The 71,361-nt window shown below is 46.4% G+C and overlaps 2 protein-coding genes, 1 long non-coding RNA gene and 1 pseudogene across 12 annotated transcripts in view; 3 read left to right on the forward strand and 1 right to left on the reverse strand.

Moving 5' to 3' along the window:
- The window catches only part of RBAK (RB associated KRAB zinc finger), a 24,667-nt gene extending 22,279 nt beyond the window's left edge, over positions 1-2,388 (forward strand). For both annotated transcript variants that reach the window (XM_073886307.1, XM_073886306.1), the window contains exon 5: positions 1-2,388. This exon is cut by the window's left edge and continues 3,159 nt beyond it. The gene's annotated coding sequence lies outside the window, so the exon portion shown is untranslated.
- A 2,196-nt stretch (positions 2,389-4,584) lies between these two features.
- LOC141371369 (uncharacterized) lies at positions 4,585-5,986 on the forward strand. The gene is made up of 3 exons (XR_012376275.1): positions 4,585-4,844; positions 5,017-5,150; positions 5,643-5,986. It is a non-coding gene; the product is annotated as an uncharacterized lncRNA (long non-coding RNA).
- Positions 5,987-29,370: 23,384 nt separating this feature from the next.
- Positions 29,371-31,577, forward strand: LOC112816867 (olfactory receptor 10AC1-like; annotated as a pseudogene).
- A 4,363-nt stretch (positions 31,578-35,940) lies between these two features.
- LOC112816956 (uncharacterized) lies at positions 35,941-50,442 on the reverse strand. Of its 9 annotated transcripts, none has more exons than XM_073886314.1 (7): positions 50,333-50,442; positions 49,551-49,779; positions 47,377-47,433; positions 46,293-46,335; positions 39,310-39,436; positions 38,922-39,017; positions 35,941-37,354 (listed from the first exon to the last, which is right to left on the reverse strand). In XM_073886314.1, the coding sequence occupies exons 3-7, from the start codon at positions 47,430-47,432 to the stop codon at positions 36,279-36,281; spliced, it is 1,398 nt and encodes a 465-aa protein (XP_073742415.1). In that variant the 5' UTR covers position 47,433; positions 49,551-49,779; positions 50,333-50,442; the 3' UTR covers positions 35,941-36,278. The 9 variants fall into 9 exon arrangements, with proteins under 9 accessions (XP_073742415.1, XP_073742416.1, XP_025719559.2 ...); XM_073886315.1 differs by having other exon boundaries at positions 35,941-37,351; positions 47,377-47,551; XM_025863774.2 differs by having other exon boundaries at positions 47,377-47,551.
- Positions 50,443-71,361: the final 20,919 nt, after the last annotated feature.

The raw sequence follows: 71,361 nt of genomic DNA on the forward strand, positions 1-71,361 counted from the left end.
TTAATCACTGGACTACATTATGGAAACAGTCTAGGATGCAGAAAAGTCACGTGGTAAAGTCAGCATCCATTAATGTTCTTCATAAGCTATGGATTTGAAAGGAACTTCCCTACTTGGATGAAAAGTATCTAAAACTGCAACCACCAGCCTACCTAATACTGAAATACTGAAAGTTTTCTCCAGGATGCAAAAAAAAAAAAAAAGCCTATATGCTGTCACTAATTGTATTCAGTATTCTGCAAGAGGATGTAGCCAGGAGAATAACGGAAGAAAAATAAAGAACATAAAGATCAGAAAGAAGTAAAACTTTTCTTTGCAGTTGCATGGTTTTGTACATTGAAAGTTCTGAGGAATGCACAGATAATTGAAATTAATGACTAAGTTTAGCAAGGTCCCTGCATACAAGCTCATTGTGCAAGAATAGTTTTTTAATATACCCAGCAGTGAACATTAAAAAATGAAAAACTTAAAAGCAATACCACTTAAAATAGCATCAAAAATCCTCATGTACCTGGAGGGAAAATTACCTAATACCATATTTTCAAGAACTGTATCTAGAAAAAAAAAGCTACAAAACTTGAGAGGGCCATATATAGTTCATGGATTCCAGGACAGTTTTAAAAAGATCTCAATTTCCCCCAAATAAATTCATATAGTCAATGCAGTCTTAAAGGTCCTAGTAAGTTCTTTAATTAAGCTAACTCTAAAATTCAAATAAAAATTCAGAAGACCAATAATAGTCAAGGCTATCTTCCAGAATAGAGTGAAAGAATTTATATTACCAGGTATCAAGGAAGACCTGTCATAAAGCCACAGAAGTTATTATAATTGTGTGGTATTGGTGCAGAGATAAACAAATTGACCATTGGGACAGAGTAAAGATTCCAGAAACACCCATATATAATACAGTCACTTGGTTTTTGATGAAGATGATAATGCAGTGTAATGGGGAAGAGGCTATTCTTTCTAATGTCAGTAATTTTAATAGAGAAGTGGGTTGAGATGGATTACAGATCTAAATATGAGATGTAAAATAAAGCTTTAAGAAAAATTTAGCCGAATGTATGTAACCTTATAGTAAGAAAATTTTTCTTAAGACCCCCCAAATCACTAAACTATAAAATAAAGCCAGTTAATTTAGATATATTAACTTTTTGAAACTTACGTTTATCAAAAGGATCCCATTAAGAAAGCAAATAGGCAAGAAACGGGGAGAAAATACAACTTACGCATATGACAGCAGACTTGAGTGTAGAGGAGGGGGTGGTGATGGTTTTTGGAAGGGCCCAGTTAGTAAATACTTGGGGCTTTGTGGGCTAGACAGTCTCTGTGAACATGTCTGTGTCTCAATAAAACTTTATTCACAAACACAGGCAACAGTCTGGATTTGGCCCTTCCAGCCCTGGATCTAAAATTGAAAAAGAATGCTTACAAATCAACAAGAAAAAAATAGAAAATGGGCAAGAGATTGGGACATCCAGTTAACAAGAGAATATCCAGATGGCCAGTAAACACGAAAAGGTATGTTATTTTTATTAGTAATCAGGGAAATGCAAAATTAAAACACTACCCACCCACTGAGATGGTTACAATGAAAAGCATAAAAAGCAATCAAGTTTTGGCAAGGTAAACAGCAGGAAGCCTACCCTGCTCAAGGTATTGCCAACTAGTATGACCATTTTGGAAAGATGGCTCTTTGAATGTGCGTATACTCTTTTAACCCAAACGTAGCAGATAGGTGCATTTATGTCAACCAAAGGACATGCTAGAATATTCATGGCATAAAACTGCTAAAACCAGAATTCTCTGAAGGCATGCATACAGTAGAATGAATGAACCTACGTGGTATGTTTCACTGCAGAAGACTAGAGTGTTGAGAACGAGTGAACTAAGTATTTGCAATAGGAGCTCGACTTCACAGAGCTGAATGATGGAAGCCAGACACAGAGGCACACACACTGCATGACCATCTGTGTAAAGCATAAGAACATAAAAACTTGTCTATGCATTTAGATACCAGGATAGTGGCTAGCCTTGGGGCAAGGCTGGAAAAGGGGTATTTATCTGGTGCTGGTAATACTGTTTCCTAAATCTGGGTGCTGAATATCTGAGTGTTCTGTGCACTTGAGATATGTGTCTTTTTCTGCATGTATATTGTTTTAAAATCCTGCATCATTTTGTGCAGGAAATATTCTTTAGAGTAGTTTTAATGGCAAATACAGAGATTTCCTACACTGTGACCTTAAAGCTTAATATAAAATATATTTTAAGTAAAATATTTGAAAAGGTGACAGGGCCATTACATATTTTGTCATCCTACCCTTTTGCATATATAAATGGATCTGAACCACCTCTTCCAATAAAGAACTAACGTGTGTAAACATTTCATATTTTCTGAAATGATCTTTCACATTCTGAATTGGGGCTGCGTCTTCTGCATTACTGTCCTCGAGATGACCTTGCTGGGAGGCAAATCCATATAATGGTGACTTTGATTTGATGGGAAGTTGTACTTAGAAGGTTTCCACTCAGTTGTGAGTGAGGACAGTGTGAAAGCTCTGTGTCATAAAAAGTAAGAGCGCTTGGCGGGTGGGGAGGGAAGAGGGCTGGCTGAGCTCAGCGGCCCAGCAAGAAGGAGTTACGGCCATGGGATGGAACAGACTGTGTGCACTTGACTTGATTCCCTTCCTCATACTAGGCAAAGCTTGAAGTGTAAACAGATTAACACCTGGCTGAAGGAGCAGTAATCCAGGAGCTGGGGCTTGATGCTTTGCTCCCCCACCCCATCTGCCTGTTTGTTCCCTCAGTCCGCTGGGCTTGACCACATGCCTCGCGCTGCGTGGCATGTGGTCAAGCATGGCCGTGGCTCCCCTTCCATCCCAGCCGGAGCCTGCCTCTTTCACCATGGGGTTACAGTATTCCCCGAATTAAAGGCCACAAAAAAACAACAACAACAAACATATAACCCCCCACCCCCCAACTTGCCACTGTGGTAATCATGACAAAAAAGTTCCCTTTCACATTTAGGAAATCAGATTGCTGTAGTGCCTGTCAAATTGGGGAACTAGTTGAATTGTTGACTTGTGAGCAGAGTATGGAGTGAAAATAACGTCCAAAAATCCTCCAAGGGAAGACAGGACCGTGGTCTCTCTATGGAGGAACATGTGGCCTCTGGGGACGGTGAAGAAACAGGTGCAAATATGGCATCTGCTAAGCACAGCTCCCAAACCGTATTCGTTTCTCCACACAATCAGCTGACCTGACGACAATGGAACAGGAAAGGAAGTGCTTAGCTCAGGACCACCAGACAACCCTCAAGCCTGACAGGACTGGGGAGTAGATGGAACACACGGGCGGGTGTTCAGCCCTCCCCCTGCCATACTCCCCAAACCTAAGCTTTTGCAGCAACAGAAGAAAATTGGCATATTTTAGTGGTTAAAACCAAGGAAGGGGGAATCTTGGAGCATGGTGGTCTGGTGGGTGGACAAACAGGAAATGCACACCAGCTTTGTCAGCTTTGGGGTACACGGGTTCTCCAGAAACCCTCACTGGAAAACAGGGGTGTGAGTGGCTTTTCCTGCGGGCAAGGTTCCAGGAACTCCCGGGAGAAAAAGAGCTCCGGCAAAATCTTGAGACTTCAGCCACTAAAAAGGAACAGGTTGAACCACCTCCGCGAAATGAACGTCCTCAAAGAAGCAGTGTATTGCTAAAGTGAGGTAGGAATAAGCAAAAAAGAGATGAAGTGTTGAGTATGAACAATAAAGATTCAAGAATTCAGATGAGCCGGTGGCTGATGAACTGGGAGATAACTGTGGCAAGGAGTGTTTGCAGAAGGCCTCAGCAAGAATAAAAATGTGCGGGGAAAGGGGTAGAAGTGAGGTTTCCGCAAGATAACAGGAGTCTCCGAAGTGGGGGTGACTGCAGCAGTGAAGAGGAGGAACTACTTGGGGGTGGTACTTAATTTCATATATTTGGAAAAAAACAAAATGACCTCAAAAGACCATCTGGTGCTCAAAAAAATAAAAAAAAAAAAAGGGAAAGATACGGAAATAGCCATACCTCATCAAAGTGCAATATAAGGATGCTCAAGATAAAATTTTGCAAGTTTCTATAGTCAATCACTCAAAAGAATAATTTCTCATCTTCCATTGTTGGCCATTGTGAAGTAACATGAACCAGATTTATGCTTCTGACTAAACTGAAAACTTGGACAAAATAAGGTCACTGCTTTGGGACAGTGGGCACAGGACAGTGATCTCCCTGGGTGCGCAGCGTGCTGCTTGGACAGACCTTCTGGACCACAGCGCGGGAAAGGGCACCCCAAGTCGCTGGGCGGTCTTCAAGAGTGGAACAGAGCAGAGCCCCCAAACACCAGGGGTCTCTAGGGCCTTGCTCTTCAAGTAGAGACGTGGCTCTGGCCTGGGGTGTGGCCTGCTGTGGTCGAGGCGTGGTCAGGGGGCGGAGGCTTGTCTTGACTCTAGGGGGTGTGGCTAAAGGATGTGGGCGTGGTTATATCTCGGGGGGAGGGGCCATAGTAGGACGGTTGGGTGGTGCGTAACGGGGTGTGTGGCTGTCCTGGGGGCGTGATCTTTATCTGAAGGGTTGGGTGTAACAATGAGTGGGGCGTGGTGATGCCCTGGGGGCGTGGTCAGGAGTGGGGCATAGCTCGGGACGGGGCGTGGTCAGGAGTGGGGCGTGGCTCCGGCTGCAGAAGGCGTCCAAAGCTCCAGGAGCAGCTCAGGCAAAAACCGTGTGGATCTAATAGCCCTAGGGGAGCGGAAGGCCAGTGACCGGGCTGTGGGCGGACACGAGGGCAGTGAGAAGACAGGCAGGCCTGCGGGCGGGTGAGCAGTGACTGAGGCTTGGGCTTGAGGGCCGAGCTTCGGGGGCAGTGGGCCTGGGACACGGAAGGGGGAGGGGACAGAAGGGGGAGGAGATGGGGTTGGCAGAGTGGGAGGCGGAGCCTGGACAGAGGGCAGGGCCTCTGACCACCCGGCCCTCGCCGCCTTGCCCCAGCCCTACCTGCCCAGCCATGTGGCGCCCGTTTGTCCTGATGCTGCTGCTGCTCTCCGTCGTCCCCATTCCCAGCGCCACTGCCGTTCCCATCCCGGATGCCAGAAGCCAGGACAGCCTGCAGAGCTTTCTCCAAGGTTGCAACCGTCTCTCGTTGGGGTTTGGGGAGAGGAAGAAGACAGAGAAGAAGGGCGGAGCAGACAGCAAGAGAAGTCAGAGGGACACAGAGAAAGGGAGAGACAGAGATAAAGGGAGGGAGCCTGAGGGAAACAGAGATATAACACGACAGACGAAGGTCAGGAATAAGGAGAATGTGGGACGGAATAGACGAGGGACTGAGATTAAAAAAAAACAACAAAAAACACAGGGAACAAAATGGGGGTGTGGGTGGACTGGTTTGACCCTCCCGGTCAAAGGGTGGACCGAGAAGGGGGTGGAGGGACAAGGGGCTTAGGCTGGAGCAGACTTGCTATGGGACACAGACAGCTTCCCCTCTGCCCCATGGACTTAAGTGCCTCCTCAGGAACTGCCACCACACAGAGGAGCAGGGATCCTGGCTGGGGAACAGCCCCCTTTCCAGCTAGCACCAGAGAGCCCCTCCTGGAGTCCAACCTGTTCTCCTTCACCAGGTACTCAAGCTGGAAGAGAAAGAGGGCCATGGGCGATCGCAAATCAAGTTCCTCACTCTGATTGTCCTCTTGGGTTATGAGCCCCAAAGCCCCGGAAGCTGGCCTGCGGCTCTGTGAGCAGCCTCCACGGCTACAGGCCGTCTGCCCCATCTTGAAGGGGGCCTGCCCCGAAGCGAGACCTGGGGCCTCCCTTAGTTCAAACAGCCCACCCCCACGACCCACTTGAGGCTCAGCAGCAGCTGTTGGGGCTGGGGGTGGGCACCAGAGCACTGGCAGGGGACAGACATGTATCTTACCAGACCCCATCCCCAGCTTCATTTAGAAATAAAGTCCTTTCTTACAGTCAGCTGTGCTGTTTCCTTTCAGGGCCTGTCCCCAATACTTGGCCAACTAAAAATACTTTCTTCTACCTGATTTACAAGCTCCTGTAGCAGCAAGATGATGCATGATGCTTACCAGAGAGTGTGGCTTGCATTTAGTTCTCAAAAATATTTTGTCAACAAGAATAGACACAGTTGAGTCCCCTGTGTGCTGTCCAGAGGGACCCCCTCCCTGACACTCCAGCCCCAAGCTCCCACTTCAATATTGCCTAAAGGGGTGATCACATTGGACTTTTGAAAAATACTGGAGTCCTACTGTCCTAAAGCTGAAATTGAAGGTAACAACACATGTTGATGGGTTGGTGAAAATAAATGGATCATTCATAGTGGGGGACCTCTACCTCTGTTCAGAGGTGAAGAAGCACTATTTGTTCAATTATGTTTTGAGGTTAAAGTGATGACATATTCCTCTTTGGTTCTGTGTTCTGGTGGCTGTGGGTGTGTCTGGGCCCTATGGCAGCATGGGCATGGCCAGCTGTACCCCAGCCTGTGAGGGTCCTGGCCGTTGTCTGGGTAGGTCCCTGCTTGATCCGAGTCAGGTGGATGTGGGGGCACCAAGAAAGGGGGCAGGGGGCCGAGCTTGAGGCCAGAAAGGTCAGGACCATGCTGATACAGTGGGCCCCGTCTAAGGCCAGATGGGTGGGCCAGATGGCAATTATAAACTGGGCTAAAGGGCACCTTGGTGGCTCAGTCAGTTAAGCATCTGACCCTCCGTCTCAGCTCAGGTCTTGATCTCAGGATCGTGAATTCAAGCCCCATGCTGGGCTCTGCACTAGACATGGAGCCTACTTAAAAAAAAAAAAAAAAACTGGGCTGAGGCAGGGCTCAGGGTGCAGAGCCGGTGGAGGAGCAACTACACCAGGGACCCAAGTGAGCACACCTGATGGAGATATCAGCCAGCAAGAAATGGCACCCTACTGGTGCAGGGGGAGCCTGCAGGATGGTTGCTGTGCCCTGTTTTCAAGCCACAGTGTGTGACTCAGGTTGTTCTTCGGCTTGTCTCTGGGACCCCCGGCTGATGGGACCATCCAATCAAATGGCAGCTTCTTCTGCTAACAAATTCCTATCCAGTGTCAGCAGGACCTGATATTGGGACCCTCTATATCCTTGGGGCCTGTGCCTCGAAGCTCCAGACAGGTGCATCCAGCTGTTGGTTCAATCTCTGTGCTAGGGCTTTGCTCATACTCTTCCACTGCCTGGAATGCCATCTCTGTTCTCCTCCCCTCATCCACTAGGATGGAAAAGCGTGAGACATCATTACAGAGCCCATAGAAGATATTATGAACATTCTATGCCAGTAAATTTGAAAATCTGGATAAAACAGACAGCTTTCTAGAAAACATAACTTACTGAAACTGACACAAGAAATGGAATCTACAGTTTAAAATCTTCCCATCAAAAAGTCTACAGACTCAGCTCACCTCAGTAGCAAATCCTTCTTAACACTTTAGAAAAATATTAATGGCAATCTTTTTTTTTAATTTTTCCCAACTTTTTTTTTTAAGATTTTATTTATTTGAGAGAGAGAGAACAGCATGAGAGGGGAGAGGGTCAGAGGGAGAAGCAGGCTCCTCACTGAGCTGGGAGCCCGATGTGGGACTCAATCCCAGGACTCCAGGACCATGACCTGAGCCGAAGACAGTCGCTTAACCAACTGAGCCACCCAGGTGCCCCTATTAATGGCAATCTTATATAAATGCTTCAGAGAATAGAAAATGTGTGTTAGGAAACCAGAATAGCCTCCTTGCAAAACCTGAAAAGTAAATTTTGAGAAAGGAACAATTTCAGTTCAGTATCTCTCAAAACACAAGTGCAAAGATCCTAAGGTATTAGAATGAATCACCATCCTAAGACAAGTGTGGGAATGGTGACTTAATTAGGTAGAAGAGCTCAGCCATGAGTTTCTAGCCAAGAGTTGTGTGTGCTTGCGTGCATGTGCACGCTTTCAAGAGGAAGGGGAAGCAGGGGTCTCCATTTCCCCAGCTATAAAATGAGAACAGCAGTAGCACCTCCCACAAAAGGGGGACTCCCATCCTCTTAGGCTGCCACTTTTGGTCAGGAGTGTGGAGCTTGGGCCTGTGAAAAGGTGTTCTAAACTCTTTGTCATCGATGGCTTGGCATCTATTGGTCACAGGACCAAACTACCGGCTAATATTTTTTACATCTCCTCTGTGGTCTGGCTCTCGAAGGCACACAAAGATCATGCTGCAAACCATCTGTTCACACACCTTGTCCAGTCAAAAACATCTCCTAGTTTCTCCCTACCACACTGGGAATGAAGGTTTGGTCCCACTTCCTCTCTCTCCCTCTCGCCCCTGCTCCTGCACGTGTTGAGGCTTCGTGTGGTCAGCTCTGCTTGGCACGATGTGCCTCTGTTTTGGGGGAGCTCCCCACCCTCATCCTTTCTGCAAATGCCCTCCTGCCCTCGCCTGGGAGGATGGTGTTCCCTCTCTAATCCGACGGAATCTCTCTGACACGAGGGGCTCCACCAGGAAAACATGAAATTTTTTGAAATTCCAATTTATAAGGACAAGTGCCGAATTTCCTTTCCAGAAAGTTACACTCCCACCACCTGTGTGTGAGAAAGCCTATTTTCTCTCATCTTTGTCAGCTCTGGATTCAGAAACTTTAAACATTTTTTGGCCAATATTTTTGCAAAAGCAAAATATTGCACTTCAATTTTTTTTCCATTTATTGAATCAAGAGTAAACCTGAGGGGACAGGCACTTCCATAATGGAAGAATAAGGACCTCTGAAAACCTTCTGTTCCACAGAAGCAACAAAACATTGATGAAAACAATGGTCATAATTAACTTTTCCAGAACTCTGGAAATTGACCAAAGACTCACAACAATTTGGGGAGACTATTCAAGAAAAATGGGTGACTATAAGAACAGTGAACTTTGGGGTATTTAAATTTGCCCTATCTCCATCCCCCTCCCCCCAGCTCTGGGGTTGCCTTGAAAACTAGCAGCCTCTGGAACACAACAGTGGTGAAAAGCATCAGCCTAGCAGCCATCGAAGGGACCAAATGGGCTGAAGCTCCCCAGAAGCTCCATCCCCAGGGAATTGTCAAAACTTAGCCTATATGGCAGCTCCCCAGAAAAGCCTCATCTGTAGGAACTGTCTTTATTTTCTCTGATTACGAGCTCACTGTGGGAGTAAAGACCTGTCCCTGGGGCATTTGTCAAAACCAATTAGTGGCCTTTTAATCACATTGTAGCTATCTGGGGTGATGATACCAGTTGAGGCAAACAAGAGTCTGGCCAAGAACTTAAAAGGAAAATTTGGGGAGGGACGCCTGGGTGGCTCAGTCGTTAAGCGTTTGCCTTCGGCTCAGGTCATGATCCCAGGGTCCTTGGATTGAGCCCCGCATCAGGCTCCCTGCTCTGTGAGAAGCCAGCTTCTCCCTCTCCCACTCCCCCTGCTTGTGTTCCCTCTCTCGCTATGTCTCTGTCTGTCAAATAAATAAATAAAATCTTTAAAAAAAAAAAAAAAGGAAAATTTGGGGGGAGAAGCTCTGACTTAATGCCCCTTGTCTAGGAGGCCATGCACATGCCCAGGAAGTACCATGGACAGCGTTAGTCTCACATCTGCTTGGCCTTGAGACTCTGAACAAGCAGGAAATAGAGGCTAGGGCAGAGCTGTTGATTGCTGGGGCAGTGAGGGTGGCCCCAACACGCAAGGGGCCCCTTGACAAAGCCTGGGAGATTTACAGGTTTAAGGCATGTCTGGAAAGATCTGACCAAACATTGCCTGAAAACTAGGATAACTGAGCAGACAAAGGCTTCACACAACAAAGAATACAGACTTTACAGAATTAGTCAAAGAAAATCACCAAATAAGCACAACAAAGAGCAAAAACTCTGAGGAGGGGGAAGGGAATCCCATTGCCACACTGTTATTTTAAATAGCCAGTTTTGTGTAAAAAAGAGAGAGATACATACAAAGAAACAGAAAAATGTGGCCTATACACATAAAATAAAAAAGCAGTCAATGACCCTGAGAAATCCCAGATGTTGGACTTAGTAGACAAAAATTTCAAATCTATTATAAATATGTTCAAGTAAATTATAAAATCTGTGTTGATGGGTTTATAAGATATATTTTGTGTGATGATAATAGCACATACAAATGTGGGGGGAGAAAATACAGGTATATTGGAGGAGTGTTTTTGTATACTATTAAAGTTAGGTTGGTATTAATCCAAGCTAGATTGTTTTAAATTAACATGTTAAATCAGGCGATGCCTGGGTGACTCAGTCAGTGAAGCACCTGCCTTCAGCTTAGGTCGTGATCCCAGGGTCCTGGGACCGAGTCCTGTGTCGGGCTCCCTGCTCAGCGGGGAGTCTGCTTCTCCCTCTCCCTCTGCTCCCGCTGCTTGTGCTCTCTCTCTCTCTCTGACAAATAAATAAAATCTAAAAAAAAAAAAAAAAATAAGAGGTTAAGTCAGAAGACAAGGAATAACAAGTATTGGTGAGGATATAGAGGAAAAGGAACCCTCATGTACCATTGGTGGGAATGCAAACTGGTGCAGGCACTGTGGAAAAAAGTATGAAGATTCCTCAAAAACTTAGAAATATCATATGATCCAGTAATTCCACTGCTAAGTATTTACCCAAAGAATATGAAAACACTAATTGGAAAAGATATATGCACACTTCTGTTTATTGCAGCATTATTTACAATAACCAAGATATAGACACCCAAGTGTCCATCTACAGATGAATGAATAAAGAAGATGAAATCTTGCAAATGGCAAGATTTCATTGATCTTGAATCTGGCAACATGGTTGGACCTAGAGGGTATAATGCTAAGTGAAATAAGTCAGAGGAAGACAAATACCATATGATTTCACTCATATGTGGAATTTAAGAAACAAAACAAATGAACAAGCAAAGAAAAAAGACAAATAAAACCAGACTCTAATACAGAAAACAAACTGGTTGTTGGCAAAGGGGAAGTGGGTAGGAGGGTGGGTGAAATAGATAAAGGGGTTTAAGAGTACATTTATCTTGGGGCACCTGGGTGGCTCAGTCCGTTAAGTGTCTGCCTTTGGCTCAGGTCATGATCCCAGGGTCCTGGGATTGAGCCCCACATCAGGCTCCCTGCTCAGTGGGGAGTCTGCTTCTTCCTCTCCCTCTGCCCCTCCCCCATGCTTTTGCTCTCTCTCTCTCTTCCTCTCTCTCTCAAAATAAATAAATAAAATCTTTAAAAAAAGAAGGTAAGCCCCCCAAATCTGTAGGCAGACCCTTAACCAACTGAGCCACCTCACTGCCCCAAGATTATCATTTTAGATTGAAAGACAAGATTGCTTGAAAGGATAAGAAAAGATGTACTGGGCAAACAATAATAAAAGATAAGTGGAGTGACTAGACCAATAGCAGACAAAATAGGTTTTGTGACAAAAAATTGTTACTAAAGATGAAGAAGAATATTTAATAATGATAAAAGGATTGATCCATCAGGAATGCTACAATTATGAACATATATACACCTAACAACAGAGCCTTGAAATACCTGGAGAAAAACTGGTCAAGGAAGAAATCAAAAAGGAAATAAGTATTTTGAATCAAATGAAAAAAATTTAAAAAACCATGTATAAAATTTTGTGGGACGTGGTTAAAATGGTGTTTAAAGGGGATTAGCAATAAATGTCTACGTTGGGAAAGAACAAAGGTCTAAAGCTAATGATGGCAACTTCCTGCTTATCATACTAGAAAAAGCAGTCCAGATTCACCAAAAGGAAGAAGAAATGAAATACTACCTGAGGAGAAATCAATTAAATAGAAAATATAACAGAAAAAAAATGGAGAAAATTGATGAAATTGAAACTTGATCCTTTGAGAAGATCAATAAAAATAGCCTAGCCAGATTAGTTAGGAAAAAAGAGAAAAGCACAATTGATCTCTGTCCACAGATCCTACAGATACTTAAATATGTGAACAATTTTATGCCAATAGATCCAGCAATTCACATACACTGGACAAATTACTCAAAAGACACAAGTTCACTTGAGCTTGTTTATCATTCATTAAATAGAGGAGGTTCCTTTCTCTCTCTGGTTTGCTGAGAATTTTTATCAGAGATAGATGTAGGTTTTAGTCAAATGCTTTTCCTGCATCTATTGAGATGAGCATGTGGCTCTCTTTCTCCACATTTTACCTGATTTTGGTAATTTGTTCTTTTTTTCCCTGATCAGTCTTTCTGGAGATTTATCAATCTTCTTGCTCTTCTCAAAAAATAAAATTGTAATTTTATTCATCTCTGTTATTTTAATTTTCCCATGTTGGTGATTTTTGATCTTTATTTTATTCCTTTCTTGTGCTTACTTTGTATTTAATTCACTATTCCTTTTCCAGTTTCTTAAGATGGAAGCTGAGTTTGATTTGAGATCTTTTTTTCTAACATAGGAACTTGGCACTATAATTTTCTCTTTAACCCAGCAGTTGGCAAACCATGGACCATTCAACAAATGCAGCCCACCACATGGTTTTGTACCACTCCTGACTTAAGAATGCCTTTATGTTTTTAAATGGTTGTGAAAAATCAAAGGAAAAATAATATTTCGTGACACATGAAAATTCTGCCAAGTTCAAATTTCAGTGTCCGTAAATAAAGTGTTCCTGGAATGTAACCATGATCACTCACTCCCATGTGGCTGCATTGACAGTACAATGGCGGACTCAAGCAGGTGCAACAAAGATCAGTTGCAACAGAGACAGTGTATATCCATTCTGTAAAAGAGGAAAAGTGACTTCAAATACTGTACTTTTAAGACCTGGTGGAGTGAAGATTATTTTGTTATTGATTTAGATGGCAAAGCATTGTATTGGCCATAGCAAAACACAGCTATGCTAGAGGGTACAATAGACATTGACCTTACCAGGCTAGACACTCATCATCCTTTTCCCAGCTCACAGGAGAGCAACAATCAGAAACATTAGAAAGCTTAAAAGAGATGATCTCATCGCATCAGAATTTCTTCACAAAAATAATAATGAGGTTTGGGGCACCTGGGTGTCTCAGATGAGCATCCAACTCTTGATTTCCGCTCAGGTCATGATCTCAGGGTCATGAGATCGAGCCCCAAGTTGGGCTCCGAGCTCAGTGGGGGAGTCGGCTTCAGGATTCTGTCTCTCCCTGTCTCTTTGCCCCTCCTTCTGATCTCTCTCTCTCTCTCAAATAAATAAATCTTTTTTTTTAAATGAGGCTGAAATGAAACTGAGTTTTCCTGAGTGGCCCATTTATTAGCCAAGCAAGAAAAGCCACCTACCTAATGGCGGGTTAATAAATCGTGACGGAGACAGTTGGAAAAAAAATGTGTAAGAGAAGATAAACATATTCTGAGATGTTTAGCCTTTTGGTGAGAAGAGTCAAGGACATTGAGAGCAACATCAATAGTCAATTTCAAAACAAGGCAAGTGACTTTGAGTGGTTTTCCTTGTCTCTCAGTGAGTTGACAGTTGTTACTGATACCACGCAGGTTGTTCATTTTTTGAAACGCCAGTGCCAAACTTGAAAGTGATTGAAGAATTAGCCTCGACAGATATCAAACTACAGGTGAGAATATTTTCAAAGATCAAGTTCAAAAGAGCAAATGAGACTCACAGTTGATGCTACTGATCGATAACACATGATAGGTTGAAATAGCTTTCAAAAAGTACCTGCTAATAAAGAAGGCAATTAATAACCACAGACTCTAAGTACCTCTATTTTCAGAAGCTTTGTGCATTCGTCAAACGAGGTCTCCTTCTGCTCTACAGATATTTTCGCCAACATCAATTGACACGCATCGTGGAAGATTCACTGCTTGATGAATTCCTTGAGCTTTTGTACATCCAGAAATGTTTAAATGTCTCCTTTCTTAAAAGATACTTTCACTGGGTACAGACTTTTTTTTTCCTTTTTAGTCCTTTAAAGCTGTTCCTCCACTGTCTTCAGGCTTGCTGACAAGAAGTTGGCAATCAGGGGCGCCTGGGTGGCTCAGTTGGTTGGGTGACTGCCTTGGGCTCAGGTCATGATCCTGGAGTCCCAGGATCGAGTCCCTCATCGGGCTCCCTGCTCGGCGGGGTGTCTGCTTCTCCCTCTGACCCTCCCCCCTCTCGTGTTCTCTCACTCTCTCTCTCTCTCAAATAAATAAATAAAATCTTTTAAAAAAAAGTTGGCAATCACTCCTACATTTATTCCTCTGTATAGAATGTGTCTTTTTTAGATTTTTTTATGTTTTCTTTTTGCCCCTGATTTTAAGCTGTTTGTTTTCTTCACGTTTCTTGTGCTCAGAGTTTGCGGAGCTTCTTGGATATATGGATTTGGTTTTCATTTGGGATTTTGGGGATCATTATTCAAATATTTTTCTGCATCCCCCTCTACTTTTCTCCTTTTCAGATTCCAATTACACATTTATTACATTGCTTGACTTTGTCCCGCAACTTGCTGATTCTTTTTTTTTCCTGTGTGTATTTAATTTTGGATTGTTTCCATTGCGATGTCTTCAAGTTCACCAATCTCTCCTGCATTGTCTCCACATAGTGTATGTTTCATTTGGACCCAGCTGTTTTCTCCTCTAGAACTTTGACTGTCCCCCTTTAAAATACTCCCCATCTCTCCTTGGCATAACCAATATTTCTTCTAGCTTCCAGAACATATGGAATACAGTTGTGATAACCCTCCCAGCGTCCTTGTCTACTAAATGTGTCATCTCTGTCATTTCTGGATCGGTTATGATTGATTTTTCACTTCATTATGGGTCATGTTTTCTTGCTTATATGCATTCCAGATAATTTTTTTAAATCACAGATCACATGTTACAGAAAGATAGTTTGTTATTCTCCATAGCTTATCTCTCAGGGTTTCCTAGTGAATCTAGAAACAAGTGAAATCATTTTCTCTGATACCATTCATCAGCCTGCATAAAGACAGATTATTCCGACCCCCTTGCTGGTTCATAGCTAATCAGTGCCCCCCGCAAGATGTTGAAACAAGATTCACTGTTCCCAGACTATCTGCAGTGTTAATTCCTTTCCCTCTTTTTAAAATTTAAATCCCCCACTCCTCCCCCCACCTTTTTTTTTTGTTTATTTAGGACTCAGTCCATGGTTTTGATCTCTACTGTACACAAGTAACAGCATGCTGATGGTTAACTATGTGTCTTTACATTTTTCTTTGATACCAGACACAGAAAAATATGTATTTTTGGGTTTGAAAACATTAGCAAAACTATATAAGGTGCTAAAAAATATATATTATTTTCCCTTAGGGAAGAGGGAAGACAACAGTGGGGCGGGGAGTGAGGAGGGTCTCTGGAATTCTGGCAATGTTCTGTCTTTTCACTTTGTGAAAATTCAGCTGTACCATTATTCTGTGTAGTTTTCTGTAAGTCTGTCGTATATCAATTATAGTGCTTATTTTTTAAATGATATCTAACATCTGGTAAAAATAACATTGGATTCCTACCCCACATCTTCTGAGGTAAATTGCATATCGATTAAGCACTTAATTGTTAAAAAAGAAACCACAAATGTTTGAGGAGAAAATGTGGAGAAATAATTTTTATTTTAAGAGTGTTTCAAGCATGATGTGCAACCCAGAAGCTACCAAAGAAAATACTGATGAATCTGACTACATTGAAATAAAACAATTCTCCATGGCAAAACTCGCCATAAACATCAGAAGACACATAGTGAGCCAGGAAAAAGAGTTACAATTCCCACTACAGGCAGTTGAATTCCTTTAATACGTATATTAAAAATGGCTTATAATCAATAGAAGCTAAGAGCCAGAGGCAAATAGAAAAAATGGGGAAGAAAAAGAATATGAACGAACAGTGCAAAAAATAAAAATGTCTTTTAAAATAGGAAAAGAAGGTCAACTTCATTCACAGCGAAGTACAAATTAAAATTATGCTGAGACACCACATTTCTACCAAATCGAGGACAATCTGACAGCCCCGTGTTGGTGAAGATGTGGAGGACAAGTAGGTATTTTCATTTATTCCAGACGGGGAGCACTGAGTGCTAGAATAAAGATGGAAAGTAACATGTGAATAACTAACAAAATAACTAAGACAATTTAAAATGCACAACCCCGGGGTGTCTGGGTGACTCAATTGGTTAAGCATCTGCCTTTGGCTCGGGTCATGATCCCAGGGTTCTGGGATTAAGCCCCACATTGGGCTCCCTGCTCCGCGGGGACCTGCTTCTCCCTCTCCCTCTGCACCTCCCCTGGCTCATGCTCCCTCCCTCTCTCTCAAATAAATAAAATATCTTAAAAAAAAAGAAAGTGCACAAACCCACTGACCCTAATTACACACATACCAAATACCATGTAGGTAAGGAAGGATATTTATTTCAGTATTGGTTGTAATGGCCACAGATCAGAAATCATCTAAATGCCCTTCAGCGGGGACTTGTTCAGTAAGTGATGGCGTCTAGCAGCACCTGGGTGGCTTAGTCAGTTAAGTGTCCGACTCTAGGTTTTTTTTTTAATTTTTTATTGTTATGTTAATCACCATATATTACATCATTTGTTTTTGATGTAGTGTTCCATGATTCATTGTTTGTTCATAACACCCAGTGCTCCATGCAGAATGTGCCCTCTTTAATACCCATCACCAGGCTAACCCATCCCCCTACCCTCCTCCCCTCTAGAACCCTCAGTTTGTTTTTCAGAGTACATCATCTCTCATGGTTCGTCTCCCCCTCTGACTTACTCCCCTTCATTCTTCCTCTCCTGCTATCTTCTTTTTCTTTTTTCTTAAAATATGTTGCATTATTTGTTTCAGAAGTACAGATCTGTGATTCAACAATCTTGCACAATTCACAGCGCTCACCGTAGCACATACCCTCCCCAATGTCTATCACCCAGCCACCCCATCCCTCCCACCCCCAACCACTCCAGTAACACTCAGTTTGTTCCTGAGATTAAGAATTCCTCATATCAGTGAGGTAATATGATACATGTCTTTCTCTGATTGACTTATTTCACTAAGCATAACACCCTCCAGTTCCATCCATGTCGTTGCAAATGGCAAGATCTCATTCCTTTTGATGCCTGCATAATATTCCATTGTGTATATATACCACATCTTCTTTATCCATTCATCTGTCGATGGACATCTTGGCTCTTTCCACAGTTTGGCTATTGTGGACATTGCTGCTATAAACATTGGGGTGCACGTACCCCTTCAGGTCCCTACATTTGTATCTTTGTGGTAAATACCCAGTAGTGCAATTGCTGGATCGAATGGTAGCTCTAATTTCAACTGTTTGAGGAACCTCTATACTGTTTTCCAGAATGGTTGCACCAGCTTGCATTCCCACCAACAGTGTAGGAGGGTTCCCCTTTCTCCGCACCCCCGCCAACATCTGTCGTTTCCTGACTTGTTAATTTTAGCCATTCTGACTGGTGTGAGGTGGTATCTCATTGAGGTTTTGATTTGGATTTCCCTGATGCGGAGCAATGTTGAGCACTTTTTCATGTGCCTGTTGGCCATTTGGATGTCTTCTTTGGAAAAATGTCTGTTCATGTCTTCTGCCCATTTCTTGATTGGATTATTTGTTCTTTGGGTGTTGAGTTTGATAAGTTCTTTATACATTTTGGATACTAGCCCTTTATCTGATATGTCATTTGCAAATATTTTCTCCCATTCTGTCGGTTGTCTTTTGGTTTTGTGGACTGTTTCTTTTGCTGTGCAAAAGCTTTTTATCTTGATGAAATCCCAATAGTTCATTTTTGCCCTGGCTTCCCATGCCTTTGACGATGTTTCTAGGAAGAAGTTGCTGCGGCTGAGGTTGAAGAGGTTGCTACCTGTGTTCTCCTTTAGGATTTTGATGGACTCCTGTCTCACCTTTAGGTCTTTCAACCATTTGGAGTCTATTTTTGTGTGTGGTGTAAGGAAATGGTCCAGTTTCATTCTTCTGCATGTGGCTGTCCAATTTTCCCAACACCATTTGTTGAAGAGACTGTCTTTTTTCCACTGGACATTCTTTCCTCCTTTGTCAAAGATAAGTTGACCATAGAGTTGAGGGTCCATTTCTGGGCTCTCGATTCTGTTCCATTGATCTATGTGTCTGTTTTTGTGCCAGTACCATACTGTCTTGATGATGACAGCTTTGTAATAGAGCTGGAAGTCCGGAATTGTGATGCCGCCAGCTTTGCTTTTCTTTTTCAGTATTCCTCTGGCTATTCGGGGTCTCTTCTGGTTCCATACAAATTTTAGGATTATTTGTTCCATTTCTTTGAAAAAAGTGGATGGTATTTTGATGGGGATTGCATTGAATGTGTAGATTGCTCTAGGTAGCATTGACATCTTCACAATGTTGATTCTCCCAATCCATGAGCATGGAACGTTTTTCCATTTCTTTGTGTCTTCTTCAATTTCTTTCATGAGTATTTTATAGTTTTCTGAGTACAGATCCTTTGCCTCTTTGGTTAAATTTATTCCTAGGTATCTTATGGTTTTGGGTGCAATTGTGAATGGGATCGACTCCTTGATTTGTCTCTCTTTGGTCTTGTTGTTGGTGTATAGGAATGCCACTGATTTCTGTGCATTGATTTTATATCCTGCTACTTTACTGAATTCCTGTATGAGTTCTAGCAGTTTTGGGGTGGAGCCTTTTGGGTTTTCCACATACACTATCATATCATCTGCAAAGAGTGAGAGTTTGACTTCCTCTTTGCCGATTTGGATGCCTTTGATTTCTTTTTGTTGTCTGATTGCTGTGGCTAGGACTTCTAATACTATGTTGAATAGCAGTGGTGAGAGTGGACATCCCTGCCGCATTCCTGACCTTAGGGGAAAAGCTCTCAGCTTTTCCCCATTGAGAATGATATTCGCTGTAGGTTTTTCGTAGATGGCTTTTATGATATTGAGGTATGTACCCTCTATCCCTATACTCTGAAGAGTTTTGATCAAGAAAGGATGCTGTACTTTGTCAAATGCTTTTTCTGCATCTATTGAGAGGATCATATGATTCTTGTTCTTTCTTTTGTTAATGTATTGTATCACGTTGATTGATTTGCGGATGTTGAACCAGCCTTGCAGCCCAGGAATAAATCCCACTTGGTCATGGTGAATAATCCTTTTAATGTACTGTTGGATCCTATTGGCTAGTATTTTGGTGAGAATTTTTGTATCCATGTTCATCAAGGATATTGGTCTGTAATTCTCTTTTTTGATGGGGTCTTTGTCTGGTTTTGGGATCAAGGTAATGCTGGCCTCATAAAATGAGTTTGGAAGTTTCCCTTCCATTTCTATTTTTTGGAACAGTTTCAGGAGAATAGGTATTAATTCTTCTTGAAATGTCTGATAGAATTCCCCCGGGAAGCCGTCTGGCCCTGGGCTTTTGTTTCTTGGGAGATTTTTGATGACTGTTTCAATTTCCTTAGTGGTTATAGGTCTGTTCAGGTTTTCTATTTCTTCCTGGTTCAATTTTGGTAGTTGATACATCTCTAGGAATGCACCCATTTCTTCCAGGTTATCTAATTTGCTGGCATAGAGTTGCTCATAATATGTTCTTATAATTGTTTGTATTTCTTTGGTGTTGGCTGTGATCTCTCCTCTCTCATTCATGATTTTGTTGATTTGGGTCATTTCTCTTTTCTTTTTGATCAGTCTGTCCAGGGGTTTATCAATCTTGTTAATTCTTTCAAAGAACCAGCTCCTAGTTTCGTTGATCTGTTCTACTGTTCTTTTGGTTTCTAATTCATTGATTTCTGCTCTGATCTTTATTATTTCTCTTCTCCTGCTGGGTTTAGGCTTTATTTGCTGTTCTATCTCCAGCTCCTTTAGGTGTAGGGTTAGGTTGTGTATTTGAGACCTTTCTTGTTTCTTGAGAAAGGCTTGTATTGCTATATACGTTCCTCTCAGGACTGCCTTTGCTGTATCCCAAAGATTTTGGACAGTTGTGTTTTCATTTTCATTGGTTTCCATGAATTTTTTAATTCTTCTTTAATTTCCTGGTTGACCCATTCATTCTTTAGTAGGATGCTCTTTAGCCTCCACGTATTTGAGTTCTTTCCGATTTTCCTCTTGTGATTGAGTTCTAGTTTCAAAGCATTGTGGTCTGAAAATATGCAGGGAATGATCCCAATCTTTTGGTACCGGTTGAGACCTGATTTGTGACCTAGGATGTGATCAATTCTGGAGAATGTTCCATGGGCACTAGAGAAGAATGTGTATTCCGTTGCTTTGGGATGGAATGTTCTGAATATGTCTGTGAAGTCCATTTGGTCCAGTGTGTCATTTAAAGTCTTTATTTCCTTGTTGATCTTTTGCTTAGATGATCTGTCCATTTCAGTCAGGGGGGTGTTAAAGTCCCCCACTATTATTGTATTGTTGTCAATGTGTTTCTTTGCTTTTGTTATTAATTGCCTTATATAATTGGCTGCTCCCATGTTCGGGGCATAGATATTTACAATTGTTAGATCTTCTTGTTGGATAGACCCTTTAAGTAGGATATAGTGTCCTTCCTCATCTCTTATTACAGTCTTTGTTTTAAAATCTAGTTTGTCTGATATAAGGATGGCCACCCCAGCTTTCTTTTGGTGTCCATTAGCATGGTAAATGGTTTTCCACCCCCTCACTTTCAATCTGGGGGTGTCTTTGGGTCTAAAATGAGTCTCTTGCAGACAGCATATTGATGGATCTTGTTTTTTAATCCTATCTGATAGCCTGTGTCTTTTGACTGGGGCATTGAGCCCATTTACATTCAGGGTAACTATTGAAAGGTATGAATTTAGTGCCATTGTATTACCTGTAAGGTGACTGTTAACTGTCTGTTGTCTGTGTTCGTTTCTGCTCTTTGCTGCTTTTAGGTTCTCTCTTTGCTTAGAGGACCCCTCTCAATATTTCTTGGAGGGCTGGTTTCGTGTTTGCAAATTCCTTTAGTTTTTGTTTGTTCTGGAAGCTTTTTATCTCTCCTTCTATTTTCAATGACAGCCTCGCTGGATATAGTATTCTTGGCTGCATATTTTTCTCGTTTAGTGCTCTGAAGATATCTTGCCAGTCCTTTCTGGCCTGCCAGGTCTCTGTGGATAGGTCTGTTGCCAATCTAATATTTTTACCATTGTAGGTTACATATCTCTTCTCCCGAGCTGCTTTCAGGATTTTCTCTTTGTCTCTGAGACTCATAAGTTTTACTATTAGATGTCGGGGTGTTGACCTATTATTATTGATTTTGAGAGGGGTTCTCTGTGCCTCCTGGATTTTGATGCCTGTTTCCTTCCTCACATTAGGGAAGTTCTCTGCTATTATTTGCTCCAATATACCTTCTGCCCCTCTCTCTCTTTCTTCTTCTTCTGGGATCCCAATTATTCTAATGTTGTTTCGTCTTATCGTATCACTTATCTCTCGAATTCTGCCCTCATGATCCTGTAGTTGTTTCTCTCTCTTTTGCTCAGCCTCTTTATTTTCCATCATTTGGTCTTCTATATCACTGATTCTCTCTTCTGCCTCATTTATCCTAGCAGTTAGTGCCCCCATTTTTGATTGCACCTCATCAATAGCCTTTTTGATTTCGACTGGGTTAGATTTTAGTTCTTTTATTTCTCCAGAAAGGGTTTCTCTAATAACTTCCACGCTTTTTTCAAGCCCAACTAGTATCTTTAAAGTCATGGTTCTGAACTCTAGGTCCGACATCATACTAATGTCCGTATTGAGTAGGTTCCTGGCTGACAGTACTACCTCTTGTTCTTTTTGCTGAGGTGATTTCTTTCGTCTTGTCATTTTGTCCAGAGGAGAATAGATGAATGAGAGAACGAAATGCTAACAGGTTTACAACGTCCCCAGCAAATATACTGTATACAAATCAGAAAAGACCTGAAACCAGGGGAAAAGAAAGGGAAAGTAAGAAAAAAGAAAGAGAAAAAAAAAGATAAAAACAAAAACAGAACAATACAAAAAAAGCAGAATATGATCAAATATGATCAGGCTAGTGCATAGATCAGTGCCACACACGAGATTTTGGGCGTATTTTGGTCTGTTAGAAAAAAGTGCCTCCTAAAATTTTAAAGGAAGAAAGACATATATGTACAAAATAAGGGTTGATACAATGAAGGGATAGAAGATGACTGTAAAGGTGAAAATTATAAAAGATTTTATAAAAGGACTTGATAAGTTGTTTGAAAAAAGAAAGAAGACTTAAGAAAAAAAAAGAAAAAGAAAAAAGGGAGAGAATGTGATCAGGCAGGAGCCTAGAACAGAGCCATACACTAGTGATTTAGGGTATATTTTGATCTGTTAGAAGAAACTGTATCTCAAAATTTTAAAGAGAGAACAACTTATATATATATGCCAAAAATAAGGGTAACTACTATGAAGGGGTAAAATATGACTCTAAAAATGAAAAATAAAAAGTTTTTTTTAAAGAGATTGATAAGATGTTGGTTGAAAAAGGGAAAAAGAAAAATAAAAAAAAAACAGTTAACAAAAATTAACTTTGATGAACTAATGAATCATGGTAAAAAAAAGCCATGAATTCTATGTGCAGTATTCCCCTAGCGCTGGAGTTCTCCCGTTCTCCTTGATCGGTAAACTTGGTCTTGGCTTGCTGGCTGTTCGTGCTGATCTTCTGGGGGAGGGGCCTGTTGCTGTGGTTTCCACATGTCTTTGCCGGAGGCTGAATTGCCCCGCCCTTGTCGGTCCGGGCTAAGCAAGCTGCTCGGGTTTGATCTCAGGAGCTTTTGTTCCCTGCAAGCTCTTGGTACAGCCTTGGAAGACCAGGGCAAAAATGGTGGCCTCCCAATCTCCACCCGGAGGAGCTGAGAACTCGGGGCCCCGCTCCTCAGTGCGCCACAGAGAAAAGCAGTCACTCCCTTGTCCCCGGTCTCCAGCCGCTCTCCGCGCTCACCCGGCCTGTGACCGAGCATTGCTATCTCTGGCACCCGACCCCGTGTGGAGTCTCCAAACCCAGCAGATCCCTGCGGTGCGTTCCCGCGCTGCTCCTCCCGGGGGAGGGAGGGGAGTCTCCCCGGCTCTGCCGCTTGTTGGGTCCCTGCTGGAGAAGCAGTGGCCCGACTGGGCCGCAGATCACAGTTTATGGCAACCCCGAGCTGAGAGCCCGCGCCTCGGTTCCGTCTCTGCAGCCAGCTTCCCCGCTCCGATACCTGGGAGCTCTGGCGCACTCAGGCACCCCCGGTCTTTCTGTGACCCCAAGGGTCCTGAGACCACACTGTCCCGGGAGGATTCCACCCCCCACTTAGCCACTGCAGCGACGTCCCTCAGCGGAGCCGACTTCTAACAGTTCCGATTTTGTGCTCCGCGGCTCTATCACTTGCCAGAAGTGGCCGACGGAGGCCCCTCCCCCGCCGTCTATCCTCCCAATTATCGCCTCGGATTCACTTCTCCGCACGTCCTACCTTCCAGTAAGTGGTCGCTTCTCTGTTCAGAGAGTTGTTGCTACTCTCCTCTTCGATCTCCTGTTGAGTTCGTAGGTGTTCAGAATGGTTTGATCCCTATTCAGCTGAATTCCTGAGACCAGACGAAATCCAGGTCTCCTACTCCTCCGCCATCTTGCTCCCCCGACTCTAGGTTTTGGCTTGGGTCATGATCTCAGTGTCCTGGGATAGAGCCCTCTGTTGGACTCCACACTCTGCAGAGAGTCTGCTTGAAGATTCTCTCTTTCCCTCTCCCTCTGTCCTCCCGTCCTGCCCCACTCGCGCGCTCTTTCTAAAATAAATACATAAATCTTTTTTTTTTTAAGTAGGAGATAACACACATGTGCGTGCTATCCCACGTATACTTAGAATATCTCTGTAAGGAGAAATGGATCTAATAAAGGCTGTTGCTTCTGGGTGGGTTTAGAGGCAGGGTTCTTGGGTCAGACTATTCTTTTACACCCTTTGAATTTTGAACCAGGTATTTAATTTTTTTAAAAGATTTTATTTATTTATTTGACAGAGACACAGCGAGAGAGGGAACACGAGCAGGGGGAGTGGCAGAGGGAGAAGCAGGCTTCCTGCCGAGCAGGGAGCCCGATGGATGCGGGGCTCGATCCCAGGACCCCGGGATCATGACCTGAGCCGAAGGCAGATGCTCAATGACTGAGCCACCCAGGCGCCCCGATATTTCATATTTTAAAGTGTAAACAAAATTAATGCCTAAAATAGTTAGGAAGACTATAGCAAATGGAAAACAGGTGTCATTCAGTGTGAAGTGGGAACAGCAGGATACCGAAGCGTCTGTTTCTCAGTGCTGTGATCGTCCCTGCAATTGGGCAGTGAGAACTCAAGAAGTCTGTGTTGTTGCGTTCTGTTGCTCTGCACTGTGGGGTATTTTCCAGTGATGGTGGTGGTGGTGGAGAAGGTGCCTACCCCCATCCCCTCCACCAGTCACCCCATTCTGAGATCCAGGCTGCTGACCATCAAACTTTGGGGAAATTGGAGCGAGCAAGCACGTTCCCCATCCCAGTTTACCTCCGGCTCCTGCTGCAGTCCCTCCATCACTGCAGGGAGGTGGTGGCCTCCGTCCCCTTGGTGCAGAAGTTTCCGACTCTCTCAGGACACCCCAGTTCAGATTCCCCAAGTAGTCCTCCCCACTCGTCCCTCAGCCCCCAGCCTTCTGAGAGCTCCGCACTCCTCAAGCTCCTCAGCTTACGGCCAAGATCACTAACGAGACCCTGGGGCTTTGGATGAAGCCAGACCCCTAAATGGGCCCTGGGAAACCTATTAAGTCACTCTTTGCTTATGGCGAGTGTCCCTGGGAACAGAGGTGGAGATCACGGGAGAAGAGGGGGAACGATGTGGTACAGCCGGGATGCCCCCCATTTTCTACCAAGTCCTTCTACAGTCCACTGCTACTTTATGATTTGTATCCACAGAGGAACTGCTATTTGATCTGGGCTGTGAAGAATGAGCAGCTTTCCAGGTGGGGAGGGACGCTCTGATGTGGAGAAGGTGCGCGCGGTCAGGGAGAGGTGGGAGACGGGTGGCACATGCGGGTGTGGACTGCTGCGTGGCTTGTGGGGGAAGGCGTGGCCAGGAGATTGGGGGACCGACAAGGCCTGCGGGGTCTGTGTTGCGATGGCCGGAACTTGCCCTTCTTCCACCCAGGATTCAGGTCACCTACTCAGCCCAGACTGGATCTCTCCCCTCCCAGGCATCACTGCTGGGACGCATATTCCCCCATCCAGGATAGCAGGGTGAGCAAGGCACCCAGACAGCCAAGATGCTGAGGATTTACTTCAGGCTGCCATTTACGGTCTGGTGGCCCCAAGTCTGGCTTGAATGAATGAGTTTTCAAATTTTGGGTTTTTTTTCTCCGAGGATGCCACAGAAGATCGGGTGAGAGTGCCAGAGACTGAGTGCAGAGCCCCTGCTGGAATTCAACTTTATTTTTTTTTAAAGATTTTATTTATTTATTTGACAGGGACCGTGAGCGAGGGAACACAAGCAGGGGGAGTGGGAGAGGGAGAAGCAGGCTTCCCGCGGAGCAGGGAGCCCGATGTGGGGCTCGATCCCAGGACCCTGGGATCATGACCCGAGCCGAAGGCAGACGCTTAATGACTGAGCCACCCAGGCGCCCCAGGAATTCACCAGCTGTAAACCCATGTTTTCAGTAGAGAGGAAATCCCACAAGGAGGGGGCTCTCAGGTCTAAAAGCCTGAGGGACATAGGAGACTGTCCTCCGCTGTCTGTCTCTTTGTCTCTTGTCTGTCTGTCTCTCCATCTCTGTTTCTCTGTCTCTGTCCCTCTCTTCCTTCCTGTCTTTCTTTTTCTCCCTCTCTGTCTCTGTCTGGGCCTCTTGGCCCAGAGCCTGATGAACCCCCAGGGGAGGGATGCTCTGCCAAAGGCGCGTGTCTTCCCTCCCGCTCTGCCTGCCGCTGCCCTCAGCAGTTCCCTCTGCCTGTCCCTCATCGTGTGCCTCGTTCCGTTTCTGCACCTCAGTCTGCTTCCTTCTCTCTCCTCCAGCACCCTTTCCGTTTCCCCCTCGCCTGGGTGGGAAAGCACCCACAGACAAGGCAGACAGAAGAGCACGGACTTCGAAATCAGACAGACCTGGGGACCTCTAGCTAAGGGGAGATGCTGTGTGACTCCCCCAAGTCTCAACTCCTGCATCTGTAAATTAACAGTAATGGTGGCGTGCCTGCCTCACAGCAGCCTCATAAAGATCCAGTAATGCCGGGCATGGGGCGTGTTTAGAGCATGCCTTCAGGGCTGGATGCGTGGCAGTGACTGTGACAGGAGGGGTCATCGCTGTGGTTCTGCTTCCCCCCCCACCCCGCCCCTTGGCGTTTGGAGGGAATACGGGGCTGTTGCCCACAAAGGGAAGTTGGAGGCTATGTCCGTGTCCCCGGGGCAACTTTCCAGGAGGCCTTGGCGGAAGAGCTGCGGGGAGGCTTTGGGGAAGAGAAAGCGAGGCCAGGCACTTGCAGGCTTCAGGGTCTTGGCCTCAGGGCAGAGAGGCCAGGTGACACTGGTCAGCCACCTGCCTCCACCTTCCCGGTCCCCGCACATCCCTGTCTGCCACTCGCTGTCTGATGTCTCCAGAGATCTTCAGCCAGGGCGGAATGTCACCCACACGCGGGGAGCAGGAAGCACAGGCCAGGACTGAGCATGTGCTGATATGTTGGCGATCCGTCCCATACGGTTCCTGCATTTAGGCAGGGCTGTGCCAGGTGCTTTCTGGACCTGCTGCCGGCCCGCCATCATGAGCGAGGAGGCTGCTGGTGCCTCATGAGACTCAAACTCGGAGCTGTCTCTGCTGGTCGGTGAAACAGCTGAGACAGAACAGGTGTGTGTGAACCCCATGGCCCTGTTTGTGCCCCTGGGCCATTTTGGCTCCAAGAGACACAAAGGATGGGCTTCTGGGGAGAGAACTATGACGTTACATCCCGGGGCACTCCCAGGGCCCCCCACTGTGCCCTGCACACTGCAAATGGACACACACACGCAGTGGCAAGGCTGGAAAGAGCTGTTTTGATATGTACACACTGGTCTGAGGCTCTTCGAATATCCATAAATGGACGCCAACCGTTAGACCTAGTCTAACGCCTCCCTTACTGATCTAGTGTTCCAGATTCACCTGATGCCCTTCAAAGTCCCGCATAGGTTCTTGAAACATCAAGATATCTTTAAAAAACAGCTTACCTTAGGCGTGCAAGCATAACCACACACACACAACTTTCGGTAGAACCGTGCAATATCAGAACTTGAAGAAACTCTAAAGGTCATCTGGTCCAAGTCTCCTCTCACAGGGGAGGAACCAGACTGATACGTGGTGGCCCGCTCGCCGTCACACAGCAGATGGTCGGGGACGGGGTTCGCGGTTCACAGGCGGTGCGTCGGCGTGGGCTCTGTAGAAATGGCCTCGAGGCACCAGCAGCCTCCTGTGAGGAGAGGGAGCACGGGTTAAAGAGGAAGGAGCAGCTAGAGGGAGGATGGGGTGTGCACAGCCGCATCAGCACTGGCCTCAGGGCCATCCACTGCGTGCTTATGCACTGAGGCCGGGAGGCAGCCATTCGGCCTGGCCAGCTGAGGCTCCGTGGGGACGGTGAGCTTGACTGAGGCTTCTGAGCGGTGCAGTTTTAAGGACTGGGGTGTGTGAAGAGAAAGATAAGAAGAATATGCCTCTTAGTTGAGTGAATGAAGGGGACAGCAGGATCTCTGACGGCGGGGCGGCCAGCCCAACAGGACTCTGGTAGTTTGGGGGGGCACCGGCCCTGAAGATTTCCGAGAGCATGGATCCCCTCTCGGGATGAGACTGATGACACATGCTGAGGAGCACTTTAGGGGAGGAACCAACAGAAGGTGGGGACAACTGTCTATCGCCAAGGGGTGAGGGCTTTCCAGGACCAGAAACTCAGGGACATCATAGGGACACAGACACAGACAGGAGGCATACCTTTGGGAGAAATGGGGATTAATCCCCTCGCTTACAATAATTCAGCAAACAACAGACATGACTCAAACATTCCATTCCCGGAGCCTGAGTTTAGTGGAGTTGCCAGGACAACGGTGGGATGGGAGGTTGACACCTGGGAGGCAGGGGTCCTCACCCACACGTAGCGTGTGATGTCAGCCCAGCTCTTCCCCGTAAGGAATGTGGGGACTGCAGGGCGTCCCAGGAAGCCCCCTCCCCCCATGTGCAGGGACAGGTCTGCTCAGGACGGGTGAGTCACGCTCTCCACATGGAGCCCGTGGTACCAGCATGCGGGAGACAAAGCCGGAAGTCACACTGTAGGGGACTTCGGACATAACCCCGGGGGCAAAGAAGGGAGAGTTAAGCCAAGAATTGTCAGCTGACATTTGGGGGTCATTCAGGTGGGTGGTGCTGGAGGCAGGAGCGCAGGCTGGGGTCCACTGTGATTACTGGGGGGGAGAGGAAACTGGACAGGTGAGAGAACAGGGGAGCACTCCGGGAGGTGTGTGGTGCACCTGCCCAGTCTTCCTGTGGGGTACAGGAGGGGGGGCTCATCCACAGTGACTTCTGACTCTGGAAAGGGGTCCGGGGCTAGCTCCATTCACAGGAGGTCGAGGAAGTTTCCTCGAGAAATGACGCCGTAGTTCGGGACAGCTTGAATTGGAAGTGTGGGCGGGGCGTGTGGGTGGCAGTGCTGAGGGTCTTCAGCTCGGAGAAGGCAGGGGGTCTGCGGGGGGGCCGGGGCTGGACGTCGCAGCTTGGGCCTCGGGCGTGTCCGCCATAACACGGGGCAGGTGCGCATCTTCCCCGGGACGGAGCCAGAGAGAAGAGGCAGGCCCAGGATGACCATGGGAGTGTCCTGAGTCCAGCTGAGGGGAGAGCGGGAAAATAGAAGTAAGACAACAGCCAGGGCAGGTGAGGACAGGAGGGCGTGTGGTCGGTCCATCCGCAGAGAGCCCCGGCCCCGGGCGCGTGCAGGGGTAGGACGGGCCTCTGCAGGCAGGAGACTCTGCTGCTGCTCCAGCCCCTCACCCGGGACTCTGTCCCAGGAGCAACCATCTCCATACCCCGGAACCAGCCGCTCGGGAAAGCCTGTCTCTTCAGAAATCTGACCCCTCAGGCCACTGTCCACTCAGGTGTCCATCCCCACCTTCCTCCCTGAAGGCTGGCCCCTCGGGTGCAGGGGCTGCGGGCTCAGAATGCTGGCCAAACCCGGGGGCTGGGTGGACAGGTGTGCAGAGACACCTGGGTGCCTGGAAGAGCATGGGGCATGGAGGCCAGAGGGAGAGCAGGGGGTGGCTCCAGGCTTCTGAATTCCTGGGGGACACTGGGCTGGGGACAACAAGGGGCAGAGAGCACTGGCTTGGGGAGAAAGGCCGGTGTCCCCGGTGGAGGGGGTGTGGGGACCATCTGTGTGTTTTCTGGGAGGCATGTGTCACCGCGACCCTCCTCTCTGGCCCATGCACCTGTCCTCCCACAGGTCCCGACATGAGCCCCTGGCCCGAGTCCAGCTGGACCACCCCGCAGGAGTTCGTGATCCTGGGATTCTCCGGGTAGCCCCACGGGCTGCAGCAGCTGCTTTTCGCCTTCCTCCTGCCGCTCTATCTGGCCACGCTGGCCGGAAACCTGCTCATCCTGGGCCTGGCTGTCGTGGACCCTGCCCTGCACACTCCCATGTACTTCTTTCTGGGGGCACTTGTCCACTGTGGAGGTGGCCTACACGCTGGTGCTGACCCCACACATGCTCGCCAGCTTCCTGCTGCCGCCGGGGGGCCAGGTGGTGGCCCGATCCACCTGCGCTGCCCAAATGGGCCTCTTTGTGGCCCTGGGCGGCTCTGAGGGCCTGCTGCTGGCCGCTATGGCCCTGGACCGCTACCTGGCCATCTGCCGCCCCCTCTACTACCCCCATCTCATGACCACGGGGCTCTGCTGGTGCCTTCTCGCCTCCTGCTGTGCTGGGGGCTCTGTCCTGGCCTTGGGGCTCACCATGGCCATTTTCCAGCTGCCCTTCTGCCAAGGGGCCTCAGTCGACCACGTCTTCTATGACCCTCCCGGCGGTGTTGGTGCTGGCCTGTGGGAACCACCAGCTGTAGGAGCAGGTCCTGCTGGCAGCTTGCCTGTTGCTGCTTGTGCTGCCCCTGGCCCTGATCCTGCTGTCCTACATCAGGGTGCTGGTGGTCATCCTGGGCGCCGGGGGGTCTGCAGGCCACCACAAGGCCTTCAACACCATGGCGTCGCACCTCACGGTGGCTGTGCTTCACTACAGCTGCGCCACAGCCATGTACGCCAGGCCCCTGAGTGGCCACTCCCTCAAGGAGGACAAGCTGGTCTCGCTCATCTACATCAGCTTCACACCGCTGCTCTACCCCGCCATCTACACGCAGCGGAATCGGGATGTGCAGCGCGCCCTGCAGCGGGCGGTCAGCAGCAGGACGGCAGGGTCCGTCCCCCAGGCTGACATCAGCTAACGGTGTGAGCCAGGTGGTGTCTGTCCTGAAATTGCCCTCATTGAGGGGAACCTCACCATTCCAGAGCCCTCTGTGGCTCCCCGGGACGGGCTGGACAGAAACCTGAGTACGGCGTATCAGGACTCCAAAATCGGACCTCAGCCTAGTTCTTTGGCATCTGTGGACATTTCAAGCTGAACAGTTCTCGTTGGTGGCCATGCACTGTGGGATGTTCCGCGGCCCTTGTCTCTGCCCAGTAGATGCCAGTAACACACCACTGCTCCCCCGCAGTTGAGATGACCAAAACTGTCACCCAACATGGCCAAATGTCACCTGAGGGGCAAGGTCAGCCCTGGTGGAGAACAGCTGCGCTGAACTCTGGCCACACAGTATCCGCTGAAGAGAAACGAGTGCTCCTATACAAGAAGTTTACGGCTGCGTTATTGGTAACAGACAAAAACTGGAAACGAGCCAAATGTTCATGGACATGGGCTAGACACAGAGATGGGGCGCCTGGGTGGCTCCGTTGGTTGGGCGTCTGACACTTGATGTCGGCTCAGGTCATGATCCCAGCATCATGAGTTCAAGCCCCACATTGGGCTCCATGCTGGGAGTGGAGCCTACTTTAAAAAAAGCAGGGGGGGGGCACCTCAGTGACTCCATTGGTTAAGCATCCAACTCTTGATTTTGGCTCAGGTCATGATCTCAGGGTCATGAGATCGAGCCCCTACGTTGGGCTGCACACTGGGTGTGGAGTCTGCTTAAGATTCTCTCTCTCCCTCCCACTCTGCCCTTCCCCCGCCCCACTCTCTTTCTCTTAAAAAGAAAGAAAAAAAAAGAATAGACACCAACAACCTGTGGCATATTCATGTGAGGGAATTGTACACAGCAATGAGAAAGAGAAGTCTTCCTGTTGGCAGACACAAACAGACATAATACTGAGTATGAGAAGCAAGACACCGAATGCCTCCCTGCTCGTAAGACCAATGACAGACTCATCTGTGGTGGTTGATATCATAAGAGGGGTCACCTGGGAGAAGGGTCTGGGTGGGCATGGGCCCCACTGGAGAAGTTCCGTATTCTGATCTGGCTGGGAATGACATGGGTATCCGTGTGTGCAAATCTTCATCCAGATGCTTACTTCAGATCTGAGCACTTTGCTGTCCCTAAAATAAACCACAGCTGGTTCAACCGTTGCCAAGTAAGGCAAGCCGTCGGGACCGCCGTGCCCTTGCTCGTGCTGCTTTATTTCCCTGGTACTCTCTTCCTCTCGTTCCACCTACAAAAACGCCTTCCTCCTCTCAATGACAATGGCTGCGACTCCTAAATATAATTTCAGCATCTGCTTCACTTCCCGCTCACCTACCCACACCTCCCACGCAACTATACAGTGAGCTCTTTAAAGCCAGACCTTAGACCCTGTTCTAGTTCCAGATCTGTGAACTTGGTAGTTCTTGATAAGTATTTGATGGGAGGAACAAACCATAGACGAGCTCCTGGGTTCTCTGGGGGTCTTACATATGGGCTATAGGCCCAGGGCATAGCATAGCTCTGGAGTCCTACGAAGGGCAAGAATCTGTCAGACCGAGTCCTCCTCTGGGGTCTGTTCTCAGTGTCAGAGCGGGCTGACAACCTCAGCTGGCAAATTCTTGGGCCCAATTTACCAATCAATGCAAGGAGCCTCAGAAGCTGCGGGCTTGTAACTTGGCATCCTAACTGCATTCAGAAAACGCAGCAGACCTGATTGTACCAGGGCCCGAGTCCCAGATGGTGCAGGAGGGAGCTCTTCTGAAAAACATCCCCCCCGCCCTACAGAGTCCCATTCAGACACCGGAATTCTGAGGCGCAGAATCAGTGCAGGTGGATCTTGCCCACCTGGCCCCTTGGCGGGAAAATGGCCCACCTACAGGGGCTGCCTCGGAGCCCAGGAAGAAGGGAATATGTGCAGGCCATGCGCGGCTTCAAGAATTGGTCACCAGCTGCCTCAGACGACTCGTGATGGGGTCTCCGTCCTTCCATCCGCCCACCCACCTGCCCATGCCACCTGCTTTCTCACCTCCTGTGTCTCCCTCAGGCCAGTGCTAGGAGGTGAACGGGATGTCCCAATGTGCACAGAAGTTCTGGCTGGAGGCCCAAGATGCGCCACCTCTCCCCCAAATCCACCAGGTAGACAGTCTTGTATTCTGAAGGGGCACCCGGTGCTCAGCTGTCGGTGGTTGTGCGCGGGGCTGATTTTGCTCCAGCTGGGCTCCGGAGCTGGGGTTAGGCTCAGGAGGGGCGCTCCACCAGCAATCCTGCGACACAGGCTGCACCCCATTAGAGTGGGAGCCACAACCGAGGAGCCATCTGCATTTGACCAGCTCACAGGCCTCCCTGGGGCGAAGGCAGGGGTGGGTGTGGTTGATTTGGAGTCTGAGCTGTCACCGGTTCATCTCAGGCGGGGACAGGGTGCACCTGTGTCTGCGGCAGTAGCCCTGGGTCCCTGGGTCCCCGTGAACGGTTAGGCACGGTGGGCCCCTGGCCACATCTCCTGGGGCGGGCAGCAGGTCAGAGCCGGCTGGCCCTCCTAACCCCCCCTCCCCCCGTTGCACAAAGGCTTTTAGAACATGGCGAGTCTTGAGACGCATAAAATTTCGAGTTTTGGGTTCTTTTTTCATTTATTTATTGAGATATAAGTGACATGTAACATGACATTGATTTCAGGTGTACAACACGACTCTATAGATGTGCATATCGTAAAATGATCACAGGAAGTATAGTTAACATCATCTCACATTTGCCACATTTCCCCCCTTGTGATGAGAACTTTAAAGATTGACTCTCTTAGCAGCTTTCAAACACGCGATAGTCTCCAGTTTCTGATTCTCTACCATCCCCCATCTGACCTTACAGACTCTTACTGGAAAGATCTGCAGTGGATGTCCCCCTGTGGCCACTTCCCTCTCTGGGGTGTCCCAGTCGGCCTCCCTAGGGTAGGAGTGACTTGCAGCAACGTGACAGTGACAGGTGGACCCCCAGGCCCCCAGTCCTGAGGCGTCGGCACTCTGCAGGGTGACCAGCCCAGGGCCACGTCTGTGATCTTTGACTTTAGCAAGGAGGTTGCTAACTTGCTCGGGCCTTGTAGGTGGCGCTTGGACCACTGACATTAGGCCACTAGATCCTGTGCGACCATGTGCCAAGGGTGGGATCCACAATATCCCACGGGGTCAAGGGACAAAGTGTACAGCAACAGAGGGAGCGCAGGCCCCGCCGCATCTGCCTTTGCAGGGAGCTATGCCTTCCCCGAGCGTGAGGGCCCCTATGGTGCCAGGCAGGACTGGGAGTCCCAGGGCCACTTGTGAGCACAGCTCGCAGGGAAGGGGAATCCCTCTGGCCTCTAAGGGCACACGGGGTCCGGCAGGGTCGCCACTCCTGTCCTGGCCATTACCCCATGCAACAGGTCCTCAGAGTCTCGGCCGGGCGGGTGCTCAGAGTGGGGAAGCTCGCTCGAAATCCAACACCTGCTGGGGGAACTAGCCCTCTGCGGGGCGTTAACAGGTGAAAGGCAGACCCGCAGCATCTCAAAGCAGCCCCCGTGGCCATCCTCCCAGGTCCAGGAGGACTCTGGTTGCTTCTTTCCCAGCTCGCACTTTGGGATGGAAAGAAGCAGCACTCTGCATGATCAGTAGCCGCAGAGCAAAGCCAGCACCCACGGAGGCCAGCAAGCGTGGGCCCCCCAGAGGGGACGGCCTGTTCCTGTGGCCAGTTGTTATGACTTTATTAAACTAACACTTGTTAAGGTGGTCAGCAGGTTCGACAGCAGGCCACAGGAGAAATGGAAACAGAGATGTTTATTAGTCACAGGGCCCCGGTGGGAGGGGAGGAGTACACAGCAGGCCTGGAGGGGCCACATGCGACGGCAAGGCAGAAAGCAGACAGAGACTGGACCTGGGGCACGTGACTTTATTAGGGTCCATCTGCTAGGACCACGCTGGTCAATGCAAACCAGAAAAAAGCAGGGTTTAGGTAAGCGCCACAGGGGTCTTGGCTAAGGAGCACATCAGGCCGACAGGCGCTGGCGAGCAGGGGAGTCTGCAACTCGCAAGATGTGGGAGAAGCCACATGGGGACCGCACATCTGCTGGCGGCCTTGTGGCTGCAATCAGGGGGCCAGCATCAGGGTAGGGTCCCCGCAGACCGCTAGGCCAGACAACGCGGGGGCGGAGCAGCTTAGCCAGCTCTCGACAGGTGTGTATCTAAGATGCGAATTCACCGCTTATCCACCCGGGCATATGCTGTGCTGCCTGAATCTGTGAGCTCACGTCTTGTCAAATCCGAGCTGGGTTTTCTTTGAATATTTACTTGTCTTCCTCTAGTCTTTTAAGAACTCCTCACTCTTCTCGTTTTAATCTAGATGATTCTCTGTAGACTGACTCCTAGGAATCTGCTTTGCTCTACTCTATTCACTTTCTCTGCAGCTGAGTATATCGCCTACCGTTGGGCTTTCCGCTCAGCATTTTGATGTTCACGTTGCAATGCCTGTATTTCTGTGTGTTCCCCTTTCCAAAGAGAGCAGTTATCTGGCTTTGTGCCTTGCTCTCATGTGGTTTTAAGTTTTTGCTTTTAATCATTTGTGAAGGTAGTTATTTTTATAGAATTTTGTGTTTCTATGACCCTAAAATCCTGGACATTATTTTGCTCGTGTCTGTTGACTCTCTTGCTGTGGATTGGTCCTTCATGTTGTGCAGTTTGGGATTATGAAGTCATGTTGGGTTTGTATGTCAGAAGCCTGACAAATGTGGGTTGAGGGTGTCTCCCTCCAAAATGTATTTTGTTTGCTTCTGTCATTTGTTTCAAAGACAGGGAAATTTCTATATTGACTGGTTAGTTTTAAGACTGGGACAGGAATAGGGGAAATTCCAAATTCTGAGTCACATGGGATGCTGGCCAGGGCTCATGAATCATCGGGGTAAATCTTTCCCCACTCTGCCTTGTGTGCCCCAAGGCCTCGCCTCATGTCCTCCTTTGGTCTCGAACACCCAAGCTTCGGGGTAAACCCAGTCAAACCCACAGGGCAGCTACAGCTTCGGCCCTCCACCTGCATCTTTGGCTCTCCGTTCAGCTTACCTCGCTGGCACCCGGAGACTCCACTGGTTTTCTTGCCAGCTGAACTATGCATTTAAAAGAATGTTATCTATTACTGGTCACCATTTCTGGTCGTTTACGGTGGAATGGCTTTTGCCTCAGGTGGGCCACCATTTTGCCAGAAAAGGGAGTTCTAACCTTACACAAAATGAAACCTAATTATGAGCCAGTTGGTGGAGGGATCCTCAGGAGATGTCATGAAATCGCTGGTTTTCAGATCCAGCAAGTAAACAAAAAATGGAATGGGATGTTGGTATGATGTCTGGAGTCCTGGTTTAATAATAAGCTCTTATTGTTCTGGGCATAGTGTACATCACAGAGATGAAAAGGTATGATTTCATGTGAGACATCCTGATAGAGGTCATTCTGTATATTCCGGTGTGTATGCCTAACAAGTTCACACTTATGTTCAATTACCAATGTGGCTTAAAAATAAATCAGATTCTTTCTAGGCAGCATCCTCAGGAACATAACCCCTACATGCTCCCTGGGATTGCTCTGATGTTTATTAGATCTGTTGTCTTAATGATTTAATTTATTCACAGACTTCAAAGCTCCATAGCCACAGTTAATGCAGATAGATAGACTTTATAATGAGGCATAGCCTATAAAAATATATCACTCTAGAGCATCATTACCCTCCTGTCATGGTTTTAAGAGACAGGCTCTTCCTAATTCTCCAGACTGGTCGAATTTCACCTCGGTATGCATCCCTTGCACACCCATGGCACTGGACTTCCTGCGGAAGGGTTTTCCACACTCACAACATCCAGAGGTGTGACATTCGTGGACGTTCCATGACTCGGGCCGAAGCCCAGCTCTCCTTTCACCCGTACAGCTTCTCCCGGGTGTGGATTCTGTGGTGGCGGATGAGGTTGGCCTTCTGGGAGAAGGTCTTCCCACACTCGGAGCACTCGTAGGGCTTCTTGCCCATGTGAGTTCGCTTGTGTATAATGAGGCAGGAGTTCTGCGAGAAGGCTTTCCCACACTCGCTGCACTTGTACGGCTTCTCGCCCGTGTGAGTCCTCTGGTGCAGGATGAGGTGCGACTTCTGGAAGAAGGCCTTCCCACACTCGCCGCAGCCGTAGGGCTTCTCCCCGGTGTGGATGCGGTGGTGGATGATGAGGCACGACTTGCGCGAGAAAGACTTCCCGCACTCTTTGCAGCCATAGGGCTTCTCCCCCGTGTGAGACCGGTGGTGCTCGATGAGGCGGGACTTGTGGGAGAACATCTTCTCGCACTCGGAGCACTTGTAGGGCTTTCCTCCAGCAAGAGCTGCAGCAGGCACCGACAGGCTCGTCTTCTGAGATGGCGTTGTCCTGCCGCGGCCGTCTCCCCTGGGTTTCTCTCTGGGGTGACCTCCACGGCTAACCCTGCAGCTGAGCCCCTGTGCCCCGTGCGCAGAGGGCTGCTTGCCCCCGTGCACCCCCAGGTGTGCACTGAGTTCCGATTCGCAGGAGAAGCCTTTCCCACACTGCGGGCACCTGTGGGCTCTCTCGGCGCCGCCAGCTCCCCGGTGGGCACTCAGGGCCTGGTCCTGGTGGAGGGCTTTCCTGCACTGGTCACACTCACGAGGCCGCACTCCGGAAGGGGGAGTTTCGAGCTTGGAGTAGAGAAACAAGTTCCCCTGTCCGTCACACTCAAATCTCCTTCTCGCAAGGTAGGCATTGGGACTAACATCCACTTTGCACGGCAGACTCATTCCACACGAGTCACATGTATGGACCTGTTGTTTTGAAGGAGCAAGGTCTGTGTCCTGACAGACTGTCTTTTCAATTGTGTCACCCTCACGGTGCCCTTTCTTGGTTGGTTCTTGCTTGTCTAGGAATGTAACGTGCCTCAGAAGTTTGTCTTGGTGTTCCTGTTGTCTACCTACTGGATGGCCAACTTGCAAAATTTCTTCTAAGGAAAAAAAAAAAATGACACAAACTTGTTAATCTTTCCGGGATCACGTCGCAGAACTACATGACTTCAGAAACACTTAGGAGGGAGATTAACTTTGTGGTTGCAGACCTCATTGCCGAGAATCAGTCATCACAATCGTGAGCCAAACACGTCCTAGTACCTCAGCTTTTTTTTTTTTTTTTAAAGATTTACTTATTTATTTTAGAGAGCCAGTAAGCATGCGTGGGAGAGCCAGAGGGAGAGGGAATCCCAAGCAGACTCCACACCGAGCACGGAGCCCAACACAGGGCTCGATCGCACAACCTAAGCTGGAATCAAGAGTCGGGTGCCCAGCTGACTGAGCCACCCAGGCGCCACATCCCTTGGCATTTGAAAGGAAAAAAGGGGATAAAACACGGACACTAAATATAAGTAGCTTTGCTACTAACGAGTATGACACAGTCAATTGGGAAGAAGATGAAGACACACAAGTAAAAGGGAGTGAGAGAAAAACCGGAAAGATAGTGGGCATGTTGCTGTCCACGTCACTGTGGCAAACATGCTAAGATTCTTAAATGTCAGATTCTGCATCCCGTGCTTGGATCCTCATTTGCTTTTAGCTTCTTTTACATTTTAAACCACAAACTGTACCTGTGTTTCACCTCTCACACCCACAACCAAAGCAACCAAGGAGCTCCTCGGTTTAGAAATGTTGAAGTTCCTTGAGTCCCATAGCTGAATTCCTAAGGGACAAAATCAATGCCTACTGATCTTCCACCCTGCCTACACCAGGGTGTTCTGGGTTGGGACCCAGCTAGGGGGTGTTTTTAAAGCTCCCTAGGTGATTCTGGTGTGCACCCCTGATTAGTAACAATGTCCCTGAAACAAATGCTTGATAAAAGACCCTGGAAGGATAAAAGGTCCTGGAAGGAGGAGGGAGTTAGTCAGTGTCCATGATGTGTGTCCCACAGAATAAGGACAAATAAGATAAATGCTCTTCTCCCCATGGGATTATACTGGCGTGGGGAGAAAGGAGTTTCATTCATGACCTATTAAGGCAAATGGGGCCATATTACATGTTTTGAAAGAAGAGGCATTTAAAGTCACATAAAAGGGAGAGATTAAGTTTTTGAGGCATTTCACAGTAAAAGAAAAGACAACAAAAATAAAAATGAGGGGCACAAAATAAGTTATTTTAAAATAGTGGCAATCTACAAATCCCTGAAAACATGGGAAAGTCTGTTTCGTAACCATGCGAGAAATCAGACTGAAGATTCTAGAGAAAAACTGAGCAAGCAAGGTCTCAGATGGGGACAGTCGAGTCGAATAAAAGAATAAATAAAAACAGGTCTTTCTCTAAAACCCAGGGAAAGGAGAGTGATCATGTAGTGATGTGTGATGTGTGTAGGTAGCAGGAGTCATTTGGGGCAACTCAAGGTCTCAGGCCAAACGTCCACAGCTGCTTGCAAATATCCAAGGTCTGAAACAAAAACACACCCGAAGTTCTGCTCTGTGACCAACCGGATGTCCACTGCTGCCCCCCCACCGCCCAGGGCCCCCTGGCTGCAAGCTGCTCCTCTCTCACCTGGAAAGCTCCATCTGAGGATTTCTTCCTCCTCCATCCATGGTTCTTGCCCTTGCTCCAACCTGGAGATCACAGCTGGTTTGGTGACTTGACACCCTGTTGATGAGAAATATCCCTGGTTATGAGGATTTATGCTGAGCCACTTGGGCCATCTAAGGAAGCAGAAGGTTTGGGTGGCTCAATGAACATTTACATCTTGGTTGAAGAAGGGGTATCTCGTTTGGGAGATAAATTCACAAATGAAGTGGGTGAGATGAGAGCCAGACTTGTTGACAACTGAAACCCAAGGCCAAACCATGCTTAGTCCTTCAGAGGTTTTGCATAACTGAGAAAAGAAAGGAGTTCAGACAGACAGACAGAACCAGGAAACACGGGAAGCTCTCCTCACCTACTGAGACCAGGTGGCTGTAGTTCTCCAGCATCACGTCCCGGTACAGTGTCCTCTGTGTGGGGTCCAGCTGCTGCCATTCCTTTCGGGTGAAGCCCACGGCCACGTCTCTGAATGACAGTGACCCCTGGAACAACATGTTTCTGATTAATCTGGAATGCCTGGCACAGAGTACCATGGCAAAGGTGTAGAGGTGGTGGATCTTACCACCGTCGATGTCAGGTTTCCCCATGTTAAGTGATTTAGGAAGCTTAGCATGCCCCTAACTCTGTACTACATTTTATGGAAGAGAAGAAAAAGATCATTAGAAAAGATCTCACTCCTGGATCTCTATTTATTTATCCATTCATTCATTCAATGCGTGAACATCTACAGATTTGGTAGGTTAATGGCATTCCACCTGGTGCTTGGGGTTGAAAGCTGAACGCAACATTACTCCTGCTCTAAAGGCATTCAGAGTCTGGTGGAGTGAGATAAACATAAGACTTCCGTATGGTATGATTACACCAGAGGCTATGATGGAAGTATATTAAGGACAGAACAGACACAAAGACAGCAGTCAAATTCAATGTCCCGATGTCAAGTTAAGCTTCACTGGAGGCTGCCTTTGAGCAGAATCATGAAAGATCAACAGCATGTCCTGATGTCTGAAGGATATTTTCTATCAAGAGGCATAGCATGAGCAAAGGCAAGGAGTCACAAAAAAAATCTGGTAGGAATTGCAAATACTTGGGAATGACAATGTAGAATATAATGTGTGTGTATGTGTGTGAGAGAGTGAGAGAGAATAGAGAGAGCGTGCAGATTACAAGACAAAGGGTTTTTCTCCTATAAGGCAATGGGGACTCCCATCACGGTATTTAAGGAGGGGAGCTACAAGAGATGATGGGATGTAGAAAAAGGTAGGGAATCACTGGGGGAGAATAAGTAAATAAAATTAGGACACAATTATAATCAATGACATGAGATATGGTCAAAATTAAGGTAGCAACAAGAGGAAAACAGAGAAAGGATTCCACAAATGCAGAACAGGGCTTGGCTCTCTTTCCCCTTCTCCTTCATCTTCTCTCTCTCTGTACGAATTAAGGACCAAAACACCAAATTAATTTATATTGAATGTGGTAATACTGTAACAGTGTGTAAATCACTTTTAACACAAGTATGGAAGTTAAAAGGCAAAAACATAAGAATAACTATAATCAGATTAATGGAAACACAATATAAAAGTAAAATCTGACCTAAATAACAAAGTATGAATGTGTGAGGAAGTAAAGTGTAGAGTTGCCATATGTGATTGAAGTTATCAGGCTAAAAGAGATGGCTAAAACTAAGAAATGTTTAGTGCAAGCCTCATGGTAACCACACCAAAAAAAATCTGTAATAGATACACAAAAATAAAGAGGAAAGAATCAAAACATATCACTACAAGAAATCCTCAAACCACAATAAAGACAAGAGAGGACGAAAGGAACAAAGAAACTACAGAACAGAAAACAATGAACAAAGTGGCAATAGTAAGTCTTTACCTACTGGCAATTACTTTAAATGTAAATAAACTCAGCTCCAGAAATTGAAACACATAGCGTGGCTGAATGGGTAAAAAAAAAAAAAAAACAAGACCCAATTATATGCTGTCTACAAGAGACTCACTTTAGACTTCAGGACACATACTGGGTAAAAGTGAAGGGGTGAAGAAAGACATTCCATGCCATGCAAAGGTAATCAACGGAGAGCTGGTCTGGCTATACTCGTATCAGACAAAATAGCCTTTGAGTCAAATACTGTCACAAGAGACAAAGTCCTTTTATAGTTAAGAAAGGGTCCATTCAACAGGAAGATATAACATTTTTAAATACATATGCACCCAACATCAAAGGACCTAAATACATAAAGCAAACATTGACAAATCACAAGGGAGAAACAAAATATTATAATACTAATAAGAGACTTAAACAGCCCACTCTCAATAATGGATAGATTGTCTAGACAGAACATCAACAAGAAAACAGCAGAAATGAGCAACACGATAGACCAAATAGTCTTAAAAGATATTTACAGAACCTTCTACCCAACAGCAGCAGAATACTCATTCTTGTCAAGAGCACACAGAATGTTCTCCAGGACGGATCATAAGCTAGGTCACAAAACAAGTCTTAACAAACTTAAGAAGACTAAAATCATTCCAAGTATCTTTTCTAATCACAATGAAATGAAACTAGAAATCAATAATAGAAAGGGAAAAATTCAAAAATATTGGAAATTAATATATTCTTAGATATCACTGGGTCACAGTAGAAATCAAAAAGGAGGGCGCCTGGGTGGCTCAGTTGGTTAAGCGTCTGCCTTCGGCTCAGGTCATGATCCCAGGGTCCTGGGATCGAGCCCCGCATCGGGATCCCTGCTCAGCAGGGAGCCTGCTTCTCCCTCTCCCACTCCCCCTGCTTGTGTTCCCTCTCTCACTGTGTCTCTCTCTGTCAAATAAATAAATAAAATCTTTGAAAAAAAAAAAAGAAATCAAAAAGGAAATTGTATTATCTTAAGACAGATGAAAACACAACAGACCAAAACTTAAGGGATACAGCAAAAGCAGTACTAAGAGGGAATTTTGTAGAAATGAACACCTACGTTAAAAAAGAAAAAAGATCTCAAATAAACAATCTAACTTTGCACCTCTAGAAAAAGAACAAACTAAGCCCCAAATTGGCAGAAGGAAATAATAAAGATTAGAGCAGAAACAAATGAGATAGGGAATAGAAAAAAATAAAACTAAGAGTGGGTTTTTTGAAATGATAAAATTGACAAACCCTTAGCTAGACTAAGGGAAAAAAAAGAAGACTGGAATAAATAAAATCAGAAATGAAAGAGGGGACATTACAGTTGATGCCACAGAAATAAAAAAGAACTATGATATACAATTCTATGCCAACTAATTGGACAACCTAGAGAAAATAAACACAATTCATAAAAAAAAAAAATACAACCTACGAATACTGAATCAAGAAGATGCAGAAAGCCTGAGCACACCGGTAACACATAAAAAGAATGACGAAGTAACCAAAAAACTCTTAACAGAAAAGCCCAGGACCTTCATGAGTGAATTCTACCAAAAATTTAAACAATAGTACCAATCCTTCTTAAGTTCTTCCAAAAACAGAAAAAGAGGGAACACTTCAAATTTGCTCAATGAGGCCAGCATCACTCTGATACCAAAACTAAAGACATCACACAAAAGAAGACTATAGGCCAATAACCCTCATAAACATAGATGCAAAAACCCTCAACAAAATATTAGCACATCAAATTCAACAGCACAGTAAAAGGATCAGACACCATGACTAAGCAGGGTTTATCCCTGGGATGCAAGGATGGTTCAACACATGAAAATCCATGGGAGACACCACATTGACAGAATAAGGATAAAGATCACAAAATCAGCTTAAGAGCTGCATAAAAAGCATTTTGCAAACTTCAACACCCTTTCACGATTAAAAGCTCTCAGCAAAAATAGAAAGAACTTATCTCAACATGATAAAGGCCATTTATGAAAAGCCCAGAGCTAATATACTCAGTCGTGAAAGCTTTCCCTCTAAGACCTGGAACAAGGCAAGGGTGCCCGTTCTTGCCTCTCCGATTCAACACAGTACTAGAAGTCCGGCCAGAGCAATCCAGCAAGAGAAAGAAAGAAAAGGCATCCAAATCAGGAAGGAAGAAGTAATGCAGCAGCATTCACAGTAACTTAGAGATGGAAAACACCTAAGTGTCCATCAGTGGATGAACGGATGATGTGGTGTATACATACTATGGAATACCGGCCACGAGAGAGAAGGAAATCCCTTCATTTTGGACAACACGGATGGACCTGGAGGACATTATGCTTAACAAAATAAATCAGACACAGGAGGACAGATACTGCATGACCTCACTTTTATGAAGGCTCTAAAATGGCCGAACTCCTAGAACTAGAGAGCAGTGCAGTGGGTACCAGGGGCTGGGAGGGGCAGGGCAATGGGAAGGTGTTGGTTAGGGACTCAGTGTTTGCTATGGAAGATGGGGAAGCTCTGAAGATCTACCGTACAGCATAGTGTCTATAACCACCCTGTATTGTGTACTTAGAAATTTGCTAAGAGGGCATATCTTATGTTAAATGCTCCTGCCACAAAAAGAAAAAAATACATACATACAATACATACATCAGAAAGGGGGCTGGAGGAAACTTTTGCAGGTGATGGATTTAAGTCTGTGGTGATGGTTTCATGGATGCACACTTATCTCTAAACTCATCAAGCTGTGCCCCATTTGCATGTCAATAATACCTCCATAGAGTGGTTTTAAAAAACAGAATTTTCTAGTCACCTTTTAAGTAAAAAAGGAAATGAATTAATTTTAATAAGATCTTTTAGTCTAATATATCCAGAATATTATCATTTCAATATAGAATTATTTTAAAATTACTGATACACTTTTCATTCTTTTTCATACCATATATTTGAAACCTGGTGGGTGTTTTCCACTTTACAGTACATCTCAATTCAGACACTATATTTCCAGTTTCACTTTCATGAAATGTAGTCCTCTAAAAACAACAAACTTGTCTTTGATGGGAAAGTATTTTACTCTGATTCCGTTTTAAATGGCGCCTGGGTGGCGCAGTCGATGCAGTTGAGCGTCCAACTCTTAGGTTTCAGCTCAGGTCTCATCTCAGGGTCGTGGGTTCAAGCCCCACATCGGGCTCCATGCTCCACACTCAGCGTGGAGTCTGCTTGGGTTTCTCTCTCCCTCTCTCTCGGATAAATAAATAAATCTTTAAAAAATAAGAATAAAATTTAAGTGGAAATGAAAAATTCAGGTCCCCCGCCCCACTAGCCACTCTTCAGGTGCTCAGTATCCACCTGTGGCTGCCGGCTACCATATTCGACAGCAGAAGCACTGCCTGGGTTCCTCTGCTGGGGCTATGTGTAGGGCAGATAAAACTACAGTGCAGTTCAATCACTCAGGGTGACTGAACAGGCAGTTCTAGGCCTGTCTGTCTGTCTGTCCGCATTCACATCCCAACTCCATTGCCTGATAGACGTGAGATCCCAGGCAACTTGCTTAGTATCTCCAGCCTCTGTTTGTCCATCTGTAAAGCAGGAGGAGGAGTTAAGAATACCTATCTCACAGGTTCATTCATGAAATAACATATGGAAAACGCAGAGGCCCGCACATAAGCGTTCAACAGGTGGAGCTTTATAATTTTTATTGTCAGCGTTTCTGTTGCAGGTAGCCCTGAGGAGCAGTTCACAGTGAGGCTTGGTTTCCTGCAAAGTAACAGCTTCCCCAAAAGGCACAGATGAAACCTCCGGCCCAATTACGGGTCCGACCACATAGAGATGCAGGCAGCTCTCTCCTCTGAGAAGGGCTGTGGAGCTGCCACCTCGTTTTCAACCCCCTCATATGCCCAGATGTTCCTGCTGTCAAACATCCAGATGGTCCCGGCTTTTTTAGGCACAGACACTCTCATTAAGACAGGTCTCCAAGCCAGAAACCAAGACCCCCGAGAACGCTTTTCTTCCTGGAGTGGACAGCTGTAACATCCATCCAGGAGGCCTCGGCTTCCTCCTCGGCAAGCAGGCTCCCTCCGGCACCCCAAGCCCAGACCCTGCCTCTCGGCCCTAGACGTGCACTAAGCTGGGCTAATCTGAATCTCTCCCAAAGACCGTGCAAACGGGCTCTACGAGAGGGGACTTGGTCCCTATCTCTGGCAGAACTCGTAAGTGTGGGGTGTGGGCCACGCCTACTTCGGGCCACACGGATGACGTCACTATGAGAGAAGGAAGTCACAGACGCAGAGGCAAGGGACCGGAAAGCCTCCGGGCAACACCTGCACTCCTCGGTGTGACCGTCTGAGTCCCAGCTGCATACCTGCTCCTCCCACAGTCCGGGTACCACCTAGATTTGGGTTCACCCTAAACTAGTTCTAGCTGGGTTTCTGGCTCTTGAAACGTGGATTCTGGGCCGGCACACTTCCCATTCATGAGTTCCTGGGCCCGGGGTAAAGAGAGGGGCCCGTCACAACTAATTTGAGAATGAAGACAGGCTGGGAGCGGACAACGTCACCGAAATCTGAAGATCACAGTGGCCCCATAAGAGAGGGGGCAAAGGGCAGATGCCAAAGACTGAGACTGAGCTGTTCGCTCTCCATCTGTGTCAAAACACTACTCTGAAAAAGAATTGGCCGAACATGCTACTCGTTCCTTCCTCTGCACAATGCAGGGTTTCCTCTAGGTCAGTCTGACATCACAAGGCTGTTTACATAGAACCGTGGATTTTGATTCCTGAAGCAACCGCAATCACAGATTTCCGCACTGATGTAAGACCCACTGTTTCTATGGAAAGAAAAGTCACAGGAGATTTGCTGGTGCATCTGCCGCAGTGTCGCCATTACTGCGGACCCCGCCTGCGAACCTCACATGCCAAGTCCCGTCACATAAACTCCTCAATACCAAAAACAGCTTTATTTCCTCTAAGAAGCTGACATGCTAGTCCCAAGCAGACAACACAAGTCATATATTGGATGGAATCTGTCTTTTGAAAGTGCCGGCAATGTCAGACACAAGTTTATAGAGCAGCTCCTAACTCTACCCACCCGGCCCTTCGCATGGCTTCCTTCTTCTACTTGCTTCCCATCCTCAGTGATCCTGGGTCCTGTGTGCATTGTTTTTACTGGATGCATTCTTAGCAGCATCCCCGAAACCCCCTGGTAAAGCAAAGTGCAGTATAAAGAAATGCCACGGGGTGCCAGGGGGGCACAGTCGGTTAAGCGTCTGACTCTTGATTTCGGCTCAGGTCGTGATCTCAGCGTTGTGAGACTGAGCCCCACGTGGGGCTCCCCACTCGGCAGGGAGTCTGTTTCTCCCTCTCCCTTTGCCCCTCCTCCTGCTTGTGCTCTCACTCTATCAAATAAAAAAATCTAAAGAAATAAATAAAAGAAATGCCGTACTCACCTGGCACATGGTCCTTCCCTGACGGGCCGGGAAAAGCAGACACCTGTGGAAGCAGAGACGGGGTGGGGAGAGGATGTGAGAGACCAAGCTCGCCCCCAGCCTCTGAATCATCTGCCACCACCCCCGCCTCCAGGCACAGGGGGAGGACAGGCTTCCCCCAAGGACCCCACCATCATACAACGCCCTCGCCTTGGCGTGTGATGGGGACCCAACCGTGTGAGGGTTCAATCTGGATTTTTCTTTTCTACTTAATCCACATACGTATCTGTGTCTCACTCATCAGTGTGCAATTTACTAACCCCTCCCCTCGCTCCCCAGAAATTTAATAGAAATTTTTTCTGAAGAAACAGTCATGAGTTTAGGCAAAGAGTTAGCCGCCAAGATGTTTATTACATTTTGTTAAAACTCTGAAATAAAACAGAAAATAACTAAATATCCAATGAAGGAGGACGAGTTAAATAAACACACGACCTCCAAAAGGGAAATGAACCGTTACGTAGCTAATGAAAATAAAATCATGGAAAACTATTTTAGTGATAACATACTCATCACTGAAAACAGGTGGCTGAAAACTATTTGATCCCACACACCCAGATGCACGCACACACACTCACGCAGAACAATCTCTGAAATGATGTAAGACAAAAAGCTAGTAGCAGTTAGCTCTGGGCAGTTGGGTGACAACCACTTTCTAAAATACTCTTTGTCCTTAGATGAATCTACTAACTTTTTCTATGATAAACAGGCACTTCGTATATAAACGTTATTTTTTAAACATCCGTTGTCTACTAAGCTTCTAACCCAAAGCTTGTCACCAGTCCTGCCCCTGGCAGACGTTGAGGACGACTCCCAGGAAAATATAAAAATGGGTTCCTGAAGTCAGAGTCCGTTAAATGGAGTTCAGCTACGGCAGGCGGGGGGCGATGAAGCGGGGCCCTGCAGCCCATCCTGGACCTGCTGGGTTCTCTGTGCTCCTCGTCCCGTGGCTGTGCTCTGTCCACAGTCACTGTTAGTGACAACCACCCTGGCTGACCTGTGCTGACCTCTGCCCGGGAAGCAGTCCCGGTCTGGCTCTGCCACTTACCAAATATGGGACAAGATCTGATGGCTTCTCCTGAGCCCTCTTCCTCCTTTCCTCATTCTGCCAGGGAACAGGAACACGAAGGTTCAGGAGCAAATTTACTGTGGCTGGAAGCATCAACGGGACCCCACACCTATCTCTCTCCTGAACACACACGAGGCTGGTCTTAGGTATGTTCCTACTCAGGATAGAGACACACGGGAGTTGGGTCCAAGAAGTCTGCAGAGACACTAAAACTCTAGAATTACAGTAACTCTATAAAGAATTCTGAGGGTGTTTTTGTTTTTAATTGGAGACTACCTAAGTGCTTAAAAATAAGAGATTAGTTAATCAATTTTGATAACAATTAAAGCATGCCATGCTACGAATCAATTTAAACTATCACACAAGAAATTATTGGACATGGAAATCTCTTCTGGCCATACCAGTAAGTGGGGAAAAGAAAAAAAAAAAGGAGAATACGTAATCCATAAGCACATGATTCACAGATGGGTATCAGGTAGATGGATGGGATGTTCCTAGGTGCCTGGAGTTTTAGCTAAATTCCCAAACACCCCAAATTCTCCGGGGGGAGCTGCTAGACCCAACCTAACAGACGCCTCCCTTTGGAGAAGGAACGGCGGAAGGAGAGGTGTCTACTGAAGGTGTATGTGGGGTTCTGCTTCCCTCCCATGCCAAGAGGGGTGGTTGCAAGAGAACCAGAGGGAGCCTGCAAAAAGTTGGCGGGGGGGATAACCTTGCCCCCCCCCCCCGGCTGGCTGTGTGCCCAGCTGCAGAAACTCTCGAGCACATGGCGGTTCAGCCGACGGGGCGCAGGTGCTCCGGGGAAAGCTGTGTGCACGTGGGAGCCCCGCAGCGACAGTCAGCCTCACAGCCGAGGAACTCAGAAGTGCGAGGCCGGCAAAGGCCACCGTGGTGACCAGGTGAGGAGAGGGGGCAGGAACAGGAGCCCCCTGCATGGCCTGCATGTGTTGGAACCAGGATGCGAGACTTGCCGGCGGCACGGGGAGGACGGGAAGGTAGGTGGGCATGAGCTCTACAGCAAGGACATGGAGAAGCGGGACCACTGAACCAGGAGCTGGGGGTGGGCACCGAGGTCTGCCAGAGAGCCCCTGCCGGTGTCACAGGCTCTGCACCCCCAAAAGGCCACCAGGTGGCCTCCAGCGTGACGGAGGGCAGCCAGCTAGGCAGGTGAAGCTACCAAAAACACCAAGCAAGGAGGCGTCTGTGCTACTTTCCCCTCCTCCTGCCCTGCCCCTGGTGGAGAAAGAAGCCGTCCACTGAGGAGAAGGAGGGGTCAAGGAGGAGCAGAGACAGAAGAAATCACCGGCCCTCCATCTGGGGATGAAGACCTGCAGCCCTGCAGGGGGGAGAGGGAGAAGCTCGAAACTGGGCGGGAGCGGGAGCTGTTCACTAGACCAACGGCAACCAGCCGAGGAGAGACCGGTCTCCATCACAGCCTCACGTGATGAACTGCTCTGGGTTACTGGAGAGCTCATCCTGGCAGGGACGTGTTCTGGCTTGAACTCTGTCTCCCCAAGAAGATACGTCAGGGATCCTAGCCCTTAGGACCTCAGAATGTGGCCTAATTTAGAAATAATGTCTTTGCACATGATCGTGGAGGGGGCCCCGACCCAGTGTGACTGGCATGCTTGTAAAAAGGGGAAACTGGGGCACAGGGAGAACATCAAGGAAGATGAAGGCAGGAATGCCAAGGACTGCCGGCAAGCCCCCAGAAGCAGGGGAGAGGCCCCGAGGAGGTGCCCCAACATGGCCTCAGAAGGAACCGGCCCCGCCCATGCCTGAGCTGAGAAAGATCACATCTCTGCGCTTCACGCCGCCCCAGTCTGCAGTACTCTGTCATGGCGCCCCCGGGAAATGAGGACAGGAAGGCAGACCCAACAGCGTGGGTCCAAAACCATGGGCAGAGGGGACATTCTACTGTTTCCTGTTTGTGTACATCCAATTTCAGCACGTGGAATGGGTTTTTGTAAGAACATATAAAGAAAAAAATTCTGTACAAAACACACAAAATGTTAACAACGGTGACCTCCGCATGGTAGGATCTGTTTGCTTTGACATAGTGTCATTTTCTAAAAATTGTTTTTAGACAATCAACATGTGCTCACTCTTCAATATTTCAATTATTTCATAAAAATATACATATATCATCTTACTGGGTTTTCTCTCCATGACCGCCTATCAGAGTCCTTCCCCTGGAGGAGAGGAAATCCGTGGGAGGGTCTGAAGGGGTGGAAGGTGGGAAGGGACGGGTTTTAGCGATGACCTGAGGCGCACGGGAGGAAGCCCCCGCCTGGCGGACGGGAGCCCTGGGCGCTAGTGCTGGCTCGGCCTCTAGTAAGCTGGGTGGCTCTGAACACCTCTCTCACGCGCATTTTCTTTCGTCTTTAATATGAGAAGGAAAAATGAAATACTCTTAGGTTAAGAAAGCAACTTCTATGCCTTGACTACACGAGGAGGGTCTACGTCTTACAAGCCGTAGTGCGGGGCAGTGGGGGCAGGGGTGGGGGGGTGCTGGGACAGTGAATGCACCTGAGTGTAGAGAGATCGGGGCGGGGAGCCGTCCTCCGAGAATCACGGGGATCCCTTCCCTCATTCCTGTTTCTCACCCTAAAGCAGGGGATCCCCTCTCCTTCTAGCAAACCTTCCCCTAAACCAAATCCTAGATGATCCCCTGATACGGTGGCATCCCCCAAATTCACTGTCAGCAAGTGGGTCCTCGGCTGTTTTAGGGACGCTTTTCTGGGGGCTGCCCCGTACTGCGTGGACCTCCAGCTTCAGCCCTAAGCTACGAGGGGGAGCTCAGAGAGGGCGCCCTGCTTCCAAAGTAGATTGCTGCTCCCCGGGTCACCTTTCCGAGAATTATCCTATTATCCTATCGGTAGGGAGCCCGGGGCTTGAGGACTGGCAAAGCTCTGCTGTCCTGCTGAGAACTTACCGTGGGCTGGAGGCTCAGCTCCTGCCTCCAGGCGGCGGTCTGGGGGTACAAAGGAGCTGGAATATGCAGACTGAGCCACCTTGTCCCAGGCTGATTCTAAGACTTTGCCAAGACACTAAGAACACCTGCAAATAAATAGACGGTATGGCGAGACTCACATGAGAACATGAGCAGAACATTTACCTCCAACCAGGGGCGGAGGGAGTGGAAACACAAGAAGGACCCCGCACCACCCCATGTGCAGAGCTGAGAGAAACCTCAGCTGACAGCAAGCCAGGAATCAGGGGCCTGGGGCCTCAAACCGCTGGACACCGACTTCTGCCGGCCCCCGTGAGCCTAGAACAGGCTCTACCGCGAGCCCCCCGCAAAAGAGGCCCACCGTCCCACACCTTGATTCTGGCCTTGGGAGACCTGAGTGGAGCCCCAGCCAGTCATGTCCCCCTGGACTGTGCAGAGCTGCGAGGTATAGTGGGTGTCGCTTTAAAGCACTGGATTTGTGGTAATCTGGGACGCAGCCCTCCACTGGGGGCTCAGGAGAAGGCTTAGGGCTGGGCGGGAGACCACAGAGAGACTCCCTGGGTAGTGAAGGTCTGGAGGAGCAGAGTGGCTGCCATTATGGGAAACCCGGGGAAGCCCCATCCTTCCAGAAACTTCCCTCCTGAGAAGCAAAGCCTTACGCTGCCAAAGGAAAGGGCAACAAAACCTGTTGCTCTCAGAGCACGGGTAAGACCTACGGCTCCAGACAGGAAAAGGGGGAAAAAACCCTCTCCCATGTGAGGGGGCAGGCATGTGTCCTAGGCCCCTACCATAGCGGGAGGCCCCAGCCCCACGACTCAGGCACGCAGGGCCCTCCACCACCAGCCCAGGCAGCACTGAGGAAGAAGCAGGAGCACCAGTACGGGGAGAAAGTCACAGCGGAGAACAGTGACCAGCCCACTGAAGCACAGAGCAACGCCAGCGAAACGTGAGGCTAGTGGCCGGGGCCTGACAGTGGGAACCACAGGAACAGCAAATGCCAGGCCTGTCTACTCCTGACCAGTCTTGCAACAACCAACCTCCTGCGTCCCAGCCCCGCGCGCACAGCGACAGGGGAGCAGACGTCTCTACTCCTACGCACAATGCCCGGCATTCATTTAAAAAAAGAAAAAAAAAATATGAGACATACAAAAAGCAAGAAAGAACCCCCCATTGCAGAGACAAAGCAAGGGGCAGAAGCCAACTTGATCTTGGGTCTACGCGCACCAGCACACGGAAAGGATGCATATGTAGCTCAAACGCACGTGAAACATGCGGGGGAAACCGACAAATCCTCTATCACAGTGAAAAGATTCTAGCACATGTTTTTAGAAACGAAGATTCCAGATACAAAAAAATAAATAGTAAGAGTATACAACATTTGAATAACAATTTAAAAGCTCGACGTATGGGATCAGACAGTAGAATGGACTTGCTAATCAAAGAATGTACCTTCTTTTTAAGAACACCTGGGATAGTTATAAAAACTGACCCCAAAAAGCTAAGAATAAACCTCAGTAAATATGTTAAAAAATCAATATTGCATAGATGCCACTTGCCACTCTCTAAACCAAAAAGCAATACAACTGGAAAATTATAAGAATGCAGAATTATTTATAACAATGACTGCAAAAATATTACATATCAAAACTGAGGCATAGTTACAAACACACACTTAAAAAAAAAATACAGCCCTAAAATACTTTTTAAAAAAAATTACAGCCCTAAGACACGCGTTAGATACAAATGGAAAATTAACGACATTCATCACAGGAGGCTAGTACAGAAAAGAGTAAACCCAAAAGCCATAAAAAAGACAAGTATGAGCAGAGATTTTTAAAAGAGGAAATCAAATAAATAATAGAACAGGTTAAAAAAAAATCCTAACACCAATGTATTACCTGAAGCTAATCATGGTGAGACATTCGACAAACCTACATTGAGGAACATTTCACAAAATAACTGGCCTGGACTCCTCAAAATTGCTATTCTGTTGAAGACAATGAAAGATTGGGGAATTGTTCCAGAGAAAAGACAACGAAGGGACATGGCGGGGGTTGGGGGGGAGCAACGCATGATCTGAGATCTCCTTGAACTCAAAAGGGTCTTCCTTAGACTACGGGTGAAATGTGAGTAAGATCCGTGGACAGCAGAATTGTGTCAATGCTAATTTCCTGGTTTTGATCATTATCCTGTGGCTGTGTGACAGAATGGCCCTGTTTTTGGGAAATGCACACAAAGTATGTACCTACACACACACGTATGGCGGGGAGAGGAAAAGAAGGAAAAAGCAAGTTGTATATGAATGAGCCAACGATGGCCTCTGTGGAACCCTAGCAGGCTGAAGCCAGTAGCTCAAAAGACCAGCAGCACCAAACTCCAGTATTAACACATGCAGTCATGTTAAAGATAGCCCAAATATCAACAGGTTTTTTAGTCATTTAGACCTGCCTGCTTTGCCTACCCATGCAACAGCAGCCAGCGTCTGGAAGCCATAGATGAAATATACCATGTGGCTACAGAGACCCCAAGCGTCTCTGACCCAGAGATACCCAGGGGTACCCTTGTCCCCTTTCCGAGAAGCAGCCTCTGGACCCCAAACTCTGGATGGTCTCACGCTGCGAGGGACCTCTCCCTAACGTGCGCGCTTAAATAAAGCTTGTGTGTGCTCCTGGTCATATGACCCTATCTTTTTCTTTAATCGGCCCTGAAATCCCTCAAGCTCCCTACACAAATGTGGTAAAATGTTCATATTGGAGAAATTTAGATGAAAGACGTTCAGGAATTCTCTGTACTATTCTACCATTGTGATTTTTCTTTATGTATGAAGTTGTGCCCAAGTAAAAAATTGCAATCAATTCTTTGAAAGGATTAAAACTAGTAACATAACTGCTTTGTATTTAAAACTAATAAAATAGACTAAGTTCAGGCACCATTGATCAAGAAAGCAAGAGAAGGCAAAGATGCAATTTTTAGACATGAAAAAAGACAATTTCAGATACAGCAGAGAGGTTTTTAAGTTACGAGATCACTATAGACAATGTAATGCCATAAATCTGAAATTAAACTGGACAATTTCCTAGAAAAATATCAAGTCCTAAAATTGACAAAGCAACAGAAAACTGAAAACCACCACCACCACCACTAAACATTAATTAAAATGGATCAGTACTCAGAAATATACCCATCAAGGAAACACCAGGCCCGATCAAAATCTATTCAAGATTTTTGCCATGTGCATAAGCCATAAATGGATTTGGATCTGGAATATATGAAAAAAATACTAAAAATAAATTTTAAAAAGCCAAAGAAATACAGGCAAATGTAATGAACACACAAAACAATATATTGTTCATGACCACATTCACATCTAGTAAGTAAATAACATGTAAGAATAAAGCAATCTCAGTTGTTACCCAGAGAGGAAGGGAAGTGGAACAAGGGCGGGGGGATATTAAAAGAGCTCCAGGGGTATTTATAAGGCTTTAGTTCTTTAGAAAATCCGAAGCAAACAAACTTTTAACATCTGCTCAGTCTAAATGGTGACTGCAAAAAGTTTCCTTCTTTTTTCACTCTGGTATACCTTGGAGATCTTTTCTAACGTCACTAGTTGAACACACTAAGAAAGAATTACGGTTGTAATAGAAGAAAACCTCCTTCAAGAAGACCCGAATTCAAGTCATAATGGAAACAACTGATAAGCCTTATCAAGACTTAAGACTACAGTACCGGTTTTGCTTCACCCCCTCCCCACCCAGCTCAAGCGTGTCCTGTATCTTGAACAGAAAAGCCTCACAGACAGACAGATCCATCCCCATCTCTGCATCACTGGGCACCCTCACTGTGGCTCCCTCTCTCCTCGCCGAGTGTGGGGAAAGAACCGTCTTCACTGATCCGAGTCCACCTCCTGCCTTCTGACAGTCTGCAAATGGACGCACTCTCGCAGCCCCACCTTCTCTCACCCCTGCCAGCGCGGGAACGGCTTCACAAACCTGAGATACTTTCCCCACGACCTTGGCTCCGTCCCCATCAACTCTACTCACGGCTGGTAATATTCACACCAAAGACAAATTCCACCACACCACTGCCTTGCCTAAAACACCTCAGGCGCTCATGGGACCCAGTCCATACCGCCCAGCCCAGCTTGATATGCTCCGCAAAACCACCTCCAGCCTCACCACGCCCCCCATCCAGGCTCTTCCATGGCGTAAAATCCAGCAATACCCACACATTTCATGCCTCTTACCTTTGCATAGGGTGTTCTGTACCCCTGACCCTTTTGCCCCTCCGGCACCTATGGAGACCTTATTTCAAGTCTGATATTCAGTCACGCCTCCCCCAGCAGAAGCTGCCCTCCCGCCTGGGTGTCCGTTCATCCAGTAGGGATAACTATCAGAGCACCCACACCTTGGTGGCCCTTATCCGTTCACGGGACCGACACCTCCATAGGGGCTCTAGCCAAAGATGGGACCCGGTGCTTCCCCAGTGCCTGACCCAGACACTCAACAAATGTTTGTCGGATGAACACCGACACCGCAGATCCATGGAATACCAATCATTTCACACCCTTCCTTCCTTGCCTTCTTAGCTCAGAGCCTACCGTTGGCTGCGATGTGGGGTCCGAAGGAGTGACGGAGGGTCGGACGCGGGGGTGGTGGGCTCTTCCTCGGCAGTCCCTCCTCGGCCACAGGAGGCCGCGCCGCGCCAGGGGAGTTCAGGGACCTGGATGGGCAGAGAAGCTCCGGGTCAAGGGACGGAAACAAATCCACCGTCGGGAAAGAGGGGTGACCATTCGGGGGAGAGCTGGCCCCCAGCTCACCGGGGCCAAGGCTGTCACTGGGTCCAGCGCGCTAAGCCCCCTGCGGACCGTGGGCTCTGACGACAGAAAAGCAGTGAGACCAGCCTGCCCACGGCCCCCGCCCCAAACCAGACAGGAACCCCGACCCTCCCCAGTAGACGTCAGACGGAGCCGCCCACCGGACCCCCCGAGCACAGCACCCCTCCCAGCGTCCACCAGCTCTGCAGCCGTGGCTGTGCCACACGTGCCCTCTCTACCGCTCGGGCGGAGAGAATTGCCAGTCCTAGATGCCGCGGGGGCCTCAGAACCGGCCAGGTCCGCGGTGCCGATCACCGCGAGTCAGCCGGGGGTCCGGAAGTGCGCAGACCGCTCTCAGAGACCTCCAGACACAGCCAAGACGCCCCTGGACTGGACGGAACTACAATTCCCGGGAGCCTCCACGGTGAGGTACTTCCGGCCGGTGGTCCAGGCGTTTCCGGCCACGGAGTAGCAGGTGTGGGCGGGCGGGAATGGCGCGGTGGACGCCCAGTGGACCCGCAGGCTGAGAGTGAACGCACCCTCTCCCACGTCGTTGCCGGCGGCAGTCGCCCTGGGGGCTTCCCACCGGATCGGATCCGGGCTGTCCCCAGCCCTGCACCATGTTGAGGGGTGGGTTATGGCTGTCCCCCCGTGGCCCCCCGTTTGGACGCCAACCTGGGCTTGTCTGTCTGTACGCCACCTCCCCAGAAGTCTACTACTACCTGAGGGGCTCCATGTCGGGCACTTGATTTTGTAAAAAGAACCTCCTCCTATCCTTCAGTCCTCATGACTGTCCCGAAATAGGTATCGTTATGCCCATTTCACAGATGAGGAATCAGAGGCAGCCTTTCTCAATATTTTCACGATGGAGGAAGCCGTGAAATAATTCTCAGTTCTCAGGGAACCCTTGCCTAAATATTGTCTGCAGCTCATGGTAGAATAAGGCAGTCCTGAAGTTATACATATGAGATACTGAACATACAAGTGGACAACGGCCAGACCACGTACGGAGATAGGACTCTGACCTACCACCACCACAACCTCCCCCAGAAACCAGCTCCGTTGACCGCAATAAACAGCGCAGGAAGCCCGATCGCGATTTCCAGCAACGATCCAGGATGCTAAACAATCACTTCTGTAACAGACAGCCCCAAATAACCAGGACAGCTTTCCTAATGTTCGTCCTCACTTCTAACTCAGGACCAACCAGAGAAAAAGTCGATTATACACCCCTAACCCGTCACACAGGCTGCCCCACTTCCAGTTAGCCCGCCAGCCTCCAATGAAGGCATATTGGAAGCCTTCCTTTCGTCCCCACTGTAAAACTTTCCCATTCCCCTGCCTGCCTTTGAGTTTCTGCCAAAACGCAAGGAACAGTGACTGACTCCTTTGATATAGCAAGCTCTGAATAAATAGCCTTTGCCTGTTCTCATTTGGTTATTTTCAGAGATATAATTAATTGTCAATATTTTTCTGTAGATTTCTGTTTATTCTGGCCAGCTAGTCTTTTTGTGCGATATTCCCCTCATCATTTGCCATTAAACATTTATTCTTCAAAATTCATCAAGTGAAGGTAAAGGAATTTAAAGCTTATGATGATGCTTTTTATATGCTTGTAGCATTTATACTGCTAAGGTTATTAAAGCTTAATGCTTTGGGATATCCTACGTTATAAAATAGTGCCAATAAATTGTACTGATTTTACAAGGTTGCTGGAATTGTCTATAGAGTTTGAATAACCAAGTATGATATCGGTCTAAAAGAGATATTCTTTAGGATATACGTGTATTGTGTGTGAGAGAGAGGTCAGGGGCAATGAACTTTATCATGTGATTTTTTTTTAAAAATCTATTAAAAGGATATAAATTTAAATTTTAACTATTAATATATTTGAATAGTAAGCTTATCAATGAATTCATTTTGCTTTATTGGGTAGAGCCTTTCACTGTTAGATTCAGTTCATGCTCTTTAAAAAAAAAAAAAGTAATCCTATTGCTTTGTAACATGAGGTTGCTTCTCCTTTTGTTTCTACTTCCTGTGTCAGGTTTGGGCATGGGGGATTTGAGTCCTTTGCAGATTCCGCAAAGCTTTATAGCTTTTGTTCTAGAGAAAGTTACTAACAGTAGAAATTATCCTGTTAAAAAACATTCAGAAAGATTCATTTGTGAACCTTCTGAGTGAAGAAACTTTTTACAGGATAATTCTCTTGGGGTTTCATGTCTTTTGCTTTGTTCTTTTCTTCCTGTTAAACTGATTTTGGTAATCTATATTTTTTCCAGATTGTTCTTTAATTCAGTATTTAAGTTTTTTACTAAGTTTTTTTTTTTTATTAAGCCTATTACTTTAAATGTCCAGATCTACTTTTAGAGAGTTTTCCCAGAATTGGTATCTCTTTTGTATTGATTAGCACAACCAGAGATTTATCACTTATGTTTTTCCCCAAAGATAGGCTTTAGATTTGCTTATGAATTCAATTTTTTTCCTCTCTAGTGAGAGAGAGAATAAAAGTCTTACGGTTATCTTCTCATACTTTAAATGTCCAGATCTATTTTTAGAAAGTTTTCCCAAAATTGGTATCTTTTTTTTATAAAGATTTTTATTTATTTATTGAGAGAGAGAATGGTAGAGAGAGAGCATGAGAGGGAAGAAGGTCAGAGGGAGAAGCAGACTCACTGCTGAGCAGGGAGCCCGACATGGGACTCGATCCCGGGACTCCAGGATCATAACCTGAGCCGAAGGCAGTCGCTTAACCAACTGAGCCACCCAGGCACCCAAAATTGGTATCTCTTTTGTATTGATTAGCACAACCAGAGATTTATCACTTGTTTATTCCCCCCCCCCCAAGACAAGGCTTTAGATTTCCTTATGAATTCAATTTTTTTCTTTTCTTCTCTGAGGAGAGAGAAAAAGAAAAGTCTTATGGTTATCTTCTATTAAGATTACAAGGAAACTACTTTAAAATAAATGGGAGCAGGGGCACCTGGGTGGCTCAGTCAGTTCAGCATCTGACTCTTGATTTTGGTTCCAGTCATGATCTCGGAGTCGTGAGATTGAGCCCCACCTGGGACTCTGCACTGAGCACAGAGTCAGCTTGAGATTCTCTCTCCCCCTCTGCCCCACCCTCCCCACCTCAAATAAATAAATAAATGAAATCTTTAACAAATAATAAAATAAATGGGAGCACTCCATTCAGGAGCATTCCGATGCTAATTACAAAAGGACAACAAAAAATGGACAGAGCTGCATTATTTAGGATGTGGATAAAACTCCTGTAAATAGAGAAGCCAAACTACAGTGGCTTAAAAAAAAAATCATAGATGATTTTTTTTCCCCTCATACACACCTCTGGGCAGCTCCAAGGGAGTTAGAAAACCGAGTTCCTTCTAGATTACTCCTCTACCCTCCCAAGATGGCCAACCGCACAACTGTCCCTCACTCAGCAGTTAGAAGGAAGTGCATAGAATGAGCTTTCTTTTAGGGTACAATCCAAAAGAGGAGGCACAAGTCACTTCTGCACACACCCCATTGGGCAGGTCTCAGTCATATGACCCCTCCTATCTACGGAGAAGACTGGGAAATGAAGTCTTTATTCTGGGAGGGCAATGTTCCCAGCTAAAAATTGAGGATTTATTACTTTAGGAGCGGAGAACAGATATTGGGAGATAATAAGCAGTCTCTGCCATAGGAGATAAGAGAGCTTGCGGGATGTTATGGAGAATGCCAGCCAAATGAGTGAGGCAGATGGTGATATTAACCACAAGCCTCCCCCCACCTCATTGAGTTAGACTGTAGATAGCGTTGAATTTTATTTATTTTCTCCATTTCACCAGAGGACAAAATTTAATCTTCTGGGGATGGAATTGAAAATGATAAGCAGTAATAACTAGCCAGATATGCTGGATAGAGGAGGAGACAAGGGGATCTAACTGCTCTGATTATAGATTTTCATGTTTTTCAATTTATTTGAAAAACGTATGGTGTAACAAACCAAACAATACAAATAGAGAAAGCTAACACCCCTGCCCCCGTATTCTCAAATAACAAATGTAAATAGCCTAGTACCTATTCTTCCATATAATTCTCCCGCCTCTGTGTAATCATATAAAATCATACAAAGGCCATTCACATTTAATATGGTCATTAATATGTTTGGGTTTAAATCTCTCATCTTACTATTTGGTTTCTGTTTGTCCTATTTGCTTTTTATTCTCCTTTCCATATTTCCCTGCCATTTTTAGTTTGAAAAAAAAATTTTTTTTTTTTTTAATGATTCCTGCCTTAGACCATCGGGCTGTGAAAACAGAATACCGTAGACAGGGCGGCTTATAAACAGCAATCATTTCTCACAGTTCTGGAGGCTGGGAAGTCCAAGATCAAGGTGGCAGCAGATTCAGTGTCTGGGGAGGACCTGTTCCCAGGTTTATAGATGCAGGACTTCTCACGGTGTCCTCACATGGTGGGAAGGGGGAGGGAGCTCTCTGGGGTCTCTTTTATAAGGCACAAATTCTACTGATGAGGGCTCCACCCTCAGGACCTCCCAAAGGCCTCGCCTCCTAATATAATCACATTCGGGGTTAGGTTTCAACATAGGAATTTGGGCAATGGGGATGCGGGGGTGGGGTGGGGGGACACATATTCAGTCTATAGTATAGAGGCCACTTTCAGGCAACAGGCTTGAGCAATGGAAACATGAGTAAGGCACAAGGGCCCACAGTGGCCACCGGGCTGAATGCAAACAGGCCCATCAGGCGACCCACCCTGAAATAGCCATAGGCCCTAACTCACCAATGGGCTACTTGCGGGCGGGCACAGGTACCACAAAAGGGAAATTCTGTGTGTTCCCATACCTCCTCACTCCCCCCTTGACTCTAGCTCCCCCGTCACCACGTCCTGGCAGACAGCCTCCCCTCTGCTGTCCTGCCCACATTTCCCTTGCAGTGAGTTCAATAAACTTCATTCTCCTTTTTTCTGCCTCACGTGAATCCTTCCGCCACCCGCACTGCCAGCCCCCACCTGATCATCGCCCGACATGTAACAGTTACACTTTATCTCTTTTGTTGGCTCATTAGCTGTAACTCTTTATTTTTTTAGGGGTTGCTTTCGATTCACAGTATGTTTTTTAACTTCTTATGATCTACCTTCCAGTGATATTATAGAACATTCTATCTAGCGCTCTCTGGCACTCTGCCCTGAGACCTCTAACTACTTTGGTCTCCCTGGGCTCCTCAACTCAGGGAGTCTACGGGGCTTCACCCAGGTTACCCTCTTTATCCCAAGGCTGGGGTAATCATAGGGTTCCCTCATTGATTCCCCACCCTCAGGAAAGACTTCACTGCATCAAATCTCTTTCCAAATATGGAAACTCACCCCCAATGAGAAGGTAGCCCCATGCTTTTGCAAGACAACGGATAACAATCTAACAAACAGCCAATGACAGCACAGTAACATAAAGTAACACAAAGCCAATGCTATAAAGAAATCCCAGATTTCAGGATTACGAACTCCTGATATCATCCAAGCTTCAGCTGAGGAATTAATATCCCACACTGAAATCTCCTCCTCCTCAGAAAAATTTAACCTAATTTCTTACCCCTGACTTTAAAATTTCTGCATAGCCCCACCTATGTGGGTCTCAGGTGCCTAAATAGATTCTGCCATCCTTCTTTAAAGTCTGCACTATCTTCCATCAAAACTAATGCTTCCTTCAGCATCTCCAAGGTGGATCAATTCTCCCCCGAGGCTATTGTGGTCCCACTTTTCCGAGATCCCAACAAGTCAACTGTATATCTGTAAATACCACAGCAGATTAAGGAGGTCAGAAGTTGCCACCCTATCCTAACAACAAATTAAAAACTGAGCAAACTAAAAAATCAACAGCTCTACTTAGATCCATCAGAGACATGAGGTCACAGGGCAAGCCACTGGCTCCCAAGCTAAAGATACAGACAAGCAGGCAGATTCTGAGAATCACAACTTACCAGAGCAGAAACCTCCACATGAACCAGTCCGAGTTAAGAAAACCTGAACTGTAGTAGATGAATTGCTGGAGGCTCAGTGTGGACGAGTCCGAGTCCAAACCTTGGGAGGGGGCACACCTTCGTGACTTTTACCTCAGGAGTTTCACCGGTGCTCACAGTGAAGAGGGGAGGAAAATGGCCTCATGCTTCCTGCAGGGGGAAGGGAAAGGTAACCATTTTGAAATACACCAGAGCTTTCTGTTCTTCTTAACAAGCCTGCCCTCAGGAGAAACTGGTTAACCAGAGCCTAGCCTACTGGGGTTTTATCAGAGCCTAATTGACCCGAGGAAGGGAAATACTCAGCTCTAGCCCACTCCAGCTATACTATCCCACCCAGTGGGGGAGGCGGACTAAGCAGCATCTATGAGGCTCATAGTCCAGATGCACAGGCTGGCTAAAAAACTGAGACCTAATCATTGTACTATAAATGCTCCCCCTCCCCAACACCTTCCCACCACATTACTAACGGCCCATTACAGCAGAGTTTTTACCCAGTGCGTCACATCTAGCAATCAAGACAAAATTACAAGGCATACTAAAAGGCAAAAAACAGTTTGAAGAGACTGAACAATCATCAGAGCAAGAATCAGGTATGGCAGAGACGTTGGCTTATCAGACCAAAAAAATTTAAAAACTGATTAATATGGTAGGGGCTTTAATGGAAAGAGCAAACAAAATGTAAGTACAGATGAATAATGTAGGCAGAGTGATGGAAATTCTCAGAAAGAATAAAAAGGAAATACTAGAAATCAAAATCACCACAACCAAAATAAAAAACGTCTTTGATGGACTTATCAGTAGACTGGACACATCTGAGGACAGAATCCCTGAGCTTGAGGACATCTCAGTAGAAACCTAAAAAAAATTAAAAAGCAAAAAAAAAAAAGAATGAATGAAAAACCAGAACAGAATATCCAAGAACTATATATAGAAAAATGATATATATGTCACAGAAATACCAGTAGAAGAGAGAAAGGAAGAGAAGGAATATTTGAAACAAAAATGAGAATTTCCCAAAATTTATGTTACACACCAAACCTCAGATCCAGAAATCTCAGAAAACACCAAACAGGATAAATGCCCAAACACACAAAAACAAACAAATAAAAAACAAAAAAACTGTATCTGGCCATATCATATTCAAACTTCAGAAAATAAAGATAAAGAAAAAAATCCTGAAAGAAACCAGAGGAAAAAATCAGCTTACCTATAGAGGAACAAAGATAAGAATTAATGTGACTTCTCCTCAGAAACCATGCAAGCAAGAAGAGGATAGAGTAAAATATTTGAAGTGTTTAAAGAAAAATAACCCAGCAATTTAGGATCGTGTGACCTGCAAAATTATGCTTCAAAGTTGAAAGAGAAATACTTTCTCAGACAAACAAAACATGAATTTGTTGTGAACAGACCCACCCTGCATGCATATGCCACTGACAATCACAAATTAAGACAACAATGAGGGGCGCCTGGGTGACTCAGTCGTTAAGCGTCTGCCTTCAGCTCAAGTCATGGTGCTAGGGTCCTGGGATTGAGCCCCGCATCGGGCTCCCTGCTCCACCAGAAGCCTGCTTCTCCCTCTCCCACTCCCCCTGCTTGTGTTCCCTCGCTCTGTCAAATAAATAAATATAATCTTTAAAAAATAAAAAAATAAAACAACAACGAGATACACAATGATCTCACATCTCTGAGAATGGTCAGAATCCAACACCGAGAACACCAAATGCTGGTGAGGATGTGGAACAATAGAAGTCTCGTTCACTGCTGGTGGGAATGCAAAATGGTCCAGCCTCTTTGGAAGACAGGCAATTTCTTTTAAAACTGAAGATAGTCCTATCATGTGATCCAGCAATCACGCTTCTTTGCTATCTACCCAATGGAGTTGAAAACTTATGTCCATACAAAAACCTGATTTTTATGGCAGCTTTTATTCATAATTGCCAAAACCTGGAAGCAGTCAAGACGTTCTTCTGTAGGCGGATGCATATAGAAGCTGTGGTCCATCCAGACAGTGGAAAATTATTCAATGCTAAAAGAGAAATGAGCTATCAAGTCACAAAAAGATATGGAAGGACCTTAAATGCATACTACCAAGTGAAAGAAGCCAATCTGAAAAGGCTGCATATGGTATGATTCCAACTCTATGACATTCTGGAGAAGGTGAAACTATGGAGACAGTAAAAGATCAGCACTCGCTAGGGGTTAGGAGGGAAGGAGGGATGAATAGGTGGAGCACAGGAGGTTTTTAAAGCAGTGAAACAGGGGCGCCTGGGTGGCTCAGCCGTTGGGCGTCTGCCTTCGGCTCAGGTCATGATCTCGGGGTCCTGGGATTGAGCCCCACATTGGGCTCCCTGCTCGGCGGGAAGCCTGCTTCTCCCTCTCCCTCTCCCCCTGCTTGTGTTCCCTCTCTCGCTGTCTCTTTCTCTGTCAAATAAATAAATAAATAATCTTAAAAAAAAAATAAAGCAGTGCAACAATTCTCTATGATACAACCAGTGGTAGATAAATGTCATACATTCAATCGAACCCGTAGAACGTCTAAGACCAAGCGTGAACCCTAATCTAAGATATAGACTTGGGGTGATTCTGATGTGTCACTGTGACTTCTTCGATTGTCACATGTGTAGCACTGTGATATAGAATGGCGGTAGTCGGGGACATGACTACTATATATAGACTACTACTATATGCATGTGTGGGAACGGGGCATAAATAGGAACTCCCTATGCTTTCCATTCAAGATGCTGTGAACCTAAAACTGCTCTTAAAAATTTTTATCAATTAAAAAAAGAGTTGCCGGATGCCTGAGTGGCTCGGTCAGTGAAGCGCCTGCCTTCGGCTCAGGTCATGATCCCAGGGTCCTAGGATCAAGCCCTGTGTCCAGCTCTCTGCTCAGTGGGGAGCCTGCTTCTCCCTCTCCTGCTCCCCCTGCTTGTGTTCCCTCTCTCCCTCTCTGTGTCAAATAAATAAATGAAATCTTTTAAAAAATACTTTTTAAAAAAAAGGTTGGCTTTGAGAAAAAAAATAACCACAGCACAAGCCCCTCGCCCACACAATCAAGAAAATGCCAGCAAAGTTACTGTCATCCCAGCAGCTTCAAATCTGAGAGCAGGGGCGCCTGGGTGGTGCAGTCGGTTGAGCGTCGGACTCTTGATTTCTGCTCAGGTCATGATCTCAGAGTCATGAGATCAGCGGGGAGTCTGCTTGAGAGTCTCTCTCTCCCTCTCCCTCTGCCCCTCCCCCTCTAAAATAAATAAATAAATCTTCTAAAAATGAAATAAAAATCAAATCTGACATCCATATCCCCTTTCCTAGGTCAAACAGCGTCCCAAGAGCCTGCCCTGCCATGTCACGCACCAGCACTCCTGATTCACATGAACTGATTCCTTACTGAGCACCGGCCACTGGACCAACCGTCTCATGCAGGATTTGTGGGATTCTCACTACAACCCTGTGAGACAGGTACGGTTAGAATCTCTGATTTACAAATGAGGATCCCGAGGTTTAGAGGGAATGAAATGACTTGTGCAAACTCACATACTTAGAAGCCAAGATTAAAAATTCAGCCTTTCTGAATCCAAAGCCAGTACGCTGAAGGATGGTGCTCTATTGTTTACACCTGGATTTTCAGCCTTGACCCAGAGCAGAAGGGGAGGAGAGTAGATAGAGTAGGAACGAAACAGAAAACTTCCTTGGATTCTTCGTCATCTAGATACCAATTATCTAGGATTTCTAACCTACAAACTTAAAACTCATTTGAGGGAAATACCCCTTCGAAAGGTTAATGGTGACCTTATGTGGGAAGCAGCAGGGTTTGGGGGCAACATCCACACACATATCTTTATCAGTAATGCTCCTTGAAAAATTAACACATGTGTAACAGCACCTACTTTCTCCTGCTTAATGTACTTTCCCATATAAGCTAGACCTTTCCGTCTCTGTTCCGATTTAACTCATTCTCTGTACCTGAATGACGTTGAGTTGCATATGGATTTTATCAAGGAGCACCTCCCTGGTAAAGGCAGGGTGCCTCAGTTAAATCTGGTGAGTCTCCATCAGAAAGGATAAAGGGGAGATAGCTACCAAAACAGGGATATTTTGCAAAATAATAAGACACTAGTTTATTTTGCCCAACTCTATGCAAAGAATAGGAAACCTACAAGAGACTTACAGTTTTCTAGAAAAATGCCATTAATCGAAATTGACCCCATTGGAGACAGAAAGCCTGAATAGATCAATTACCAAAGAAGAAACAGAGGAAAATAATTGAAAAGCACCAGCTCCACATCATTTATTAATAGAGAAATTATACCAAACCTTTAATTAAAAATTTTTTTTCTTTAAGTGGACTCTAGGCCCAATGTGCAGCTCAAACTCACAACCCCAAGATCAAGAGTCACACACTCCACCGACTGAGCCAACCAGGCACCCCATACCAAACCTTTAAAGATCACACGATTCCAGTTGTTCTCAAGCTTTTTCAGAACATAGAAAAATTTCCAAACTATTTCTGTGAAGCAAGTATGCCATTTGTGCCAAATGCTAACAAAGATTACACACCAGAAAGAAATTTTCAGACCAACTTTATTTATGAAATATGCGAAAATCTTAAATAAAATACTAGCAAACAGAATCCTATTTTAAAAATAAGACATTGGGAGCACCTGGCTGGCTCAGTCAACAGAGCATGTGACTCTTGATCTCCAGGTTGTGAGTTTGAGCCCCACGTTGGGGATAGAGATCACTTAATTTTTTGAGAGAGAGAGACAGAGAGCAAGAGTGAGGAGCAGAGGGAGAAGCAGGCTCCCCACTAAGCAGGGAGCACGATGCGGGGCTCGATCCCAGGACCCTGGGATCATGACCTGAGCCGAAGGCAGACGCTTAACCAACTGAGCCACCCAGGCGCCCCCAAAATAAAAGCTTTAAAAAATAAGATAAAAGCAAGACATTGTATCAAGCACAGTTTCCAACAGGACTGTAAGGATGGTTCAATGTGGGAAAAGTTGTTAGTATATTATAATAATAGGACTAAGGGGAAAATTTGTATGAAGTAGCATTAGAAGTAGCAGAGGGCATTTTTAAAAAGTCAATACCCATTCATGATAAAAATGCTATATAAAATAGGACTTAATGAATACTTCCTTAACATGATAAAAATAAAATACTGGAAACTTTCCCACTAAGGTAAGGCCACTTTCCCACTCCTTAACACCGTGTTGGAGTTATTCACTGCAATGGAACAAGAAAAAGGAAATTAGAGTAAAGAAAGAGATAAAACTACAATTTCAGATCGTGTGACCATATGGAAAAAAACTACAATATAAGAGCATTTGGGGGGGTGCCCAGGTGGCTTACTCGGTTAAGTGTCTGCTCAGGTCATGATTCCAGGGTCCTGGGATGGAGCTCCATGTCAGGTTTCCTGCTCAGCGGAGAGTCTGATTCTCCCTCTCCTCCCCACTCATGCTCTCTCTCACTCTCTCTCTCTCTCAAATAAATAGATAAAATCTTTTTTTTTTAAAGAGCATTTTGTAAAAGAAGCAAGTCTTTTTTTTCCTAAAGATTTTATCTATTTATTTGACAGAGAGACACAGCGAGAGAGGGAACACAAGCGGGGGAGTGGGAGAGGGAGAAGCAGGCTCCCCGCTGAGCAGGGAGCCCGACGTGGGGCTCGATCCCAGGACCCCGGGATCATGACCTGAGCCGAAGGCAGACGCTTAACAACTGAGCCACCCAGGCGCCCCAAAAGAAGCAAGTCTTAAAACCAGCATGCAAAAATCTATATGCAAAAAACACAAGTCATTGAAAAGATATATTGGAAGAAAAAGGTATAATGGAAGAGATGACTCTATTGGTGATAAAAAAAATAAAACACTTAAGCATAATCTTACAAAGAAATATCTAAAATTCATATAAGAAGCTATAAAAACACTTTTGGAAGGCCAAAGGGGAGTTTGAACAAATGAAAAGTCATGTCACATTCCTGGATAGATCATCACGAAGATGTCAGTCCTCCCTAGGTTAATCTATAAATTTAACAAGATCTCAAAAAAAAAAGGGGGGCGGCGCTTGGGTGGCTCAGTCGTTAAGCGTCTGCCTTCGGCTCAGGTCATGATCCCAGGGTCCTGGGATCGAGCCCCACATCGGGCTCCCTGCTCCACGGGAAGCCTGCTTCTCCCTCTCCCACTCCCCTGCTTGTGTTCCCACTCTCTCTCTGTCTCTCTCTCTCTGTCAAATAAATAAATAAAATCTTAAAAAAAAAAATACCATTAGTTTTCTTCCCCTGGAATTAAAAGCAAGTAGATTATAATTTGGGCAAGAAGAAATAAGAACAGCCAGATAGTGCTTGAAATACAGCCACATTCCAAGATATTAAAAATATATATATACAGCCTCTGTCATTAAAATGAGATGCTGGCCTAGTCACAGACAGAAGGGCACGGAAACAGAAGGGAAAATCCGGAAGCAGAACCAACTACAGATGCAAAACAAAGTACAAGAGGCAACATATCCAATCATTGAGGGGGGATGGGGGACTTTTCAACTGTGATGCTGGGACAGCTGGCTGGCCTAATAGAATTAGATATAATTAGATCCATTCCTCACACCATACACCCAATAGATTTCAAATGAATCAGAGATTTCAATGTCAAACAAAAACAAAACCATATGAGTATTAGAAGAAAACATGAGGAAATTTCTCTGTAACTGGGAATGAAGAAAGCTTCCCTATAAATATGACTCAAAACCCAGACACAATAATGGGAAAGATTAGTAAATTTGACTGAATGAAAATAGAAAATAGGGGCACCTGGGTGGCTTAGCTGGTTGAGCATCTGTCTTTGGCTCAGGGCATGATCTCAGGGTCCTGGGATCGAGCCCCGTGTCGGGCTCCCTGCTCAGCAGGGAGTCTGCTTCTCTCTCTGCCTCACCCCTCACCCCTGCTCATGCTCGCTCACATGCTCTCTCTCAAATAAAATAAATAAAATCTTTAAAAAAAAAAGAAAATAGAAAACATTTACAAAGCTTAAAATACCATGGCCAGAGTAGAAAGGCAAATGATGTACCAGGGAAAATATTTGTGATGTAGGTCATAGACAAAGGGTTGCTCTGCCTAATACGGAAGGAGATCCTAAAAATTAGAGAAAAAAAAGACAAAAACCCTATCTAAACATGGGCACTAGATATGAACGGTTCACAGAAAAAAAGCAAGTTTCCTTCGACATATTAAAAATTGCTCAACCTCATTTGTTATAAGGGAGATGTGAGGGGAGGCCGTTTCTCACCTGTTGGTTTGGCAAAAATCCACATCTGCCAAAACATTCAAAAAATATTTATTAATCACCTTTGGAAGATATTAGGAGACCAAGTCATTATTTTTAGAATGGGTATATATAGGAGGAGAAATTATCTTGTCATTCCTATATAAATAGTACTTTTTGGTAATCAGATAACTGATAAGGGGTAATCTGTAAATTCAGAGCCGATCGGATCATACTATTTATCATTTTGCAATCCCTAATGAACCCTTAGGCAATGATCACCAACCACTGCTCACATCTTTTTTAAAAAAAAAAGAGAAAGCCAGACGTTCTGTTCATCTACATGGTCATAAGCAACATCAGCTGTGAGTAGTTCTGAAAACAAACAAACCAAACCCTCCACCAGAAAAAAAAAAAACCAAAAAACCTGGCCAAGCCTGTGGATCTAACTACCCACATTACAGGAAAAACAAGGAGCAGCAGAAAAATATGTCAGATGGACCCACGATGAGACAATCCACAAAATCCAGGCTGTGGGAAATTCCAGTTTCTTTAACACTTATATTCACCACTTACATTCACTTCTCCGTTCCTCTCCTCCCCTGAATTTTTATTATTGTGTTTTTCATTTCACAGTTTTGTAAACTGAGGCCCAGAGAGCTTTGGCACTGAACACTTGGAGATGTTGGAGAAACAAAAGAATGACTTGGCCCGATCGTACAAGATCAGAAGTGGCAAAAAGCTAGAATGCGACTCGACCACCTTGTTCTAAAATGTTCCCGCCATGACACACACAGACACACAACCTGACTTATTTCTTGATCCCCCCCTTAAACGGAAGCCACGGAGGCCCCGAGTGCCTGACAGCTACGAGCATTTTACACTGCGCCCACTGTTTACAGGTTGGGCAGCCTCCAGCCTCCTCTGCTGCAGAGCTGCTCCTCATCTTGCCACAGACACCTCCAGGGTGCTTTGCGCCCTCATGGGGGGCCCTGAGCTTCGGTAGCCCCATTGTGCACCTGAGTTAAATGGCAGCCTGGAGAGTTTAGTGTTTGGTGAATTAGTGACCAGATGGGGACTAGACCCGTGCTCCCTAACTCCTACTCCAATGCTATGCCCTCCCCATGGACACCTTTCCCCATGGTCTGGAAGGCTCTGACACCTTCTGGAGCACTCGAGCCTTCTGGGTCCCGCTGCCAGCTAGCATGATACCAGCAGGGCCCTGTGAAATGGCAGTCACCAACTCGTACCCCAGCCCTCGCTTTCTGAAGACACCAGCAACCAGGCCATCCATGTTTCCGGCTGTCACCAGGGGACCACCCAGGTCAACCAGCAGGTGGGAAATTTCATTGCCTGCAAAACCTCCTACAGAGCTGATTTTCCTTTCTCTCTCTTGGCACCTGAGGCCCCAAGCTTATTTTGTCCCCTGGCTGATATCTGTGACAAAGCAAGCCCTGAGAGAGAGGGTGAAGATGCCCTTGATTACCTCAGCAACAGAACATGCTGTGCATGTGAATCATATAATCCCATCCCCATGGCAACAGAGAATCACAGAATCATGATCCTTTGGGGCCCAGTGACAATAACACCCACTTTAGTACAAACCATTAGATGAAAACAGAAACAGAAACAACCTCCCCCCAAAAAACATGTCATTTACTGTTCAGATAGCCTTTACAGCCTTGTCCTTATTGTTCGTTGGGATTGTTTTTAATGAAGTGTTGATTCAGAGAGGATAAACCTGAGTGTCCATTTTGGCTGCTGATTTGGGGGCTGATTTCAAACCCGAAGCTTTGTCCCGCAGTCTGAGGAACAAAGGAGAGGGGTTTGATTGATGGAGGCAGACCAAGTCTGCAAGAGAAGAATGGAGATACACTGATACCAAAGACCACAGAGCCAAGGCAAGAATTTCTCATTCATTTTCCTCTTGATGCGTCTTCCTACGGAAGATGGGATCATCCCGCCTCCGAGGTTGGCATGCAAGGAATGACCTTCCCTTTTATCAGCTGGAGGTGCAGATGGTAATGGGAAAATATGTCTCTGCAGTCAGAACACCTTGGACTCCTGGCCTCACAGCAACTCCCCAGGTCAGGGGATGATTCAGTATGAAATATAAACGTGGGATCTAGGGAGGTGTCACACCTCTTCCTGGTATCTGCTCTGCCTCATCCATGCATCTGGGCCTCATTCGGCACTCTGGAGCGGGGCGATGTCTCCCAGTCCTCCAGAGGAGCCCGCTGTCAGCTGAGATTCACAGAGCAGGGAGCATGGGAGGTTGGCAGTCAAGGATGAATGCGTCCCCTCCGGGCACGTAGGCAGGCGAGTGCCAGGAGGGAGGGACAGGGTCTTATTTGTCACTGCACCCCCGGTGCTTAGCCCGATTCCTGGCATATATTAGGCATTGGAAAAAATTTTTTCATGTGGCAGGAGCATGGGGACAGGTTGGTTTCCAGTCTTCCTGCTCCTAAAGAACTGAACAAAACCAACAAGGATGATGGGGTGGGGGAGGACCCACCAACTCTGCCCCGCTAGATCCCCACAAACTTCCATATTTACATAAAGGAGGACAAACTGCCTAACACCAGAGAGACAGGACTCTGCTTTCAGTCTGGCACACAAGGAGCTTGGAAGGTGCCACTTCATCCTAACAAGTAAAAAGCTAAACAAACTGAAAACAACTTTCTTTAGACCCATGAGGTCGTAGGGTAAGCCACTGCCCCCCAAATCAGACAGACACACAGGCGAATAGAGAGAAGGAATCAAGCTCACCACAGCAGAAACCCGCAAGCAGGGATGTTGAAATTTAAAAGGACAATGATTCACATGCTTAAGGTTTCTAATGGTTGAGGTAGACAGCTTGTATTACTCAAGGTGGTGCAGTATTGCCAAATAAAAGACAAGTTATTTTACATTTTTATCTCCTAC

Source organism: Callorhinus ursinus, unplaced genomic scaffold (genome assembly GCF_003265705.2).
Source record: "Callorhinus ursinus isolate GAN/ISIS: 27379988/994484 unplaced genomic scaffold, GSC_fseal_2.0 scaffold70, whole genome shotgun sequence".
Lineage (NCBI taxonomy): Eukaryota > Metazoa > Chordata > Mammalia > Carnivora > Otariidae > Callorhinus > Callorhinus ursinus.

Excerpts from the sequence above, each read along its gene's own strand:
- LOC112816956 (XM_073886314.1), bottom strand. The coding sequence starts at position 47,432 with ATGAGGAAAGGAGGAAGAGGGCTCAGGAGAAGCCATCAGATCTTGTCC. Across the intron at positions 46,336-47,376 it reads CAGATCTTGTCCCATATTTG|GTGTCTGCTTTTCCCGGCCC; the intron begins GTAAGTGGCAGA and ends CTGCTTCCACAG. Across the intron at positions 37,355-38,921 it reads CCTCAGATGGAGCTTTCCAG|AAGAAATTTTGCAAGTTGGC; the intron begins GTGAGAGAGGAG and ends TTTTTTCCTTAG.